The sequence below is a fragment of the Glycine soja genome, chromosome 3 (assembly GCF_004193775.1).
Source record: "Glycine soja cultivar W05 chromosome 3, ASM419377v2, whole genome shotgun sequence".
Taxonomy (NCBI): Eukaryota; Viridiplantae; Streptophyta; class Magnoliopsida; order Fabales; family Fabaceae; genus Glycine; species Glycine soja.
Window position 1 is genome coordinate 37,255,526 of NC_041004.1, and position 68,036 is coordinate 37,323,561.

At 32.0% G+C, this 68,036-nt stretch overlaps 6 protein-coding genes and 1 pseudogene across 9 annotated transcripts; 1 reads left to right on the top strand and 6 right to left on the bottom strand.

Annotated features, from left to right (window-relative positions):
• Nucleotides 1–654: 654 nt before the first annotated feature.
• LOC114406726 lies at nt 655–12,610 on the bottom strand. 3 transcript variants are annotated; one of them, XM_028369508.1, is made up of 19 exons: nt 11,919–12,610; nt 10,696–10,770; nt 10,368–10,483; nt 9,447–9,561; nt 9,180–9,308; nt 7,647–7,694; nt 6,699–6,877; nt 6,411–6,607; nt 6,011–6,303; nt 5,664–5,813; nt 5,138–5,563; nt 4,555–4,704; nt 3,694–3,766; nt 2,792–2,916; nt 2,281–2,481; nt 2,093–2,191; nt 1,844–1,972; nt 1,504–1,731; nt 655–1,144 (listed from the first exon to the last, which is right to left on the bottom strand). In XM_028369508.1, the coding sequence occupies exons 1-19, from the start codon at nt 12,063–12,065 to the stop codon at nt 974–976; spliced, it is 3,051 nt and encodes a 1,016-aa protein (XP_028225309.1). In that variant the 5' UTR covers nt 12,066–12,610; the 3' UTR covers nt 655–973. The 3 variants fall into 3 exon arrangements, with proteins under 3 accessions (XP_028225309.1, XP_028225311.1, XP_028225310.1); XM_028369509.1 differs by having other exon boundaries at nt 770–1,138; nt 11,919–12,609; XM_028369510.1 differs by lacking the exons at nt 10,368–10,483; nt 10,696–10,770; nt 11,919–12,610 and adding an exon at nt 9,872–10,044.
• Nucleotides 12,611–14,354: 1,744 nt separating this feature from the next.
• LOC114406727 (zinc finger AN1 and C2H2 domain-containing stress-associated protein 13-like) lies at nt 14,355–16,454 on the bottom strand. The gene is made up of 2 exons (XM_028369511.1): nt 16,199–16,454; nt 14,355–15,204 (listed from the first exon to the last, which is right to left on the bottom strand). The coding sequence occupies exons 1-2, from the start codon at nt 16,295–16,297 to the stop codon at nt 14,425–14,427; spliced, it is 879 nt and encodes a 292-aa protein (XP_028225312.1). The 5' UTR covers nt 16,298–16,454; the 3' UTR covers nt 14,355–14,424.
• A 4,029-nt stretch (nt 16,455–20,483) lies between these two features.
• LOC114405517 (polygalacturonase-like) lies at nt 20,484–23,627 on the bottom strand. Its single transcript, XM_028368007.1, has 9 exons — nt 23,276–23,627; nt 22,917–23,042; nt 22,605–22,772; nt 22,398–22,418; nt 22,078–22,285; nt 21,608–21,689; nt 21,393–21,501; nt 21,118–21,240; nt 20,484–20,940 (listed from the first exon to the last, which is right to left on the bottom strand). The coding sequence occupies exons 1-9, from the start codon at nt 23,543–23,545 to the stop codon at nt 20,650–20,652; spliced, it is 1,398 nt and encodes a 465-aa protein (XP_028223808.1). The 5' UTR covers nt 23,546–23,627; the 3' UTR covers nt 20,484–20,649.
• A 3,341-nt stretch (nt 23,628–26,968) lies between these two features.
• On the bottom strand, nt 26,969–31,788 carry LOC114405233 (annotated as a pseudogene).
• Nucleotides 31,789–35,765: 3,977 nt separating this feature from the next.
• LOC114406728 (probable galactinol--sucrose galactosyltransferase 2) lies at nt 35,766–41,494 on the bottom strand. 2 transcript variants are annotated; one of them, XM_028369512.1, is made up of 15 exons: nt 41,269–41,494; nt 40,419–40,548; nt 40,000–40,207; nt 39,542–39,783; nt 39,110–39,200; nt 38,905–38,953; nt 38,716–38,807; nt 38,499–38,609; nt 38,269–38,391; nt 37,564–38,116; nt 37,384–37,451; nt 37,158–37,292; nt 36,837–37,054; nt 36,546–36,634; nt 35,766–36,430 (listed from the first exon to the last, which is right to left on the bottom strand). In XM_028369512.1, the coding sequence occupies exons 2-15, from the start codon at nt 40,534–40,536 to the stop codon at nt 36,140–36,142; spliced, it is 2,388 nt and encodes a 795-aa protein (XP_028225313.1). In that variant the 5' UTR covers nt 40,537–40,548; nt 41,269–41,494; the 3' UTR covers nt 35,766–36,139. The 2 variants fall into 2 exon arrangements, with proteins under 2 accessions (XP_028225313.1, XP_028225314.1); XM_028369513.1 differs by lacking the exon at nt 40,419–40,548.
• An 11,071-nt stretch (nt 41,495–52,565) lies between these two features.
• LOC114406729 (calcium-dependent protein kinase 32-like) lies at nt 52,566–57,106 on the bottom strand. The gene is made up of 8 exons (XM_028369514.1): nt 56,314–57,106; nt 55,546–55,669; nt 55,286–55,429; nt 54,655–54,807; nt 54,389–54,504; nt 54,088–54,255; nt 53,441–53,671; nt 52,566–53,051 (listed from the first exon to the last, which is right to left on the bottom strand). The coding sequence occupies exons 1-8, from the start codon at nt 56,824–56,826 to the stop codon at nt 52,896–52,898; spliced, it is 1,605 nt and encodes a 534-aa protein (XP_028225315.1). The 5' UTR covers nt 56,827–57,106; the 3' UTR covers nt 52,566–52,895.
• A 7,255-nt stretch (nt 57,107–64,361) lies between these two features.
• On the top strand, nt 64,362–65,130 carry LOC114405234. The gene is made up of 2 exons (XM_028367854.1): nt 64,362–64,592; nt 64,753–65,130. Exons 1-2 carry the CDS (start codon nt 64,362–64,364, stop codon nt 65,128–65,130), a joined length of 609 nt encoding a protein of 202 aa, XP_028223655.1.
• Nucleotides 65,131–68,036: the final 2,906 nt, after the last annotated feature.

Genomic DNA, 68,036 nt, shown 5'->3' on the forward strand with positions numbered 1-68,036 from the left:
CTCGGAAAAAGTTAAAATAAATTAAAGAGATCAAAAGTATATAAAAACATTTAAACATAAATTTCTTTTCATCAAAATCAATTTTACAAAACGCTCACCCCAATTCATACTGTGGTGCATCGGGTGACTGATTGTGGTGGTTCCCAGGGTAGGCATAATGGAAGAAACACAGCGGAATGAACTTGAAACTTCTCTATGAACTAACGGAATGAATTACAAGGATTGACGGGAAAATAAAAGGCATCCAAGGAGTAACATGAAAAAAAAGAGAGTAAAATGAGAAATAGAAGAACTAAAAGGGATTAAAAATAAAATAAAATGGTGCTTCTATCCACCAAATTCATAATAAAATTCACCTATACTTGCTGACTCAACTTATTTGGACAATATCAAACATAGTGCTAATTTTCTTTATTTTGGTAATTCCAATCTATAATTTCCAATGAAAGTTAACTGACCTTTATCATTGCAATTTTTTTAACAAAACCTTTCTCTTGGGTACAAATTCTTTAACATAATTTTTACCTAACAGTTATGGTATATCTTACCTTGCAACTTATCTTTTTAAAGTCACAGCACCGTGAAAAATGTTTCTACCAATCATAATCCAATTCCATAATCAGAAAAAAAATTGTCATATGTATTGAATCAAAGTTCCTTTTAAAAAAATTATAACATTGCCAAAATAAGTTATACTTTACATTTTACAAGGAACATAGTATGAAGCCTTTCCCTGCCTTCACATACCAGCTAGGTGAAGAAAATTATATAGAATCGAATACCAAAATTTAACATATCATATGATCAAAACAACAACACTAATATTTCCACACACATATATATATATATATATCTTGGCCTTGTGCACTAGTGAAGTTACAATGCTTAGAAGCCTTCCCCTGTGATCCTCTAGTCATTTCATTATGATTTTTCAATTACCTTGTATAGTATGTAATTCAGTATAACTACAGGATCAACAACCAGCAGCTTTCATAAAGTTATCATAGGGGCTTGCTGCTGGAAGTTTGAAAGGGTGAGGCTGATTCTGATATTCAGTTCCAGACACCATTGGAAGAGGGCTAAAAGTTGGTCCGTGGAAATCAAAAGCAGCATTCTCGTCGAAGGGAGGATTCCCCACCTGCACCTTATATAACTTTAATTAGGTACTCCATTTAAAATTTGTATTTAGAAATATTTATTGAGTTTAATGGTCATGTACCGATAGTATAAAATACTTCTTTTAGACTGTCGTCGAATCATGATTTGTTGTTAATATGACTTTTAAAATAATTATCATAAAAGTCAACAAACTTATCATACATGATGAGTTGTGATTAGATAATGGTGTAAAATTTTTTACATTATCAGTGTACAATTATTTTTCTCATATTTATTTATGATAAATTATAAATTAAATTTTTATAAAATAAGCATTTATTCTAGTAATGCACGGACTAAAATACTAGTTTAATGTAAGCAAGGAATTTCAAAGAAAGGAATTACCTTTTGAAAATCCACATGCGAAGAGGAATCCATATTTTTCAATTCATTGCCATGATTTGGTGAAAGGGAGTCCACTGAACATTCTTGCTTCTGTTGGGTACTCATCAATCTGGACATCTTTTGCTTTTCCAGCAGAAGTACCTCACACTTATCAGCCATATCCTTGTATGGCATATTAAATGCATTTGATACAGAAATCCTCCCAGCTGGATGAGATGTGTCCAAAGCCTACACTCAAAAGTGTTGTGCCAAATTTTGTGTAATTGATATAAGAAGTTAAAACATAATTCAGAGAGAACAAAAATGTATGAGGGAACTGATCAAGAAAGGGATCACATACTAATTCTAAAAGTTGATTAGCAGTCAGAAGACCAGGGACCTCTGTGGAGAAACTCCGACTATGTTTAATTTGACTTTCAAATGGTTCAAAAATGAAGTCGTCATCAATATTTGAAACTATTGAAGCATCCTGTAAATTGTGAAACTATATCAGACATAATTTGCAAAGTATAAACAAAAGAAACAAGGAACATACAGACGGTTATTAGTTCCAAACAAAATCTGTCCTTCAGAAATCCATTTAACACACCTTTGCAGCCATGTTCATGGTCAATTGAGATCCAAGTTCACACATAGCATCTGGTGCGAATTCTTCTAGCAGTTGTTCCTTTATTGATGATAATTCCGCCTGTATAAAAGACAAAGTTTCATAATATCTAGAAATGCGATTATTTTTTTATCTCCTGACAGTCCAAAACACAGAAGTAAAAGCATTACTTTTGCAAACATTTCCAAGCTCTTAATGATTTCAGAAGCAAAGAGGTCCCGTGTTTTGTGTATATAAGTCAATAAATCTGAAAGCATGTCTAAGGCCCTATCATCGTCTTCTTTGGATCCATAGTTGATGCTTAGATTATCAGGAGCAAAGCTGACAGCTTGCAACTTGTGATCTTCAATTAACTGAAGGTAGGGATCAACCTGAGTCCAGAGAATGAAAACATTAGGGGGTTTATGATGCTTTACTTTCAAGAAATCCCAAATAAAGGAGAGAGAGAAGTACAGGATCACATCTTTATAGTTAAATTATTTCTCATTATCTGTAATATTAGTTGCTTGAGAACCAAGACATCAAATATACATGGATGAAACCGGAAAAAAAAATATTATCTGATTTCATCAAGTTCTTAATATATTGTCCCTGTAAACAACTGGATATGGTTTTGAGACATTCATAATGAAACCCAAATAATGAGGCATAAGATGTAGGAAACCTCCACATGGGCCTCACCTTCTCCGTAAGCACTGCCTTGGCACTCTGGACAAGATGGTCAATGTTGTATTCTTTTGAAGAAAACACAATCATTGACGTTGCCAGCGTAAAGAGTGATCTCCGACGAGATGGTGGCAATGGCCCTACAATAGAAAGTAGGAATTAAGAACTGAAAGGACTGACATTCCAACAACAAAGTAAGTTTGTTCTTTCCTGGCCTCATTTTTGCTTGCACCCACTCCCAATGGAAATGTGTTTGTTTTCTAATAAAAGAGCTAGCAAGAATGTTTTTCATGTGCTATTTTATCTTGCAAGACTCCTCCGACAATACTAGTTTGGGAAAAAACTCTTCTGATTCATCAAAATTACTCATTATCAATCACAATCTAGTATTTCTCATTCAACTAAAGGCCCATCCAATTCACATCCTTCTGACTTCAAATTTTTTATGGGAAAAAAAGAGAAAAAGAAACAACACATCTCGTTGTCCCTCATTCTTGAGAAATTTATCAACAAATCCGCCAATTGTGAAGGACATACTGAATTTAAGCTTTCTGAAAAATACCAAATAGCCTACACCACAAACTACAAATTCTAACCAAGCCTTTGAGCAGTGTACAAAAAATTGGCTAATGTCCCTCGGAAGCACAGTAGCAGTTAATAGAATATGCAGGAAGAAAGCCTTATAAGGTCTTCTGAACTGCAAATGATCAATTATAAGTGTGATTGTATGCTATAGTCCAAATAATTTGAGCAAGAGGAAAGTAGAATGATTGAATTTTCCAAAATCAACATAGCATATGTTGGAGAAATCATGCCTACTATTAGAGGACCCAAGAAATATCGAATCATGTCTCATCCTGTATCAGACTGGATTCTCTGCTAGAGACAATTAAATTTAACTGTGGTTGATAGCTCACCTTCTTTAAGGGAAATATTCCATAAAGAAAAAGCAAGCTGAAAACTCCGAACTAGTACCTCATAAAAAGAATTCTGCAAAGGCAAAGTAATTTTGGAAAATTATTTAAAAGGAAAAGAAAGTCCCATTCATTAAAAAGAAAGATGGTAAGCAGCCTTAAACATTTATCAATTTTAGCAGTATGATCCCAGAACAATACAGACTGAAATACTATATCTTAGCAAGAATAATTTAAAACTTTAGGTCAGACCACGGACGTAAACATTCCATAATAAATTCACAAGAATAATGAGAAAAATCATTTTAGCATTAAAATTCTTAGGGAAATACAAATGTTTCTAGCAGAAGAATTGAGTCCAGTAGGCATTTTTGAGACAATAGATGAATAGCGTAGCATTACAATATAAAAATAATGATATGACATCAAATCTGTAGATCACAAAAGGAACTTAAGAAAGTTCCTGCAACAGACCTTAACACCATCAATAACCAGCTCACACAACATGCTGTAACCCTAGAGCAGCTCCATAAAGTAGAACCAATATCATAGTTACAATTAACCTACTTTCATTGACTTGCAAATGACTATTTGCTTGTCCCTGTTTTCCCTTTTTTCTTCCCCTTTCCCTGCCCTTTTTCACATGTTATGAGGAACTTGAAACATTAAAATGCTCATTGCTCAAACATGTTGCACAAATAATGATGTAACAATTTTGCAGGTACCACATATTATCATGGAAAAAAAAGATAAAAAAACAACATAGAATTATAAAAAGAAAAGGGACCCCTTCAACAAGTAAAACTATTTTGAGATTACATACAAAGAAAGAGTACAACAATGAATCATGAATCCAGTTACCACCTTTTCTCTAGAAACAAGCAACACCAAAGTGTATGAATAGGCAATTGCTTCATAATTTGCAGGCATATTTCCAGGAGATAAAGACTGTGCCCAAATTGACGAGAGCAATCGATTTATCTGAAGCTTAGTCAGCCTGAGAGCAGCAGCCTCCTGTATACAAGTGAAAAGCTGATCAGTAATATTGACCATGATAACATCAACCTCAAGCCAATGTAAAAAAAAGCACAGTGGTTAGAGTGAGTGGGGTTTATATCATCTCATATAGGAATATTTGAAGAGTGAGCAGTAATCATCTAACTGTTGTATCTCCAGTAAGTTGAATACAGTACTGTAAGATTTATAATAAAATCCATAGTGGTTAGTGTAAGAATTATTTACTGTTGTATGTTGTCTTATCAGACCACACGAAATACTCTTATTTGTAATGAAGGAGGTTTACAAAATAATGAGTAATAAGGCAAATAATTCCATACTAAACTGTTCCGATTATCAAAATCATTATTTACAAAACATATCAAATCATATATTTCACACTCCTCCTCAAGCAAGATCATATATGTCATATAATCAATGTGAGACTCACCGAGTTCCGATTATCTTTGTTTGCAGCAATTTCATCCAGTTCCAATTGTAGAGGAGGGTTATTCACACTAGGCAACCGACCATAGGTTGACTTTAATCTGTTTACAATCCCAACATTGCTACTAACTGGTTCAATCTCTCCAGAAATATTGCCTTTGTTGTGTTGAATTAATTTTTCACTTGAAGAACGTTTCTCCAGTCTTAGCTTCTCAAATAAGACAGCTGAAGATGAGAAAACAGAGACAGCTCGAGAGAGAGTTCGTGGAACATTTGATGCCTTGGGGTCAGAAGCAGACAAGCTTGGATGAGGGAAAACAGATGTTGGCACAAGAATACTGGAAAAGATGTGGTGAGATACCACTCGTGTTTCGTGATCTGGATGGACCATAGCCAGGAGTAGTTGATGAAACAAGGTCTCAGGGAATGCCTGGGGAGAAATGTAGGGTTTTAGTGTCAAATTTATCCATAAAAAGTCAAAGTAGTGAACCATAGAGGAAAGAACAAAACCAGGAATATCCACTCCTTGCCTTATTCTGATAGGACACATTTGGTAAGGAGGCTACAATTTGAGCGGTCCGATGAACAGCATAGACTGTGGTTCTAGATATTGTTGTGATAGTTGAGATGTTCTCTAGCATCACGGCCATAACATCAAGAATGGGATCTGCTTCTCCAACCTGTTCATGAGTATCAGATTAGGTCTCTTCCTATACTTTTATGATAAATCTAATATTGAATGACAGCTTTTCATATATTGTAACTTCATCCAAATTTGAAAGACAACAAAAATGCAAAACAAATCAATCGTCCAAAGCATTTATGGTTCAGTTATTCTGCAAGTTTAAGTATGAAAACTGTGGGAAAAGTGACTTACCTTATTTGACAACTGTACAAGGCACCTATCCACAACTTTTTTGAAATTCTTGTTCCAATTGATTACATCAGGGGCCAGATTTGAGTCATCCAAGGAACAGTGTATGCACTTCCGCAAATGTCTCATCATGTCACTTACTGCACCAACTATTGATACAGAAGGTTGGACTTTTGCATATGGGGCAAGTGAAGTGGCAACCTCAACAATGTCAAGCTGCATTTGAGGTTCTTTAAGGACAATTTTATGATCCAGATGCTTAATTAACGTCGACAGCAAAACATGTGTGCTTTTCTCTGCAACAAGAGGGAGGGAAAATGAAAGAGGAAACAGAAGAGGAGTAATTAATAAAAGATTATATGATACAAGAGAATTTTATGATCAAATAAGAAAGTAAGTGTACCAGAGTCATCCATCAAAAATAGCATATCCTTTAAAACAGAAAAGGCAAGGCCATGGTTTATAGACCATAAGTTTCCATTATCAAAGTACCGGAATAAAGATTCCATTACACGACGTATGGTAGTCCCCTCCTTGGCTAAATTGGCCATATTATGTAGGCAAACTCCAGACCAAAAAGAGGGATTCATGTCATCTTCCCTGCATGAATTTATGAACAATAAAGGTAATGAAATGAATAGAAGATATCATAAATCCATTTCAAAGATTTTCTGCTGATAAAAGTAATTACATTGCTACATTTATTTCGCCTTTATCGTTAACAACTTTTCTCCAGGAAGGGTTTCTCCTTTTGACATCCAGCAAAGGAGAGATTTGACCCTCATTGGCCATCCCATCTTGTTCCTCATGATCCAGGTTTGCTGAATTTTTCTTAGGAACTTCATAGTTTTCCAAGACAGCAGAAACAATCTATAATGAAATAGAGAGAAATTTTCACTATACATCAAACAACATGTTTAACACTCCCTCCAGTCCTTTATATAAAAATCAAATGGGTGAGTTTTATTGTCCTAATTGTAAGACACATGGACCCACATTTAAATGTATTAATTTCTAATTTCCTTTTATTTTCTTAATTTATTATAAAGTCTATTAATGAGACATTACTTCTCATGCAAGTGAATGCATTCATCGACCCATTAACAGTGTAAGTCACACTCATTGGTGGAAAAATTTATCTCTTGAATTACAAGTAGTGCCATTAAATATAACTACCCGTTAAATCATTTAATTCTATGGGTATTTCAGAAATAAAATTTAAATTTATAACATTTATTAATTAAAACTAACTAAATTATTTTCATCGGTCTTGATGAATTAGTCATCTGTTTCTTATAAACCGAAGGAAGTATTTTCTTTTTATTAACATCAATATAAATTATATATGAGGATACAATGACAATGAAAAAGCCACACTAAACTTATCTGAAAGGAGTGAAACAGTACACATAATTTGATATGACATTTTTTACAGAATGTAGACATAATGCATATTGGGATAAGAAACAAGTGACAATACACAATACACTGTCACTTGTTTTTTTATAAATAGGACCGGAGGTAGTAAGTATTTGGAGAAAAATAAGAAAACCAAAATAGTATGTTTACAAGTTGATGCAACCACCTAAAAAAACTATGTAAGTATTCATACAATTGAAGAAGTAAAAAAATCACTTACATTATCAAATTCGACTGATATGTGAGATTGTTCACCCATAAACCGAACCTACAGAGCAAAATAGTTCATTTAACTCAAAAGGATGAGTATATAGATTATATTAAAGGTGAAGAAAGGAGGTAGATTTACTGAGAAAGCAGGAAATACAACAGAAATGATAATCCATTTCATTCCAGCATCTTTGTAAATTTAACATATCATTGTATCCAACCCCAAAGCAAGCGAATGGAAAAAGAAATAGAATTTAACATATCATTGTAAATTTAAGAAACCAAAGCCTTTTGATAAAATAAAAAGTAAGAGTGAGAGTGAGAGTGAGAGAGAGAGAGAGAGAGAATTCATGTAAAAGCAAGAACTTAGAGAGATAAATGAAAAATGTAAAAACAAGAACAACTAAGGTGCCAATAATTGCCTACTACACAGGTCCTAAAACATGCTAATTGGCCATAACATTATTAAAAAAAGAAGAAAAAAGAAACTCTTTATTTTTACCTTAGGCATTAACTTAGAACTAGGGCAAGCTCAAGAAATTATTGGACCATTGAAGATAAAATAGAAAGATAATCTAAAATCATTTGAATTTGGACAGTCATAAAGCAGAGATGCACTTGCCCACTGTTGGACAAAAATGCTAGAGGAAAAAATAGTAAATGAACAAAGATAGAAAGAGCAGTGTTGGCACCTCTAAAGGCGTCAGAGAATTTAACTTTAGACAGTACTAAAGCAAAAAGACATTGATTCTTATTGTAGCTGTTTTTGGCACTATGTAGACAGAAAAATGGCTGAGACCTAGGAAGATCTTGGCAATTAATGATCAGACCAGGGAGAAATAAGCTATTGCCCCAAAAGAATCTAGAATTGCTCAGACAAATAAAATGCTATGGGAAATAGATGTATATCCAATTCCAGAGTTAGTTTTTTTTTATCCATGGGAATCAAAGACAAGGTCAAGAGGTTTACAACAACTCACACACCCTTACTCAACCAATTGAGCTAGACCCCCTTGACATTCTAGAGTTAGTTTTGACCAGAAGATTATGCCAGTTGACTCTCAAGGGTCAAGACATCACTGGAAGGAACATCATCTATTCTTTCCAACTAAGACCATTCTGTAGCAAGATACTTAATATATCTGTTGGCAGTAGGAATTGCAACCGGGACAAGATATTAAAAGAAAAAAATACATATATCGAAAAAAAAGTAAGATGTTATGAATGTTGGGGATACTTAAGTCTTAACGAGTACCTAAAAGTGTATTCTTTGCTTAACCAAAGCTAACTATGGATGCATGATTAAACTATTTCTTCTAGGTTTAGTACAACCAATCTTTCCCCTCAATATTAAACATGTTTAGCGCTGCTTCTAGCCTATTAGTGCTGATTTCTAATGTTGATAACAATTACCATGTCTTAAATATAGTTTTCTTTTTAAATCACTCTCCTTCAAAGTACAAACTGACAAGCAACATGCTGTTGTGCAAGACCAATTTGTGATCTAAAAGTTGAAACAATGGTGGAATTATAAAATAAATACCATTGCTGAAAGAGCTTTCAAACCAGCTGAACGACTATTTCTTGCACTTTCATCTTCTCCTGTTTCTTGAGCTAATTGACAGAGCTTTGGGATAATACCTTCTAAGTTGAACAGGTAACTTCCATCAATCTGCAAAATTTAAAAAATATGTAGGCTCATGTTTTTCCAGTCAAAGCTTAGAAAGTTATCAAGAAATGGAAATTGAATTATAATTTTCAGTCCACTGAACTTAAACCTTGTAATTGTAGTAGAAACAGTGAATCCAACCTGATTATTTACAAAATCAAACAGAATTTGACATCCTATAATTCTCATTTCATCCAGCCGTGATTGATCCAGCAGGGTGTGAATAATACTTAGCAAGCTACTCGCAAATAGTGGCCTATCAACAACATAAAAATAGTAAATGCTCCACTTCTTTTAAAATCTCGTAACTTCAGGACTCAGGAGGTTAAGCAAAGATCACAAAAAAAACTGCATGTAAAATTAACAGCTATTACCAACAAAAAGAGAAAATATTAGCAGGAACAAACTAAATTTCTCTTAGAAATTACAAATATGTAGCCAATAATTGCTACAAGCTTGCAAACATCAACAAATTGAGTAGAAAATTAACCCTCCTACTCTTTCTGCACTCACATCACAAAAACACTTAAGTAAAGAATCTGAACTATCACTAAATAAGCACCAACCTCCTTCCCATCCCCTTATCTCTTCAAAAAATTTGCTATGGCCATCTAAAAGTGAAATTTTGAATGGGTTGGTTAGAAGAAAGAAGAAAGCCCGTTTTTCAATAATGATGGAGAGAAAGGTGAAGGGTGGGTCCAATTTTATGTAACTAGTCTTTGAACAAACCACAAATGATTCAGTCATCATTTGTGAAAAAATTTCTCAATGGACACACTTCGGAATTCTAAAGAAAAATCTGTGGAAGATAAATTATTAGTATCAATCATCAAATACAATGATTCAATCCTAATTATACACATATGCCATCCTATATTAGTAATAAGATTGCTCCTAATTGATTCTACCGTAGATACATGATAAACTACCAAAAATATCTTCCATGCTCCTAATTATACATACATACATGATAAACTACCAAAAATATCTAAGATATTCTAACAAAAATGTATAAACCCATATGTGCATACAAGCATAAAGATAAGATAAATATGAACTCACATTTGCTCTTTACAAGAAAACATAAATTTCTTGTAAATGCACATGACTATTTTGGTTGAATGGAAATTCTCGTTTCGTAGCTCCTTGTAACACCTTTGCTCAAGGGCTTGCACAATCTGATCAATTATATAACTTTAGTGAGCATAGCAACACCCTTTAGGCATTTAGAATTGGAACTTTTCTTAAAATAATCACTACAGTTTATATTCTAGTTACTCAAAATGATATGAAAATCATTATTTAAAGAAATCAACTAAGGATATAGATGAAGAAGAAAGGATACAATACATCAAAACATATTTGAGCTTTTTGTTTAAAGATTCCATACCTTTGGGATGCGTAAAGGATTTCTGGCAGCATAATCACATAATTTTCCAATGTTTCTATCATTTGGCCCTTCCTCCTGTCAATTCATAAATAAAATAAAAAGAAAATCAATACTTAGACATTTTGTGAGACAAATACTAGTACAAAAGGAATGAACAAGTCAATTAAAGAGACGTAAGTGTCATGTGTTTAATTTTATGAGTTGCATCAAGCTGAATGTCGGAAATATAAGGTTGGTGTAGTGGTAAAGGGAGAATGGAAGGGGGGAGAGTTCGCAGGTTCGAATCCCCCTATTAACAAAAACTAACAATACTAACAACTAACATTTGTTGAAGGCCACTATCATGTAACCATGGATCTTTCAATTAGTACATATCATGCTTGCATACCGGGAGGAAAAACAAGAATTAGCATCACATAAATAGGAATTTTTGCTTGCCTTCAACTTCACTGCCCTACTTAACTATCACAATGGAACATTAAGCTAAGCCTGTGTTTGTTTGCACATTCAATGTGTGCGTCTAGCAAGGGAAAATGTATAAGCAATTATTTGTTGCTTCAGCCTGGAGCGTATCCAATTTTGTTAAACATAGAAGCAAACATGCACCAGAAAATATACATGATTAGAGAGAGACATGGAACAAAAAAGAAAAAGAAGTGAATTATGTCAGATTGTTTAATGTAATATTGGCATGATAACTTTAATGAAAAGATGTCTAATGTGATGGTTGTTAGACTTAATTATATTAAAGTCATTGGGGGTTATTTTTAAGTTATTAAGTTATTAAAATACGTTTCTCTTTCTCACTTCATCAAGGTTAACTTTGGCATTAAAGAAAAAAAGATTTGAAAAAGGGGTTATGGAAGTTATCAAAAAAGAGATAAAAGATAACTTATCTTCCTCTGTTTGACACATTCTGAGAACTTTGTTTTCTCACTTAAAGAAAAGTAGAGAACAAAGAAAAGACCAAAAGCCCGATCAAAGGAATTTCTATACCATGAGAGAGACCAAGTAAAGAAAGAAACACTAATAATAATTTTTGAACAACATTATAGATCCAGTAAGTGTTCTAAACTTTCTCATAGAAATTACATAATATAATAGATATGTGAATTATGTTATCCATTGTAATGTAATTTCTTGTAGGATGAACCCCAGGAAATCACACATTGTGAATAAAATTATGCTAACAAATTAAGTAACCAAAAACAGAAACAACATACCTTGTTACGAGGGAAAATGACAGCAATGAGCTTCTTATACCTCTTGACAGGTTGTCTTGACCTTGCCCTGAGGGAAGGGCAGAAGAAACAAAGAGAGCCACAAGCAGGCAAAACTTGGCGGGAAATAACACCAGAAACCTTACTCATTTTTTATAATTCCAATACTAACAAAAAAAAACCAAATAAATGAAGGGCATTACAAAAGTTTAAGGCTTGGAATTATGCCCTCTTTCCCTTCCACATAAAAATCCAATTTTGAACGTGAACAAGGGAAAGAAAGGCCAAAATCTCAAAAGGGCATCCGTCAAATTCAACCACCAGCCTGCATATAGCAAAATTTGAAGGTGATCAATCTGGGCCTAAAATGGGAAAATACAGCATCACAATTTGATGACAAGAATTGTCACAAAACATTGAAGGTTGATGATCTCAAATTTTAAGGAGGGGAAATGTTTATGTTAAGGTGTGGAAAATGAGAAATGAAATGATGGTACCCATCAAAAGAAAATACTTTAAAAAAAAAAAAAGATGATATGATATGATGAATGAGATGTTAAGAATTTATGTTTGTGTGGGGCTGTCGGAGAAATGTTTGTAATGAAAGAAAGAGGGAACCATGGAGGAAAGGAGGTAACGGTTTCTGAGGGACCCACTTCCCTCCTCTTCCTCTTCCTATATGGTGGTTTATTTATCCCCACTTATTGATTGATTAATTATCACGATCTAGGAGGTCTGTTGTGTGTGCTTATGTGCCTCAAGCACAGCCCCTCCCTTTAGAAATACTGGACTAGCCATCTATTCTATTTAAATAAATAAATTCAGTACTACTCGATAATTTTTTCAATTTTTTATTATATTTTTCAAGACGTGTAACATTTATTTGCTATATTACATGTTATTTTTATCTCTTTTAATTTAAGTTTAATTTATTTAAAATTAATTACGTATACTTTTTATAATTTCAAATATTTTATTTTGGCTTCGTTCGTAATGTAATGATTTTATACTCTTAAATGGATTGAAAACAATTTAAGAGATGAAATTCAAGAGTATAAAAATCATTACATGCACTAAATCAAATACTAGTCGTAACTCAAATCACTTTCACTAAAAATCATGAAACTCCAATTTCACTGAGTACCCCCATGCGTAGAGGGCCAAAAACAAATGGAGTTCTACACAGAGATATTGCATTACATGCTGTCAACTTTTGAAACAACAATTTGATGTCTTCATGGCTCATGATGATTAGATTAAAGCAATGGCTCGATGAGGGAATTCCGCAATTTGAACATGGTATGTTAAGCATATATGCCACGTGTGCCCCTTAAGACTCTCCAACAGCAAGAGAGAAAAATTAAATTAAGACACATGAATTATGAGATACATCAGTTATGAGAGAGAGAGGCACAAAAAGTTCCATATAAACAATGCGTCTTTCCTGCTGTATCTTTCAACTGCTAAAGTGGATCCAAATCGTGCATGCACATTGAAGCAAAAGGTGTAAAGTGAAGGTTCATTTCTCACACCATTTATGCAGCATTGCAGCTTATATAAAATTGATTTATTTTCAGCTAAAAGATTAATTTTTACAGTTTTATCCAATATTTTCGTGCATCATTAAAAGTTTTTTTTCCCTCTTTTTGTTAAGAGTTGTAATAAACGATAGTCGATCTCAACATTGGGTAAAGGAGGAGGACGGTGCTATACTTTTAATACCCACGTAAAATTTGTTGAAATATCAAACATAGAATTCTTTCCATTGTAAGAAATTGTTAAGAGAGATATCAAAGTGAATAATAACTAAAAATAATTGATCATCAACGGAATCCAATATTCATGTAGTTAATCTCAGTTATGGAATAAGGTCTTTAATGTTGTTGTTAAGACTTAAGAGTTGTAATAAACAAATAATTTTAATTGTTTGGTAACAAAAGATAAAATAATATATAAAAGAAAATTAGGGTTGCAGATCAAAATAAGGACATTCCAGAAAAAGAAAGGTGGCTACGGTATACACAACTCATGAGCAATTTTAAAACCATCAAATTAATTTAACCATCTTTTCCGCTTGTGCAACTGAATTTGAATCAAAAGTCAAAGGGATCAACATTGTTATTTTAAACAAAAAAAATGAAATAATTGGAGCAAAGGTGTGGAAAGTGACAACAAAGAATAACATATCCGCCATTGTTTGAATTCAGCTAGTAAATTACTGGCAAGTTGGAAAATTCTAGCAGGATACGTGATCAGGCAAACAGCCTAGTCCTAAGCCGATAAATGACAGATCAAACAGTTGGATTGATTTTAAACATGAAGGAAGAATGTTTTAAGGAAATGGCATAATGATCAAGCCCTCAAAGAATGATACAATTACACTGTCATTGTGAACAAGTCTAACATCATCTTCAAATTAGTATTCACATTCTTTCGATATAAAACAGGACAAAATGATGCTTATATCATATGAATAAAAAGAAAATCCATTTAATTAGAATGCAATTTCCTATGCTCTAGAACCACCTCCATGATCCCTCTCAACATGCTCCACAAGGGACACAGGATCAAGAAATCCCCTACTACACTTAGGACATGCATCAATCTTCTTAACCCCTAATCGGTTTCCATTTCTTTCATGAACCTTTTGCACATGATCCACCAAAGCAGTCACAGAGGAAAACTTTGATCCACACTGAGGGCATTGCTCCACTTGATGATCATTTCTATTTCCACTGCCACTGCTTTGCCCCACCCCGTCTCTTGTAGTAGCTGCCTGCCAAACTTGGTTAATTTCATCGCCCAATTTCGACATGCTCACTTGAGCTGAGGCGCGAATGTTGGAAGCCACTTTGAGAAAGCTTGAACTCCACTTAGATGGTGCTGTTGAAGTTAAATTGGGCTTTGGCTCCTCTTTTCTACTCCTATTCAAAAGACTCATGAATGAAAAACTTGTCTCCAACTTTTTGGGACCGGAACATTTGTGGTCAGGGCCAAACCGGTGCTTCAAGCAATGGTCTTTCAAGCAGTCCCGGCACTTGATTGTGTTGGAGAATACTAAGACCTCTTTGCATCCAGGGGCAGGGCATTTTCTCTTCTTTGTGATTTTCTCGTAGTTTGATGGGTCACAATCAACGTTAACATGGTTGTCCCATGTTATGTTTGGGTCTTGATCTGGAATGAGGCGAACTCCTTTGGCACAAAGAGGGCATATGGCAACTGTGACATCATGTTTGTTGGCCTTTGTGCATTTATGTTTAATATAACCTCGGTGCTCCAAACAATATATCTGCAATAAATTGAGCAGATAAAGTTAGATTAGATCAATCCAAGAGCTCATAAATTGAAAACGAGAATAGTATTCCACAGTTCCATACTGGGACAAAATCAGTACTCAAGATTTGAAATGCAGTAAACACGAGAAGTCAAAATGCTTATCAAAGTAGTTCATTAGTTTACCTTTATGCTCTGCTTGGCAGAGATGATGAAATTAAAAGAGAAATATTTGAATTAAAATAACAAAATAAGAGGTGTAAGGCCTAAGTGAAACTCACACTATTTTTCTCTATTTCCCTCCTCCTCCCCTCTATTTTCCCCTTACCAAACATAGTTCTGTTATTCAATATCACACCTGAGAAGAAACTATCAGTTTTTAGCATACAACTTCAATATCCATGTTTGTTCAAACTTTATAATTCCTTTTCTTATAAATTGAGTTTGAACCTAACTGAGCCTTAAGGATTATCTTACTTATATCTACAATTCTAGTTATATCACTAATCAACAATTTAGTCATATCACTAGTCATGTGAGATTTCTAACGCATTTCTTACGTGTGAACATCTCAAACATTACAAGTTGTTTGATAACAATTACAAAAATAAGTTCTGCTATTGTCTTAGAATTTGAGCTTGTGTCTAATCAACCCAAAAACTTAGGACGGAGATTGTTATTCACTTATATATATTATTTTATTAGCTAGTTAGTTAATGTGAATTCTCCAACACCTTCACGTGTTCTCTTTTGTAGAAAAAAACACCTTTTTTTCTTTTATGGAACAATCACCCTGCCTGAGGGGGAAAAAAAAACGAGAGAGAGAAAGACGCTGCCTAATTTTACTAGGGATTTTCAATACAATAACGTTTGTGTTGGGAAAAAGGTGGAAAATATAACGAAGATAACGTGGAAGGCAAGAGCAATGCACATGGAATAGAATGCAATGGCATAAACAAATAGCTACACTATAATTAATCAAAAGGAAAGAGAGAAAATTGAAAAGAAACCTGATTACAGCGATCGCATGTGAAGGGCAAGAAATCAAGCTGCTTGCAACAAGAAACAGAGCAATGCTTGCCGAGATCAGGGAATTCCGGAGTCCCCATCGGAATTAAGCTTTAGACGACAGACACAGAGGAGAGAAAACGAATTCTCTCCCTCTCTCTCTTCCTTCAGGAATTGGAAAATGCCAATGTTAAGTTGCGAGGATATAGCGAGGAAAAGAAAGAGATGACCCAACTAACCAGAATTCCAGGACCAAAGGGAGGGAAGGAGGGAATCGTCCCCTCTAAAAGTCACCTAATGATATAATTTAAGCTTGTTTATTAATTCCAATAATATAATAATTAATTAGATTAAACTTATGTTTTAAAGAAATTAATGTTATTTGAATTTATGCTTTAGAGTTATGCAATGGACATGTTTGAAAGAGTTTAATTCTCATTGAATTGTTGGGTATTTTATATTTTTCTTTCTTTTATTAAACAAAAAAAATATGTATTTTTAGTTTTTTAATATTCATGGATATCTATGAGTAATTGAGAGGTAGGCAAGAACATATATTAGTTCCTAGGACGGGTAATAGTTAGCTATTACCTGTGTCCGATGTCATTCTTACCTTAAGTGCATTAACTTGATTGGTTAATGAAATTTCACAAAACACTTTACACATAATAATTTTGACTGATGTAATATTCACAAAATATTCTTGTTATCTATGTGATTGTTATGTGTTAACTAGAGTTTTAAAACTTGAATCAGATCAAACTGACAATCTAGTCAAAAATCAAATTAGTGACCAAATCGATTATGTTTTTAGATTAAAAAAAATACAAATAACATGTGATGACAACTTTGACCTAATCCTAACCTAGTCAAGACTTACAACTCCCATTTAAGCCTTTCCAACCATTACATATTTTTGAAATAATAATTATTTTTAATTTTGGGACATGATTTTAAACTCACAATCCAATTGATATTCAAAGAAAAAATGATCATAACACATAATGATAATTACATGAAAAATGAGTCTAATGAACAATAAAAAACATAATTTTTTTAATATCATATTTTTTTATTATTTGTGACTAATTTTTTTGTGATTTTTATCATGTTTGTTCTCTCTTTTTGTTTGAGTATCAATTAAGTAACATAACTTTTTTTTTGTTGTTACAAAAAAATAATAAAATAATTTTATGTGAATGAATCTAATTGAATAACTTTCATGTCTTAAATCAGTAAAAAAATAAGTTCAAAATCATGTTCAAAAATTCGAAACAATCACTATTTTGAACAATAAAATAATTCAACCCAAATTTAAAAGATAAATAACTAAAATATTTTTTTTAAAAAAAAGACCGAAATGAATTTAAAAAATGAGATAAAAGGTCAAAAAAAATACTTTAGACTTAAAAAAGAAACCTACTTGACATAAAAAAACCAATTTATTTCTAAAATGATATAGCCTCCATCCTCACTCACTACTATAATCATATCCTAAGTATGGAAGCAACATGCGTCATATCATAATTTAAAAACCGCAAAGTGGCTAATCCCAATGTCTCCATTCTCAAAACTGCCTCTAATCTAAGCCATATAAACAATCAACGTGCACATACTAACGCCTGAAACAGTGACAGGTACAATAATACAAGTGTCATCTACAATACCCCCTTAGAAAAAGGGAATTACATTTACCCAAAAAAACAAAAATGAAAATGGGTATTACAGAGAACAAAATATACTTCTTTTTTTAATATTAAAAACACTGCATCTTTATCTTGATACTACCACAAATATTTCTCATTTTAGCAAATTAGGATGGTCCATGGTCCAAGCTCTAGAGGTGGCAGATGATAAGGATGTGGTGTCTGATGAGTCACATTGAAGGATGTCAGCGGTAAAGTTGTGCCTTGGTGACTTGTTGGTCATGGGTTCGAATCCGGAAACAGCCTCTTTGCATATGCAAGGGTAAGGCTGCGTACAACATCCCTCCCCCATACCTTCGCATAGCGAAGAGCCTCTGAGCAATGGGGTACGAAGTAAGAAGTAAGTAAATGAAAAATCTGTCAAAAAAAGCAGACCAACAAAAAAGAAATTCAACATTATAACATAAAAGGACCAAAGCAACAAAGACAAAAATGACATGTATTCATAACCATTGGAATCCAATTTTATAGCTACCAACATTTTTTTCTCACTTATCAGAAGTTGTTAATGATACCCCACTCACTTTGACACTATTACTGTGTATTCTATACTCTACATTCAGAAATCAGAATCCAACTTTGTGCAGTCTCATATCTCATTTCCCCCATTTTTTCTCTTATTTCTCAACTTGCAATAGATCATAATACCATATACCATTATAGCTCACCCTTTTGTCAACTAGGCCAATCAAGAATTCATTCATATTCATATTCACCCTTCAGGGTTGTGTTGAAAAGAATCATTTTTTGTTTAAGATGGGGAGTGAAATGCAACCCTTTGTAGAGACACCACCAAAAGTGGTGGAACCAAACCGTTATTCACATAGGTCAATTGAGACACTGGTGGTGGTCATAGCAGTGATAACAATAGCTGGTGTCATTACAGGAATGATTGCTAGATTGAGTGGTGGAAGGCACTTTGGGGGAAATGGGTAGAATGACATTGAAGGTTGGGTTGAAAAGAAGTGTAGAAGTTGCATTGATGGAGGGCTCCCACCTCCACCTCCTCCACCTGAAGAACCAAAGCCAGCACCAGCACCAGAAGGAGATGCAAGTAAATGAATCGAAATTGCTCATATAAGATGATGCATTCTATTCTAACACAAACATTGTAAGTCAGTATAGAACTTGATAAAATGCTTTGTTTTGGCTAGCCAAGTGATGATACAAATGTTGAGGAAAGGTTACATAGCTTTAACTGATGTATAGAGTAGCATTGTGTTAGTTCTAGAACCTAAAACTATTGATGTTAGATTCACCTAGTTGCTGTTGTTGGACTTTCTGTTTCTGTTTTATTCTGTAGGTCATTCATTGCTTCTTTAAACATCATTGTCCAAGTGAGAGAGCATATTTCAGTTTCTTCAAACAAAACATGTTCCTACATTTGCAGTGATGTATAATGCTTATGATACTTGGAGATTCACTGAAATGAAAGAGAGGGGAGGGGGACAAAGTAGCATAAATTTTCAGTTTTTAATCAACGACATTTTAATGTGGAAATTTGTCTTTGTGGAATGTAGTTCATTTCATTCAAGTCATTTATTTTTGTAGCTTAATTATCTTATATGAAAGAAAAAGCAAATAAAAGAAAAAAGAAATACTTGTCTTACAATAATTAAAACTTCTCAAAGTTCCACCACCATTGCATGGGATTCATTTTTCAAATAGGATCCAATTGTTTGTCAGTAAATTAGTGGAGCCACTTATCAGGACAAGGCTTAATATGTGACCCAAAAAATCTTCAGGCGATTACTTTGGCTCCCTAGGTTTTACTTTTGGAATAGAATCTGAAATGTATGTTTAAAGATGCCACCAGCATCATGGCACGAAGTTGCTATTCAATAGTACAAAGCAAAAAGCTCTCCATGCCGTTACCTGATGCTATTGAAAAGCCAAACAAAGTTTCCAAGCTTTCTTTCATTTCCCTATTGGAATCTTACCGTTGCTACTACTAATTAAATACACCCACTTTTTTTTTTTTAATATAATGTTACGACAAGCAAACCATTAGCTCAGGCTACTGCTTCCTACACCTCCAATTGTTGCTTACTTCACCTCATAGAAAAGTAGATAGACCCGAACGAACAAAAATGCCCCCACCCTCTCTTAAACTCATATGTCACCCCTCAACCCCAGCACCTCCTCTTCCCTTCTAATTCCTGCGCCACCCAAGTAACTCGTCCTTCTCTTCTTCCAACTTCACCCCTCTTTCTCGTTCTACTATTTGTGCCTCCCAAGCACCCTGAGGAAGAACACCGCGAGGACAACAATCTAGTTCTGGATTGAGTGATCCGAAATACATATTGTGTTCTGGATTATTCATTCCGGAACTATGCTACAACACTTTCGGATTACCTATTTTGAAATAATGATAGTTCAGTTTTAGATTAAATAATTCAGAACACCGTATCCTACAACTATCATAAGTGTTTGATTGCAACCTTAACGTTTGTAGATTTAAAAATGTTCCAAGAGCATGGGCCATATCAATTTGGCAAAATGGAGATCATGCATACACACGCTAGTACATAATTTTGGAAGTTACATGATTAAATATTAATAATTGAATTTTATTGCTTTAACATGTGACAAATAATAACAATATCTGATTATCACAATCATTGCTCAAAGAATCACATTATTCGCTACAAATCAATTAATCGATGTCCTATTAGTCGGCTATATATATAAATACACAGCTAGCAATGTACGTACATGAGTTATTTTTTGTATCATATTCATATGCTTCATATATACCATGAGAAGTATTTCCATATGGAGGTAATAGTAGTAAATGCCTTTCTCTTTTTTGAGTTGCAACGAGGCCTAACGTTTCCTAAGTAAGACAATTCAACATTGTTACACATAGCCTCGGCATCATCTCCTCCTTCACATTCGAGGTCTATGTTCTGCAACACTATCTCCTCGCATGGAAATTTATCGCTGCAATCAAACTTCACAGCTATATCAGAAGCACTTGTGCCCGTTATGTTCTGGTACAACACGTTCTTGATTTGGATCGCGGATTTCCTCGAGAGCTACACCAAAAAATCATTAGATACATACGAAAATCAGTAGTGAAATATGTATATGCATGTTGGTTCCAAAAAAAAAATAGAAAAAAAGATGTATATTATATATATATATATATATATATATATATATATATATATATATATATATATATATATATATATATATATATATTAATTTACCATTTTTTTGCATGGCTTCTTTTTTTTGTCACAATAATTCTGATTAATTATTATGGGGTTGGTCACATTGTCCATTCCAATGTTCTGAAACTGGATGTCGCTAGCACTGCTTCCTGAACCTCCCTACATATATATACGGTAGACCCAAAAGATGAAAATATTAACAAGTTGTTACGAATTAATGGATTCTTTAATTTTCTTTTTAGCACATATACAAACCATAGCGGCAATTAATAAGACTAATTGGATTATGAAGTTCAAAATTAATTTATTACCTGCCATGTCTTGATTCTAACTCCATTTTTAGTTCCAAAAATCTTGGCTCTATTCACTCGTATTCCTGAAACAAATTCCTTGGATTTTCCGGACCCTAAGCTTCCAATACTGAAATAAATCATCAATCCAAAGAAAATTCACATACAATAACCAATACAAAATAACATATGGAAAGTTTTTAACAGTATTATAAGAGATACTTGTCACTGATTACCTGATACCATGACCTGGTCCACAGGTAATATCTGTGGCTTCTACATCTTTGGATCCATGTACAATAGATATGCAATCATCACCTGAAACAAAGATATATTAATTGATACTAAAAAATAGATCCTCTCAAATTGAACTTTTACATGAATTTATGTGTTTTTTTTTCATCTATTTCTTTTTTCACTAGTATTTAAGTAAAGGTGGAGGCCTTATTTATCTTTGTAAACATTTATGTAAAAAGTAGATGCAAAATTTTTGCACTCAACATTTAATGTGAGATGATCTATTCTGCTTAGACATTTATGAGATTTAAAAAAAAATTATACATAAAAACCATGAAAACATTTTTATTGTTTTCTTTTCCAATTTATTTTTTCTTATATAAAGTTTTTTTTAAAAAAAATAGACTTTTTAATTGAAAATAAAAATAAAGATCATTTTCTCAAATAAAAAACTCCTAATTATAAGTACCAGTTCCTATAACAGAGCTTGAGATTTGGATGTTTTGCGTATTGGTGACATGAATCCCATCAGTGTTGGGGCTATCCTCTGGTGCGGTCACGGTAAGGCCAGAAACCTTAATATTCACGGAGTCCTGGAATGAAACATGGATTTGTTGAGCATTTTCTATGCTCAAGTTCTCAACTGTCAAGTCCTCGCAATTATAGAAAGTCAGAGCCTACAAAAATTTAATAACAAAAAAAACCATGGTTAACAAGTAAATATTTGAATGTTATACTACTATTCATATTTTTTCAACCCAATATTCTTGATCTTTGACATATACATACCGTTGGGGCATCCTTGCAAGGCTGCAAAAGATAACATAGAAAGTATGAATTAGATTGATCATCATTTGGAGAGATATTAAATGATTTGGGATCATTATTAGATTTAAATTTTTAATTTGAGAAATAATTAATAACATGACATATTATGTACATATAAGATTAGTTATCAGAGAACTGATTAAAAAATTCGAGTTCTGAATATCTTACGCGCTTTTTGTTCCTTTTGCATGAGTTTTTCCACCATATCTTGCCGTTTCCATCAATGGTTCCACCACCATAAACAAATAGTTTCTTAACATTGTCAAATACAAGCCAGTGTCTTCTGTCATCCTCGTAATCTGATGGATCATCTGATGCTTCAAGGGTTCCAGAAATCTAACAATTTTAATCCCAAAATTGATGCTTGTTAACATTATTCACTGTTTGAGATATTAAGTAATCATATAGTTTTTCAATTAAAGAAGAAGCATATAAAAAATGGGGACTTAAGCACTAGAGTAATTTTAAGTGTTAAGTAACCTGGACTTCAACGTTAGGTTCGCAAGGGCCAGAGAATCTGATTGGTTTGAGCAGATAATTAGCCTGAGGCACCACAAGAATTGCTTCCCCAGAAGAACATACTACATCCCAAGCCTTCTTGAAAGCCTTAAATAGCCCACGTAGTCAATTATAGAGAAAAAGAATAATGTCATTTAATTTTTCTAATTATGAAATAACCAAGAGCATGTTTGGATACCCGTTGGATGTTTATTCAACGAAAAAATCACACTTTCTTAGGCATGAACGGAACGTTTTTACAAACATGCACCAAGTTCACATTGGTAGCTAAAGAAAACAAGAAAAAAAAAAACTTTATTTTGGACTAAGTGAATATGTACCTCTGTGTCATCAGCATCACCATTCCCCTTAGCTCCATAATCATTGACACTAAGCTTTTTAAGCGAACTACGCTTGTCAAACCTGTTTAGGCTCAAAACATTTGTGCTTTGCTTGATCAAGTTCTTGAATGTCCTACCATCATCAATAGAAGGTGAATGATCAATATATATAATACTACTAGGTGGGTCCTCTTGCAAGGTGCTATAACAAGCAACAAAAGAAATGATGATAATTGTGAATGAGAGGAGGAGGTGTTTGAGGAGGGCCATTAATTATAGCTTTTCCCTTTGTGTATTATCCCAGGAAATAGATGCTCCTAATTTGAAAGTATTTGGGATTGCTGTTTGATGAGAATGGATTTAGCTAGCTAGCTAGCTTGGTGTAGAACTACAAGTAGCGGGAACTTGTGTATTTATAGTCATACTAATAAAAATAATTAAAAAATAAATAAAAGTTACATATGGCTATAACTGTATGTAAGGATGTAAAGTAACAGATTGAGACGAAATGATCAGTCCCGGTCATTTGACTTATGTTCCACATATTCACCAATTTGACATTAATATATTTAGGTACGTGCTTCTATGCTCTAAAATATTATAAATATACGTAAATATATTTATACACTTGTAATAATTAATTTTTGCATCAGTATAATATACTTCCTTTATTTCATAATAATTATTGTATAAAAAATCATTGTGATTTTAACTTTTATAATATTAATAAATTTTTTCCGTTTAATTATAACTAGTATAATGCTATTAATGATGATAAATAATGATAGGATCTCACACTATATACATCGACCAAAAATAATGATATATGAAAAATATTATGACGAGACAAAGTGAGTTGTATTTTTATTTTGGTTTTTCTCATATGGATATAAGAATAATCCTTCTGATATATTTTTGTTTGAGATAAAAGTGAATACTAAATATGAGTATTTATCTCAATAAAGATTTGAACATTGATTCGTTATGTTGAGCATGATTACTCTTCTACTAGATCAAATCTGAAATCTCGTTACTCGTATTATGTAATGGTGTATAGATTATATTTTTTTTATTTAATATTTTTTACTGTAATTTATTCATATCTATCTAAATATAGTCAAAGTTTTTATTATATCACGTTATTTTATTTTCTATACCATTTTTTTGAAGCATTCTGTACCAATTTTTATTCAACGAGAACAATATAATGATGATATAATGGTGAAAAAATTGAAGTTATACGTTCATTTTTATATTTTTAAATATTCTAATTTTCTCCTGAAATATTGTTAGTTTTCTTATTTTTGTCACAATTTTTATTTATTCAACAAGAACAGTTCTTCCCTTCCAATAGCTACTTCAATATTCATTTAAACGAAACTTTAACGTGTATGTTTCCATATTTGGATAATATTCCTAAGGATGATGAAAAACCTAGTAATTCATCATACACGAGAGTTTTGCCCATATTGATAAATAAATGCATGCATATGAGCGTATCCCACACCCCACACAATATTGCGTATTAAGAAAAGAAAACGTACATAATGAGTACTGTATTGAAATATTTAAATATTCCAGCCTTTTTTCTCCTAGTAATCATTTTGGGTTTTAAACGGTTAGTAGGGTTGCGTGAGCATGAATCTTCCATGCATTATTTTTTTAATTCTGAAATATAATTAAAGACATTTACACCATTGGCATCAGATACGTGTACTCGATCGTGACATTAGAGTTAATATTCGTTTCATTGTATTTGCTGGGAAATTCTGCACTCTTTTATTAGATGATCACCGGTAAGAATTATGGAACTTTGGAAAATCAATTAATGTATATGAGTGAACTTTTTCTTTCTTTGTTATCAAACGGTTTTATATGTAGTTAGTATGAGTAGCATATGCTGATTATTGTGGACTATGTAACCCATCAAGACAAACACTTGCCACTATAAGAGGAATATGGGTTCACTCTTTATTAGCCATGTATGCACCTTAAACGTGTGATTTAGGGTTTCCTTCTTGCCATCTTAATGATCGTATATTTGTTAGAATTGTCAAGAAATAGTTTTAGCTGTCGTAAAATGCTTGAGAAGATGGGTGTTTTGATGGTTTTGGACTAGAAGACATTCATTTCATTTTGTCACTTTGAAACTTAGCATTAACTTTTTGTGGCTAAAAGTTTCCTAAGCTTTTGTCATTCTATTCATGTCATGATGAAATTTTAGACCTCAAAGCGGATCTTGAAATTCCATCTCTCATGTATGCAACGGACAAAATTATGAGCAAGATGGTTCATTTTCATTATGGCAAAGCCGTCTTAGCAACTACACATGTATATGATAGGGTTTAATTAGTAAGAGTTATTGTACAAGCAATCAATCTATCGGAAGGAACTGATGGGGGATCATGGATGGTAAATTTTCAAATAATATATTATAAAAGTTCAAACTGATCATATATATATAAGATTATACTATCATCTAACTAAATCACCTCACTACTTTTAATAAAATGATAAATATATATCACCAAATTTTCAATTTCATGGTAATATTCATGATTAGTCACATTATTAGGGTATGCAGTTAAATTCTTTTTTAAAATTATTAGTTTTATTTGAAGTTTATTATCTTTGGAAGTTTTGATATGAAAAATTATTTATTAAATCAATATATTTCTTTCATTAACCAATAATAAAATCAGCTAGTTCGAATATGATTTTCGTGGATACATTGTTAATTTCAGGTATAATTTTGAAAATTAATTGCTCTCTTCCGAAAACATTGATATTATTTTCAAATGACATGCATTTATAGAGAGCCAAGTTTTTTTCACTAATCAATAAGGTAAAAGAAAACTGATATGGTAAACAGCATTGTAATTACTAATAAGAAAAGCGATTCATATTAAGATGAGATCAGACCCATGTTTTAATACAAAAAAAATTACTTTTACTATTATCTATCCACTACTAATTATAATTAATAATCCTTGGTCTTTAAAAATAATATTAATTACTAATTAATATTGTTTAAAGGCCTAAAATAAGGACTCTAGCGCGGTACCCCACCCAAAGATCAATTAATATATGTGAACAATAGAACCTCATGTACGTGGAGGAATTTTGTTGGTGCCCTTTGGCGTCATATATAGTCTCAAATCCCATGGTTGTGGTTCCAGAGAGATTCATGATGAGATGGTAATTAATGCATGAGATGGAGCACCAGATAGATGTGATCATCATTTCATACACAACCACCTTACTATTTTTTTGGCAACATAACTAGGGTAAGAAATTAAGGTTGAAGTTGATCGTTCACAAAGTTTGATTTGATACTCAATTATTGGTACGTATTTTATCATTAATTTGCGTATTCTTTTCGTACAATGAATTCTAAATTACTTTATATCAATTATTGTGTACACGAAGACATTAAATAGTATGCATAAGTTGTACAAAGAAATCACCCATATCATCCGAAATTGGACAAACAAACTTGAAGATAGGATTTATAGGTCACATGTCCTAGAACAATATACTAGCTAGTCGTGGAATGATACCATACCAGGCATACCTTGTGGATATCGTAGGAAAATACAGGACTATATTTATTCCAATGTATATATATTTCAAATTATAAGAGAAATTTATAATAGTATAAAAAAAGTTGATAATTAGTTCGCTCCCACCACACTAATACACATGCATGTGTCCTTGAATGAGTAGCCTTTCCATATATGGAGGTAGTAGTAGATGTTTTTGTTTTATCTCTCTTTGTGATTTGCAACGAGGGTTAACATGTCCCAAGTAAGACAATTCAACATTGTTACATATAGCATAGGCAGCATCTCCTTCACATTCGAGGTTTATGTTCTGCAACACTATCTCCTGGCATGGAAAGTTCTCACTGCAAGCCAACTTACAGCTACATCAGAAGTACTTGTACCTGTTATGTTCTGGTACAACACATTAATTTGAATCGCGGATTTCTCCAATAGCTATATAGACCAAATTTATAATCAGTAGATACCTACCAAAATCAGTAGTCATATTCCAATAATAGCAAAAGGTTTTTAATTATATTTTACCTGTGTTTTGCATGGCCTCTTTTTGTGGTCACAGTAATTCTGATTAATTATGATGGGGTTGGTCACATTGTCCATTTCAATGTTCTGAAACTGGATGTTGCTAGCACTTCCTGAACCTCCCTATATATATACACTGTAGACAATTTTAATAATATATAGATATAATTTAATTATGGATTCTGATGCAAATCTTTTTTTGAGCACATACATATAAAGTAACAAGTAGGTAGGCAGTAGGCAAGACTAAATTAAATTATAAAATTTAAAATATTAAAATTAATTAATTACCTGCCATGTCTTGATTCTAATAACTCCTTCCAAAAATCTTGGCTATATCCACTAGTACTCCTGAAACAATTTCCTTGGATTTTCCGGCTTCAAGCTTCCAATACTGAAAACAACCGATATTTGCAAATAAAATTCAAATACAATTTTTTTAAAAGAAAATTCAGATACAATTAGTTAATACAAAATAACATATTGCATGTACAAAGTTTTTAACATTAAGAAAAACAAATTATATACTGTCAATATAGAAAAAAAAATTATATTGACATTTAATCATATATAAACTATCATATATATGTAGTATATATATAGTATGTTTATTGAATTTTATTAAATTTTATAATAATTTAACTTAAAAATCACATTAATAATGATTTTCTAATTCATTGACAGTATAAATTACATACTGACAATGTATAATCATTAGACTTATATTACTCAGCACAAAAAATAACATTAAACTTTTTTTTTTTTACTGGAAGCATTAAACTCTATTAAGAAATACTTTTAAGCTATAATTACCTGATACCATGGCCAGGTCCACAGGTATTGTCCGTGGCTTCTACATTTCTATAGATCCTTGTACCATACATATACAATCATCACCTGAAGCAATGACTTTTCTTATTTTTTATTGAACTTGAAACAACGTTTTTGATACCCAAAAAATCATTCTCTCATATTGAATTTTTACATGAATTTATAAAAAATTTAGGCCTATTTCTTTCTTTATGATCATTAAATAGGTGAAGGCCTTATTTATATTTGTAAATATTTATATAAGAAAAAGATTAGATACAAAAAAAATTTGCATGCAAAGTCGTGTAAAAGTAAAAAACATAAAGTAGTGGGAAAATTTAACGTCAAATGATCCATTCTAGTTAGACATTAATGAGATTTTAATGTTTTTACTATTTTTTACATTGAAAATGATGAATATTTGCTGTTTGGAGAAAATATTTACTGTTTTTATTTTCTATTTTTACTTTAATTACAGAAATGTTATCTTGTTTTTATTTATGTTTAAAAAAATTGTATAAAAAACGGTGAAAATAAATTTTTATTCTTTTTTCTCATATAAATTTTCAAAATTAAAAAAAATAATAAGATACCATTTTTTAATTGTAAATCAAAATGAAAAATATTTTCTCAAACCTCACCAAACTAACCAAACTGCAAAAATATAAGTATACCGGTTCCTATAACAGATATTGAGATTTGGATGTTCTGAGTATTGGTGACATGAATCCCATCAGTGTTGGGGCTATCCTCTGGCGCAGTCACTTTAAGGTCAGAAACCTTAACATTCACGGAGTCCTGGAATGCAACGTGGATTTGTTAAGCATTTTCTATCTTCAAGTTCTCAAATATCAGGTCCTTACAATTATAGAAAGACAGAGCCTACAAAAACATACCAAACAAAACAAAATTAAAACCATGGTTAATTAGCAAGTATATATATTAATTTGAACGTTATAATATCATATCCTTGATCTTTGATATTTACATACCGTTGGGGCATCCTTGCAAGGATGCAAATTAAAGCAGAAAAATATGAATTAGCTAGATTTGGTCATCATTTGAATACGATTTATATATATCTATGCAGCATTATAGCATTTATAAATTATTACAACATATATATCTTTTGGTTCCTTTTTCATTTTAGCATTTTAGCTTTTTGTTCCTTTTGCATGAATTTTGCCACGAAATGTTGCCGTTTCCATTGATGGTTCCACCACCATAAACAAATAATTTATGAATATTGTCAAATACAAGCCAGTGTCTGTTGTCTCCGCTATAATCTGATGGATCATCTGATGCTTCAAGGGTTCCGGAAATCTGACAATTTTTACCACAAATATTGACATATTTTCCTTTAAATTAAAGATGGCAGCATATAAAAATGGGGAATTAACCACTAGCTTAGTTTTCAGTGTAACTAATTAACCTGGACTGCAAAGTTAGGTTTGCAAGGACCAGAGAATCTGATTGGTTTGAGCAGGTAATTCCCTTGAGGCACCACAAGAATTGCTTCCCCAGTAGAGCATACTACTTGCCAAGCCTTGTTGAAAGCCTTAAATAGCCCACATGGCCAATTATAGAAAGAAAAAAATATATAATATCATTTGTCCAAAAAATACTAGCTAAAATATATTTAAAAAAAGAGGGAAATTAAAATTAAATATAGGGGATAAATGTGTATGCCCAAGATCAAATCTATCATGCTATCAATTTTAATAAAAAAAACTATTTTTTATTTTATTATCATATTTATTGTTTTATTAAATTGTTAATTTGATTAGTCTTTGATTAAAATTAGAGATTTGTTATCATAATAGAGATTATGATAATTAGAAATAAGTCATTCATACTTTTAGTCTAAATTGTCCTAGATAATAAGATTATTATAAATAAGACATCAACAATCCGGATAAATTAATATATATATATATATATATATATATATATATATATATATATATAATGATCTTTATTGGATAAAGATTAATAGATCTCATTTATTAAATTACACATATACTATCTACATGCGGATGCTACCATTAAACAGACTCAATTGAAAATTTCTAATGGTTAATACTAATTAATAGGAAATTCTAAAAAATAAATATAATAATTTCCTTTGACAAGAAATTATCATAGTAACTAACAAATTATTTAGTATATTTTACTTTCAGACACCTAATGTTTTGGGACACTAGTTGAATGAATATTTGATATGATTAAATAATTGTATAATTAATTAGGGATTAATCAAAAAGAAATCTATCAACTCTTGGTAATGAGTTGGAGTTACATGATATAATTAAGACATTGATTGAGAAATTGAATCAAAGAAGAAAATAATTTTTAAGCCATCCATGGATTAAATATAAGGTATTAATTTATTAGAGGTCTACAGTAATACTATACTCTAAAGTTAACCTTCAACAGTAAATGATGAAAATAAATATTACATTATTCTTCTATTGATTCTTAAAGGTAAAAGATGTTTCTTTATGTTATTTAAACATTAAGGATTATTGTTAGATGTTTATCTTGGTTAGTAAATTAATTATGATTCATTTACTACCAATTTAGTATTGAATGGGTCACACACAAAGGAATGTTTCAGTCTTTACAAAAGAGGATAATTTATTTGATTATTAAATTAGATAATTTAATTTAATCAAATAAATATTTTAGTGAAATATTATTATGTTATTTGTTAGCTAGCACTAAGAATATAAATATAATATAAAAAAGAAAGTATTATTTTATAAATGTGGAAGTTGTCCACAAAATAAGAATTTATTATTTCATATCAAGATCAAATCATGTGATTAGTTATCGTAATTAGTCATGCGATTATTTGAGAATTATTTTTTTTATATGAGGAAGTCTTTTAAGATAAAAAGATATGAGATAATTTTTATTTACAAATATAAAGATAAATAGATTTAAAATTATTTTAAATAAAATCTCTCTTGAAAAAAGGTTTAACTTCATATCTCTTTTAACATTATAAATAGAAGTATCTATTTTAGAACCAAACAGACACATGTCAAAAAAAGTTCAAGTCTAGTTTCTAGACTTAAAAACTAGAAAAAGGATATACTCTTTAAAATTTCACTCATCAAAAAATTGATAATAAATATTAGTCTTGATGTGGATATATGTAGAGTTTTCATATTATTCAAAAAAAAATTATTACTTCAAGGACGTGTGTTCAGTTAAACAAATATTTTTTTTATTATTGTTATAATTTATTTTGAATGCAAAATAAATCTTAATTTTCCCCAATAAGTATTTGGAAACATTCCTATTTTAGTATCTATGAGTGAGTATATATGTATTTTCGTGTCATCAGTCGAACCATTCCCTTTAGCTCCATAATCATTGACATTAACCTTTTCAAGAAAAGGAGTATTACCCAACTTATAATCAAACTTGTTTAAGCTCAAAACATTTGCGCTTTGCTTGATCATGTTCTTGAATGTCCCACCATCATCAATATATAGAAGGTGAATGATCAACATATATACTACTAGGTGGGTTCTCTTGCAAGGTGCTATAACAAGCAACAAAAGAAATGATGATAATGGTGAATGAAATGAGATGTTTGAGGAGGGCCATTATAGCTTTTATCTTTGAAAGATTCTTATTGTTGTTTGATGAAAATTGATATACCTAGCTATATATATAGCTAGCTTGGTGTGGAACTATAACAGTTGTGGAAATTTAAGTATTTATAGACAAAAAAAAACTGTTAATGTTTGTTCTTGGACTATATATGACTATAACTATACCTTAATGAGTAGCTCAACTCATAATACATATTAGATTTATGAAAGAGAATATGAATTCAATTCCTGTAACACATTTTTTGAAAAATAAATAACTTTAAGTGTGACTAAATTTGAGATTATGTTACCAAAAAAATATGACTATAATTCTATGGAAGGATATACAAGAGATTGAGACAAAATAATAAAATTTACTTAAATTATAAAATTAAACTCACTAAATAAGAAGGGATATTAATAAAATTGTGATTTTTAATAAATTTTAGTCAATAACTAAATATTATTTAAAAGAGCATGTCACATAGAGTAATATGGGGACAATTGCTCCCACAACCTTTTTTTTTTACCTAAATACATCTAATAAAAAAAAATTGCCCCCGCAAAAGTGTTGTCCACGATAATTATTATAAATAAATGTAAAAAGTTATAATATAATATTGTAATGTATAGAAACTTAAATTTCTTTTGTATGAGACTGTATATTTTTGTAAAAAATTACAATATTTTTCTTTTATAAAACTATTTTATGTTAGACAACGGGCCTCAATAACTTAAGAGGGGATGAATTAAGTTTCAAAATTTTTCCTAACACTTTAATTCCCACTTTAAATGATATATGGTAAATTTAATATGCAGAAGAATGAGCACTAAATAATTTAACCGATGCTCTATAAATGCGCAAGATAAAATTGAATTGCAATAATGTAAATCAGATAAGGGAAAAGAGAATTGCAAACTCAGTTTATACTGGTTCGACCACTTCTCATGCCTATGTCTAGTCCTTAAGTAATCCACTTGAGATTTTTACTATCCTTGTAAAATTCTTTTACAACTTATGAACCACTTAGGGATTCTTTTTCCTTGTGTTTAGAAAAACTCACAAATCAAGAGACTCACCGGCCTCTTAATCACAACAACAATTTTCTTTAAGTACATAAGTTTTTCTCTCTTTTAGAGAAGAATGATACAAATTGAAGATCTTAGAAGAATCCTTAATTGATTTGCAAGTGTTTGACCAAAGTTTTGTTTTTGAGAGAATAAGACAATGAAGTTTTGGAAAACTCTAAGGATTTTTGTAGACAAGTCATACATTTATAGGCCTTTGGTGACTTTTCAGAGTTATTTTTGAAATTTCTTCACTGGTCATCGATTACATATCTTTGGTAATCGATTACACAATTATTTAATGAGGAGTCATATCTTTTGAATTTGAATTTTAGAAATTCCGTTACTGGTAATCGATTACACCTTTGAAATTCAAATTTCAAACTTCCTGAAAAAAATTTAAAAACAATTGTGCTTCTGGTAATCGATTACAACTCTTAGTAATCGATTACCAGTGAAAACTACTTTTTCATAAATGTAAAAATTATTTAAAAACTTTTTATAAGTAATTTAAAAATGATATTTTGAGACTAAACATTTTCAATCATTAAGAGATTCTTTTAACAAAAGGACTAACGTAAATCTTTTCTCTTGATCTTTTGTTTACTTAATCTTAATTTGAACTTGAAGTAAACTTGAGTTTCTTCTGTTTTTAGCATCATCAAAATCTTCATACATATACAATCACATTTTAAACTACTATATATTCTATTTGGTTCTTATTATTAGGTTCAATTAACTAGTTGATCAAAGGAAAACGATTAATTTAATTGAAAGTATTTTGAGTATTTTTTTTTTCTCTCCAAAATATATCCAATGAACAAAACTAACAAACATCACTAAATTAAAAGCATTTTTATGAAAAAGTAATTAATGCATTGAGCATTTTAGGTTGAACCTCATAGGAATGCTAGCACATTCTTTCTTACACTCTCACTCAAAAGTTCTATGATTAGTTAGAATTTATAGAAATCATCAATTTTAATTTGATAGGTTTCACTTCTCATTTAATATAAATCAAAAGAGAGAATCATGAGAAGCATAACCTACAAAAAAAAATAATAATTTTCAATAAGTTCTAATAATCATAGAGAATATCTTAAAAAAAATTGTCAAATAAAATATTGTTAATCATAGATAGAATCTTAAAAACGGAATGTCATATAAAATATTATTAGCATTTCTCTAAAAGAATCAAGTCACACTTTGAGTCCTGAACCTTAAAGCAAGGACTAGAAGAAGGATATGATACATAGGAAAAAAAAGTGATTAAATTAATTATTTTTAATAATACTAACATAAATAAAATTTTATTCCAAAAATTTCAATAAAATTTCCTTCAGAGTACTCAAACATAAATTGATTAAGTTTCCAGCCACATTAGAAACCCTTCAGATTCCAAAAAGTGCCCTTCAGATTTAGAAGTTTCCAGCCACATTAGAAACACCGATCCAATTAATCGTTCCTCCTACTCTTCTTCCCAATTCAAGAAACAAGACAGTAATTCACTTGTTTTATTCCAAAAAACAGATGTGAACTTTTTATTCAGAGAAACAAACATTGTTACATCCTCGGGTAGATAACAATATTCTCTCTTTATCCATCTAATTAATGGCATGCTACTCTCAAGTCTAAACCAAATTACATGCTACAACAAAAGGACTTCCCCACCCCATGGCTACTACAGCATGCCTTGTCTAGTTATTAGGATCAACAACCCTTTTTCTTCACTACATGATACTAATACTAGGTGTCTTACAACAAACCTCCCCCCTCTCTCTCTGCCTGACTCCAACAATATGATTGGTTTGCAAGGACCAGAGAATCTGATTGGTTTGAGCAGGTAATTCCCTTGAGGCACCACAAGAATTGCTTCCCCAGTAGAGCATACTACTTGCCAAGCCTTGTTGAAAGCCTTAAATAGCCCACATAGCCAATTATAGAAAGAAAAAATATATAATATCATTTGTCCAAAAAATACTAGCTAAAATATATTAAAAAAAAGAGGGAAACTAAAATTAAATATAGGAGATAAATGTGTATGTCCAAGATCAAATATATCATGCTATCAATTTTAATAAAAAATTATTTTTATTTTATTATTATATTTATTGTTTTATTAGATTGTTAATTTGATGAGACTTTGATTAAAATTAGAGATTTGTTATCATAATAGAGATTATGATAATGAAAAATAAGTCATTTATATTTTCAGTCTAAACTGTCCTGGATTAATTTATTTGAAAGTATTTTGAATATTTTTTTTCTCTCCAAAATATATTCCATGAACAAAACTAACAAACATCACTAAATTAAAAGCATTTTTATAAAAAAAAATAATTAAAACATTAAGCATTTTAAGTTAAATATAAGAGAAATGCTAGTAACACTCTTTTTTACACTCTCACTCAAAAGTTCTATGATTAGTTAAAATTTATAGAAATCACTCTCATTTAATATAATTAAAAGAGAGAAGCAAAACCTAAAAAATAAATTCAATAAATTCTAATAATCATAGATAGTTAATCATAGAGAAGATCTTAAAAAAAATGTCAAATAAAGTATTGTTAATCATAGATAGAATCTTAGAAACCAAGTGTCATATAGAATATTATTAGCATTTCTCTAAAAGAATCAAGTCACACTTTCAGTTTGAACCTTAGAGCAAAGACTAGAGGAAGGATACGATACCTAGAAAAAAAAAGTGATTAAATTAGTTATTTTTAATAATACTAACAAATAAAATTTTATTCCAAAAGTTTCCTAGAGTACTCAAAAACATAAATTGATTAAGTGTCCAGCAACATTAGACACCCTTCAGACTCCAAAAAGTGCCCTTCAGATTTAGAAGTTTCCAGCCACATTAGAAACACCGATCCAATTAATCCTTCCTCCTACTCTTCTTCCCATTTCAAGAAACAAGACAGTAATTCACTAGTTTTATTCCAAAAGACAGATGTGAACTTTTTATTCAGAGAAACAAACATTGTTACATCCTCGGGTAGATAACAATATTCTCTCTTTATCCATCTAATTGATGACATACTACAAGTCTAAACCAAATTACATGCTACAACAAAAGGACTTCCCCACCCCATGACTACTACAACATGCCTTGTCTAGCTATTAGGATCAACAACCCTTTTTCTCCACTACATGATACTAATACTAGGTGTCTTACAACAAACCTCCCCCCTCTCTCTCTGCCTGACTCCAACAATTCCCTCAATCCTTAATTACAACAAAACCCTTCTCCTGATACAACAATGCATCAAACACCAAGTCTTAAAAAGGACTCAAACTTGGATCTCTATTGACCATCTGTACATCTCCTCTGGAGAAACTGGAATGGAGAAGGTTGTCAACCCGGTCTCTGAGTCATAGTTGAAGTCGGTTTCAGCGCCACCTACCACACACTTCAGTGGTCTCTGGGAGGAGTAAACTCCAAATCTGCCTCTTCCCCTTACACTAAGAGCTATTGTTTTCGTTGCTGCTCGGTTATGAATCTCAACCTGCTCCACTGCTCCTCCAGTGTTGAACATATCCAGTAGCCCTATTGCTGCAAATGATATACTTGGAGCTATTTCCTGTCCAATAAAACATCAGTGGTTAAGCAAATTAAGCAAACTACATCGCAAGGACAAAAAATAATGGAAAAAGAAACAATGAAATGTCATATTATAGCTAATAGTGATTCCTCACTTGGATTGGACAGAAGTGGAAAAGCTCAAACTCCAGAACTTTTAGTGTCACTGGAATTGAAACCCCTTTTGGTAGCCGAATCACCTCACCTGAAATATGGAGGTGGTTATTTAACAAAATTTCATATACTAAAGTAAAAACTTCAACAAAATTATAGTATGACCTACATGTATGCGAATTTTAACTTGTTGAAACTTGAAAGTCAGAATTCAAGTCAGAAGTGTATTCTTCTTCTATTACAAGTCATCTTTTATACACTAAAACTAATGGTAAGTGATTGCCATAATGTACCTGATCTGTAAGCATAAACAATTGTATCTCCAAGCCATTCAGCTCCTGCTACTTGTGTGATGAGGTCAACATCAGAGGCGCAGACAGAGGCGGTGAGTGTACCAGGAGATGTATCATGGATGCGGGTTTTCTTCTCTATCTTGCACCATCCAGCACCTTGGCAGTTAAATACACCAACAACTCCAGAGCATTTGTTCAGGTTCCATATTTTGAGCAAGCTGAAAATTGTAAGTAATTAAATGAGTCACCACTCACCAATTTATCTTTCCTATGGAACATATCTCTAAAAAATAACACATATTATGAGTTAAGAAAACGAACCTAGTCCTATCTCTGGCTGGATCCACAAATAGAGAATCACGAGTTGGCCTGCCAGGTAACTGAGCACGGAGAACCGAACCATCCGGGAGAACCAGCTTCTTAAGAAGATCAAAATTGTGATTGCCTGGCTTGTCACTGTTAAAAAACATCATAAATACAAAATCACACATTACAATTTGTGCCAATTTCATCTAAGAAAAAGATGTGACATAAAGCATCACTGTACCTAACATAAATAGGACATCCACCAATTGCACGAGCTGCAGCATGATAATCTGCTGCTGGGTGTAAACTCTGAAATTACAAAGATCTTTTGTTAACATGAAGCAAATTTATAACTCTTGAGAAAAGATCAGGCACTTTAATAAATTACAAATGGAGGAGAGAAATTCACACTTCCACTTACATGAAACATGTCCCAGTCAGGTTGCATGAATTCTCCAAGGAATAGTGAGTTGTATGCAACAGAAGAAATATGGATGGTATGGGAAGCAGGATCACGAGGGTAAAAATCATCAGAAGCTCTCACAATAGCAGTCTGCTTAGCACTATAAAGTCCATCAGTGTTGTGACACATACACGCAATGCATCCGTTATCAGTAAAATTGCTAGCAATGGAAGCCTCAAGCGCGTGATGATAGCTGCGAGTAAGTGACACTCGGCCACCATGTCCCGCACCAAGGGTCTCAATAATGTTCTGCACATCAACCTTCACTCCATCTACTCCACAAGAAGCTAAGTAAGCATGGAGCTCGTTGTAGAAATTGAAAACCTTCTTTGGGTGCACTAGGCCAAGGCCATGTACAGCCAAGCTGTCCATGACAATGTCTGGTTGGTTTCCTAGCACGCCTGGTGACTGCACTGGATATGCCAAGGCAGTGTCATAATGTTCCATGCCGGTTGCTGCTGGCTTCACTCCACCCCAATAACCAGCTAGTGCATGCCATACATATACATTTCTGTCCATCAACAGAGTAATCAAATTACGAATTTTAGAAACTTAATTGGGCAAGCTACTTCGCAAACTATGCTTAATACCAAAGATTCATAAATAAAAGAAAATGCATCATATCAAAATTTATTAAAAGGATTTAAGGATCTAAGACCATACTTCACATTGTGATGCTGCTTTGCTCCATGTACTAGATGCTTCAGACCTGACATCTGCTCATTGTTCTGTAATTTCTTTTGAAATTTAGTATTCTCTTTAATACCAGTCAACCTAGTAGCAAACCTGTAATCACCATAATTTCCAAGATATCAATTTCAAAAAAATGGTGTGCTCTTGAACATGAGTATTAGAATGCTTAGTTGAGAGTTATAGAAAGAGAGAAATCTTACTGTGCTCCTTCTTGTACCAAACATTCAGTAGCATCCTTTGCTTTATTTTCAATCTGTTGCCAACCATCATCTATGATGAGGAATCGTGGAGGTGTACCTCCCTGTGATAGACTGCAATTATATTGAACAAATTTCAATGTTCTATAAACATCATCTTCCAAATTCATCTCTTCTTCATTCATCAGAAACATGCTACACAAATTTTCTCACGAATTACCTTTTCAGGCCTTCCTCAACACCCTCAGCTGTGACATCAGTATAGAAAGCATCCCATGTGCACCATCCAAACCAGTCAAGACAAGATGGCAACTGCATAAAACCAACAACAAAATGTTACAAGATTCATAAGATATTAACTTGGCATAATAGTAAAGCCATTAGAGTACGACAAGGAAGAGGGTCTTACCCTTTTCTTCTCACGATGAAGAAAAGTTTGCATGTGTTTTTCCACAGCCCTTGAAAGAAAAGAAGAAAAAGGAATCAGTAAAACTAAAATTGTCAATATACAGAATCTAATGTTCACCAAATGAAAAATTACTTTTTCAATAAGGCCAGGTAACATAATTTTTATCAACTTAGAAGGATAACACAGACAAGGGAGGATGCCTTACTTGACAGCTTGATTGATGACTTCAAAGGGATTGGTCCCAGCATGCATGTAAACCATGTGAAGGCCTTGGTCAGTCTCAACTGCATTATCCCCTGCAAAACCAAACCACATACCAAAAGGAAAAGGGTCGTTTCGGTTCTTTGGGACGCCACCCTATATATATATTTACTCCAAAGGACCAAAGCTATAAACTCCATTTGTTTGATTCAATTTCATTGATAGTCATGGAGAGGTTTATCCAGCTCAATTCAATTCCATTAATGACAGCTCCACCCCATAATTTCAGGTGGTAAGTAAGACCTTCAAAGTCCAGCTGAAGGGAAGGAACTGAATTAACAGCAGACAAGGCACTAAATTATGATATAATGGAAGACTTTCATGTAGCCTTGACCACCAATTCCAAACCATTTTTGCATGGCCAAGAGTTACTCACCACTCTCGAGGCAAATCTCTATCTCGTTCTTGTCATTGCCTTGAAGAACAGCTCGGAATTGACCTTCGAGGAGAGGAAGCAAGACAGTGTAGATGATTGGAGAATTCTCCCCATCAGTTTCACTCTCTTTGCTCTCAATAAGCATGAATTGAGTCTCCAGAGGAACATCCCTCCCACAAGTTCCCATTCTCTGAGTCATCCACCATAACTTGAACCGGAAACAACACATGAACCGGAGCCCCCTATTCAAAAAGTACATCAAACATGAGAAATTAGAAAAATGCCAACTCATCAAGTGTCAAGCCAATACTCATCACTCATGGTTACAAGTTATATGGACCATCATTTAGTTAAACTAAAGATTGTAATTTAGAGCAATTTCGCTAGTTTCTACGACAATAGAACATGATATATATAAATGGGGGCATGTGAATGTGAAAAAAGTTAGAAAAACATACTCTAAAACACCCATTGGAAACACATGGAGACTTTTGCTGTGTGAAGCTGTGGCACCAACAAAAGCACCAGTCACAAGACCCCTTCCAGAACCTGGAGTCAGCACAACGTTGTCTGGCACTCCAGTCAGAATGGTCTTACCATGGACAACAAGTTTCCCATCGTTAACTGAGATCTTAGGTGTGACAGTCATTTTCGAACACTTCACCACTGTGTCACCATAGCAAATAGCACAAACATGTTACTATAGTAATGAAAATTCACTGTATCACAAGACTATAGTAATGAAAATTACAATTATTTGAATGTTTAAGCCTTTAGGACTCGTAAACTACAAAATACACACCAAAGAAACCCAAATTTTACTAAGGTACATATTATTACATCATAAAAATTGTTAAGGAGGTTTTGTAATATAGACCTAGGGACTTATGATGATGGTGATGGTAAAAGGTTAAGCACACGTTAGATAGATTGCGATGTGGTTCACGCGAAGGAGGAATCCACGTTGTGGGAAGAATTGATGTTGTCCTTAGCATCACCTTTTTAACCTATATACCCCAAATTGAACGAATAAATTGAAAGAAAAATAACAATCAAACACTAAAGTGAACCTATAGAGTTTAGTCCTTTTGTTTTTTTCTTTGTCGTTTAGTGGTCTTTTGCTTTACTATGGTACATCTTCTCAGGTCCGCTCTCCTACTAGTTCATAAACTGAAATTTTGTAATTTAATGAAAATCCACAAACGATATAAAATAAGTATACTACTATTAAAGACAAAGGAAAAGTTAAAACCGAATTTCATGTGAAATCAAGAAGTTTGAGTCTGAGGATGAACTATTTTCACTAGGAAAGATCAAAATAAAAACTTCAAAATCTTTTTATTTAAAAATTAAGCAAATATTAGTGATTAGTGGTTACGAATATTGCAACAGACTCAAAGGACGAGTCAAACTTTGTGTGGCAGCAAAAGAAAATATTAACACCCATAAAAAATCATCTGGGATGAGCACAGGTTAACCGTGTAGTTTCCACAAGATACAGGGGCAATTCTGTCACCTAAAAAAGACAACTTTAAGAAATAGAAACTGGAGAGATCTAGCAAGACCCCGACGTTGTACTTGTTGTCCCCGAAAACAGACAGAGACAAAATTAACCAAATCCAGAATTCCCAACAACAACGCTTGATTAGTTTCCAAATCAAGAATTCATAAACTCCTCCACGATATTTTAAAGTCGGTCACGTAAAATTACCGAGAAACTGACTTACCGAGTTACCGCGACACGGGTACGCGAGAACGAAGAGTGAAAAAATGAAGGAGCAATTAACTTAGCAACTTAGAGAAGTGAAAAAAGAAAAGTGTGGTAGTATTTCTATTCCAGGAGGAAATGGTCCTCCAATGGAAGAAGAAGGTGGATTCACAGAGCAACACACTCAGCTCTGTGTTGATGATTGATCACTAGCTTCTGAAATTTTGGGGTGAGATACTGAGAGAACGTAGGAGCGTGGTTTTTATAGCAAAGTTGCAGGCTTCCTGTGGCTCCAGATTTTGACACGCGGAGCATCGTGACCTGTTCGATCCATTCATGATTAATACAAATTGTGTGACCTGTGACGTGTGACATTAAAGTAAGGAAAATCTATCTGATGCTAATGGCGGCCGCAAAAGATGTAAATGATTACGTGGACACATGTGATTGTGATGTATGAGTGTTGAAGCTTGATTCACGGAACAATGAAAAAAAAATCTAGAGTGTTGTGTGATAAATACATCAATTTGTGAGTCATAAGAAAAATTAAATGTTTTTATTCAAGTAATTATCAAAAATAAAAAATACCTAGTATATTATATTTTATGAAAATAATCTCATTAGTCAAATTAACATATATTATTCTAGAAAAAATACAAGAGTTTTTGTCAGAGGAAAACATGAAACTTGTTAGAATTCTTGTTCCAGCTCTTATTGGCTAAAGTCATGCTTATGGAGTTATAAGAATTTATGGTATATTTGGTATGAAGGAAAGAAAAACATGGATAATAATATATATATTTTTTGCTTTATTAAGAAAAAATAGAAAAAAATTTATTTATAAAAATTTAAATTTTTCTTTCCTTTCCCTCTTTTTCTAATTCCAATTTCAATTTTTTTTCTTTTCTCACTCCAAACATAAGGTTAATGAATCCAGTCAAATAACTATTCATTTATTAAATCTAAACGTTTTATGGTGCATTTGTGATTATTTCCCTATATAGAAGATAAACGAAGAAAATGAAAATATGGAAACTACAAAAATATGTCTAAATATAAGAATATGTAGGAAAAAAATAGAAAAGTATGATGTAATTTAGATGCGTCCCCTTTCATTGCATGTTAGTTACTTGTTTTATTCTCCTATTCTTTTTGAAAAATTGAAGTAAGCATTTGAAATAATTAAGTGCGTCACAAGAGGTATAATCTTGATTATATAAAATGGTTTACTAATATCTTCCATATAAAAAATTGATTATGTTAATTTCAAAATTGTTGTGAATATTTGGGTGTGAAAAATTATAGGCAAAACTCTTGTTTCAAATTAATTAATACCAAGGGATGGTAGTGGTAATTTAATTTTTGGTATCATATATAATAGTCCCTTAATCCCAATTAATTAACCTAGTTTCAAAAATTTTCCCACTTTAGCCATAGCCCCATTACAACCTTGAAGAAACCTCTTGATTGTGTCTATTTCTAATATGATGATGATTTAAGAATCTTGTCAAGCCATATGATAGGGGTAGCATACAATGATGTTGAGTGTAAACGGAATCCTTTTTGGTGAGTCAAGTATATATATACACTTCATTCTTTTTAAATGTGAGGTAGAATACATGTGATTGAGTTAATATATTTTTTGACTTGTTCTACTTTAGAAAGGAATCATGACTCTTAGGTAGAACTCAATTTGTTTTGTGCAATCACGTGTTTAATTAAAAATAACAACGATAATTTGTGATTGAATTGAGATGTGATTGAGTACATACATAATGATTTGTTCCTTCCCCTAGTTTTTAATGGTTTATTGCTTGAGGAAAAACAAAATTCTGAGTTTGGAGTTATGGCCTGCAACATATGTAGATTTATAGAATCTTTTTTTTCATGTTTGATGCATTAACTTGGTAAATATTATGATAAAATAATTCATATTTATATATTTTCTTGTAAATCATGTTTTAAATGGTTTTAGTGGAAAATGCACATGAATGCATTAATTTTCTTGGGTTAAGAATGTAGGGAAAATGAGCAATGTGAAAAACTTCAAATTTCAAACTCTGGACTTCAACCTTTCCTCCTTGTTTGATTCACAAATCGGACTATACAAATGTGATTGAGGTGATATTAGTCTTTATGAAAATATGAAACATAGATTTACACTTTTCATGCAGATATTTTGATCAGATTCAAAGTGGATCACGAAGAAAATTAGTTTTTAAAGTTGAATGTGTTATCCTGATAACACTAACATAGGTACATTTTTTAGCATATCTTGAGTTGCAGATATCAAAATGGCATGAGCTCTATGCCACTTTTTCAAGGACAGCATTATATACAACTTTCATGAAAACACTGAAAACCAATTCTACATGTAAAGCTCCCAGAGAATGAAAAACTACACCCATCCTGAATAAGTTCTATACATATTGTCGCTTAGCACATACCAAGGTGATTTATTACCTGCTCGACACCAAAGCAAATTGTCAGTTTTTAAAAAAGAGTAAGCTTTGTACCTTTTTAATTCCACTGGGCAACCTTTTGTTGCATATGTTGATATTTTTAGTCCTTTAATGGGTCCGATGTGTTTTAATAGTCTGAAAAGCCCAAACTTGCTATATATATATGGAAAAAATTATATCATTGATGACATTGTTTGACTTCTCTATCGATCGAAAGGGAGGTAATAGGCTTTTGAGAATCATTCTCAGTCAATGAAGATTGAAGAAAGTGGCAACAATCCTTGAAGATTAATTCAAAACTATATCCCTATCTCTCTCATAGTTGTTTTCTTTTTCCTTTTTATGAGTTTTCAATTGCTTTGGGTTAGGTTATGATGAACCTTGTTTTGAACCTTTTGTAATTGATTATCCTTTTGAATCTTATTACTTTTTATGTGGATTAAGTTATTGAGTTCATGCTTAATGTGTTTCCATGATTGATACTTATTAACAAATTGATCAGTAATTAATCTAAATCTTACAGTTGAAAAAAATGGGATTTATACTATTTCAATTTCAATAATCATATGATTATTGAGCCTAGGGTAAAGGATAAATTTTATTATTCTATGTGAATTTTTTACACCTAATGTTTGTTACTAATTTTGCTTGCCTAAGGGTTAGGATTCATATAAGGAATAAAGAGTTTACCTCCCAAGAAATTGGGGTTAAACTAAATTAGATGTTAATTACATGATAAGAAGAGATTTATAAAAGAAATAGATTACCTTAGAAGGGGAGTCAAAGAGATTTTGAAACCTAACTATTTTAATTAATTGAATTTTCTAAAACTTGTTGATTGTGCTCATCTTTCTTTAATTTCTTTCCATCAAATCAAAAACCTAAAAACTCCCATTTTTCTCTTTGTTCTCAAGTTAAAAGAGTAATTGATTGATTGTGTTAGTTGTTAAACCACAATCCTTGTAACTCTACTCTTTACTTTATTACTTATACGACCACTACCCTTATCTCGGTTTTAACAATAGCAAACAAGCAGAAGGTTTACAACAAGTATAACCATGCACATTCTTTACTGAGAAATGTCATCAAAAGAATAATAAAAGTTTGAAAGAAAAAAAAAAGTGACGTATCTTATGTGATACGAGACCACGTCCATTAAGTAACCAACAAATTAAATATTATAGTTGCAACAACAATTGCATAACTTCATTTGAATGTGCATCGTTGATGATCAAGGATTTAACACACACACGTGTGTGTGTGTGTGTGAAGAAGAAAGGGATACTGAAGAAGAAATAAGTTCATGTAATCCTTTTTTGTCGAGAGGAAGTTCATGTAATCCTTAAAGAGTAGTAAATAATGCATGTGTGTGGGTGTGAAGAAGAAATGGATACTAAAGAAGAAATAAGTTCATATAACCCTTAAGGAGTAGTAGATAATGCATATATGGATAGAGTTCAAAATCAAATAATAATTACATTGATGGAAGATAGAAATCACTAACTTATTAGTTACTCACCATGTATTAGTTGCAAATTAATTTTACACAATATTTTTTATAAATATATTTTTTATTCAACAAGATAACTAGTTTTGAATAAAATCAAACATTTTAAGAAAATATCAAACAACTTTTAAACTAAAATATTGGTAAATTTTTTTGAAGTTCTTATTTTTGTTTTAATTTAAAATAACTTCTAAATAAAAAGTTCTAAACTCACCCTAGATAAATCTTCACACCAACAATTTCCTCCATGCAAAAAGTGTACGGATTTTTTTTTTATGCGTGTTTGGATTAGCAGAAAAAATAATTATTTCAATCGTTATTCATATGTATATTTGACTATTACAATTGATTTTAGTGAAATATTATTTATGTATATTGTAAAAAATAATTTTAAATTAAGAAAAGAAAATTTAATTCTATACATCAAATTATGAAAAATATGAACTTATTTATATCAATCATTTTAGCAATAGAAAAAAAGAAAAAGAAAAAGAAGAATAAAGGCAAACTATGATCAATGAATAAAAAAAAATGAATAAAATAAACTATAATAAAAAAATTCATCACAAATGTGATGAGACAGGTAATCATTAACTTATTTTATCATAAAATATATTTATTTTATAGAGACAAAGTAGTATTATATTTTGCTAACCCATAAGGGAAGGAAATGGCACGCAAAACTATTGGGTAAGCTTTACCTCGGAACTACTTGAGAGAACATGTTGGAAATGGAGCTAGCAGTATCATGGCAGACGCAACAGGGTCTGAATAATGAAAATTGTGGTTATGTTATCAGAATGATGTATAATAGTAAATAGTATATGCACAGTTGCTGTGCAATTATTCAAATTGTGTTCTTGGATCATATATCATATTAAGCTTTTCAATATTTGATATAGGCGAATACATTGAATTGAATTCAATATTCCAATGTTGGGCGAGGACAGAAAGAAATGCAGTAATACCAATTGTACAATCAATGGCTACCGCCTTTGATATTCTTATTTGTGATTCAAACCACCATATATTCGCATGTTGTGTAAGTGTTTACTGATTGGGAACAACATGATAAGAAAACAACAGTTTTATTAGACCAGAAGTAATTCAAATATTAAACAAACTAGTGGAGTATATAAAATATATTAAAGTAACCATCATTGAACACATTTATAAAAAATATTAAAGTAACCATCATCATTTAATTTTCGGTGCGAAACATTTTTTATTGTTTTTTTTTTAATTTAGTGGTATAGTATCACTTCACACATGAAACTATTTTAACTTAATTAATAAACTCAAATTCAAAAACTTTATCATACGTAATCGTCCAAACAAACTAGACTACTTTATAAATAGTCAAATGTATATAAACATTTATAAAACAATAATACTTCTTTTAAAGTATAATAAAAGTTTTAAGGTAATAAATAATAATCATTTTGAAAACAAAAATTTTAGAATATGAGTTTAATTTGAACCAAACTCAATACTTTAGAGTAAAGATTATTTCTTACTTATTTTAATACTATTTTTAACTAGCGTGGAATTTAGATTTTCTCAATATACTTCTTCACCCTTAACATTTTTAATGTAATATGTAAATAATATGGTGTAAAATAAATTTTGATATGTGTTAGAACGTGAGTTTATATTTAACTTTAATTTCGAGAGTTAACTCATAAAGCGAACTAGAATTGTTTTCCATTAATATACTTTAGATTGATATTATTTTTATTTTTCTCAATAAAAATAAATAAATTTTATAAAATAACTTAAATGTCTAAAACAAAGTCATGTAATTTTCTAAATAAATTTATGAAATTATTTTTTATAACTTTATTAACATTTATTAATATATAGTTATTGAACAACTTTTTAATAATAATTTATAAATAATCTTGTCATGAATATTTATGTGTGTAAATATGTGGATAAAATAAGATAAAATTTCGAGAATCTTATCTATATCTAGAGCCTGGCAGCAATTTTCACAAACGCATTGAAAAGTACTTTGAAACAAAAAATTAGAATTTGAATTCCATTGTAGCGGCTCTTGCGAGTGTTACAACAGACATCTTCCATTACATTTCAACAAATTAGAAAATTTAAATTCCAATTTAACGGCTCTGCTGAGTGTTTGACGGACATCTCCCGTTACAATTTAGAAATATAATAAAAGATATTCGTTGCAACACTAAAAGTGCATGATATAAATGTCATTGTCCAACTTAGTGAACCCATCATCTTCCGAATATAACCCAACAATAAATTTATGTTATCAAACTCTAATTCTTATAAAGTTATAAATTTATTTATTTTTTGAGAATTAATTTCTGTGTAAATTATGTTTTTAGTATACTTTGAGTACTAATAAATTCTAAACAAACTCGGTATACTCTCAAGTTTATTATCAAGTCAACTAGACAACAAGTTAAAAAAAATTAGGTCAAAGTATAAGTCATTTAAAGTTATTTTTTGACTGTTTAGTGTTCAATATACCTTTATTTAATATGTTGTTCCCGAATAAAAATAATTTCACATTTAATATCATCAAACTCATGTTCTCTAATAACATCACTCTCTATAGAGAATGATAAATATTATGAAATTTATGATTTACTGGTATGTTATTTATAGATATTTTATTATTTTTATATGAAATAGATTCTTATGAATCTATTAGTTGAATCCACGAGTTGGGTTTATAAAACTCTCACGAGTCTACGTAAATTTTCGAGTTTGATAACCTTAGAGTGAGTTTGGATAGAGAATTTTAACTGAGGACAATAATTTATCAGAGAATTTGAATTTCTGTAATTTAGAATTCATTGTTTGGATGTTTTTTATGAATAATTTAAAATTTTGAAATTTTAAAACAGAATTTTAAACAACTAAAAATTTAGAATTTCAATTTCCTTCTAAAATGTGAGAAATTGAAATTCTCTTTTTATCGTCTTTTTCAAGAAACACCGTCTGAACTCCTAAAATATCGATCGAGTGTGAGCATAAAAGAAAAACATGTATAACTAACACACCAATCATATCTTTTTTTTTCATTCATTTTTTTCATCCTCATAATTTTAAATTTTTATCCAAACACAAAATTTTGAAAATAAAAGAATTTCTATTGAAGTATTTGAAATTCTTAAAATTTAAAATTTCTCAGAATTTTAAATTTTTCCATCCAAATACACTCTTAATGATAAATATGAATCCCAGAATTGTGGAAAACTATAGGGTTCGAAACTCCCTGGACCACCAAGACACAACCACGCCAGATGTAGAACAGAGGTCGAGTGAGAAGAAGCTAATTAAGAAGGTCAGTGGGAGATGTCTCACAACTCACAAGGGTGTCGTAAGGAACTAGTGTTCGTATTATGACATGAGTATATTCTGTTTTAATATCTTTTTGTTCTTGATTTGTTTGTGTTGAGACTTAAGCACAAGAGCATACTAACTCAAAAGACTGAGAGAGAAATGAAAATCGATTATTTTCCATTCCTCTCTTCTAAAATTTCTAGACATAAAAATTCCCCAACATTATATTTTTCTCAAAAAATCTTTCATAAAGTCAAAACACAAGAATGTTTGTACCCACACACCAAAAAAAAAAAATGCTTCACATGCTTTGGTTGTCAACAAATGAATAATAAAAATAGTACTAATTTGCGTGACGCTAACCTATACCAACATACATATTCAAATCTGATTAAGGGCAAATGTAACCATAATTGATGTAACCACCAGTTGCAATAATTGATGTTTTATTGCATGTATTGACAAAAGGTAGATCCAAATCACAATCTATAAGTCGATTAACTCCTAATTTTTGCTGCACATGTGATTGTTAATTGGTACGTACGTGGCACTAAACTCAGTTTCTCGGGTTGGCATAGCTAGGTCCCTTCCCTTAGCTACTATGACTTGTGCTTGTGCAGCAAGTGATGATAAAAGCTTGCAACTTAATTAATACCATAATTTTTAGTATACGTGTAACTTTTTCTTCTTTAATTGGATCATGGAGCTAATTAAAAAATAAAAATAGAGGAACTTGTATGCTTTGCATAGGTGTTGTGTGCTGACTGTCTTTTTGTTAACCCAGACATGGCTGACAGTTGTACGATCGACAATGACTCAATCAGTAGCAAATTATAAAATAAAATCATTGTACAGTCAAATTCATTGAAGAATTTTGGACCCGGAAGTTTAGAGCATCAAAGCCTTAGCCATAGCTAGATAGAGCATCTGAGACCAAAAAAAAAAATTAAAAAAATAGGAGAAAGTGATTAGAAATGTTATCGTAGAAAAGGCTAGAGCTTTAAAAAATATTCAATCAGTTTGAGATAAGTCACTACAATCAATTGTTTAAGGGACATTATTTATTTTATTTTATTTTATTTTACTTTCAATTATTAGAGTCCCCTAATCATTTATATGAAGTTGGAATCGCTGGTAGATAATATAAACATGTAGCCATTCATCAAGGAGAAAAATCAGGTGAGGTACATTGCATAAGACAAGAAGTAGGAAGAGGTCGACGGACAAGATAACAAGTGGCAAACCAACTTGGATCTTAAACTTTTACCCCTTGAATGCATAAAACCGTCCAAGAGAAATCATTGTCATAGGAATCATACAATATCATACCTAAACAATTAACTTAAAAATGTGTTTAGATATAGAATTTTAGTCGAGGAAAATAATTTATTAGAGAAATTAATTTTTTTTAATCTAAAACTCATTATTTAAATGTTTTTTACGAAGAATTTAAATTTTTAAAATTTTAAATAACTAAAAATATAAAATTTTAATTTCCTTCTAAAAGATGAAAAATTGTAATTCTCTTTTTATGAAAGAAACTTTTCAAAATGTTCTCGTATTTTCTTTATAACATTCATTCTTTTTTCATCTAAAAGTTTCCGAAATCTCATTCTCGAACTCTCGACTCATTTTTTTCACCCTCACAATTTTAATTTTTTTTATTCAAACACAAAATTTTGAAAATAAAAGAATTTGAATTGAAATATTTAAAATTCTTAAAATTTTAAATTTCTCATAATTTTAAATTTCCTCATCCAAACACACTCTTAGAATTTTGACTAAATCATCATTTAAGGATAATTTTTTTTCTAAATTATCAAATAGGGATAAATTTTAAATAAATACTTAAAAAGGAATAAATCATATAATAAGAAATAAATCAGAATATTTTATGACTTTTAAGTTTAAAGTAGTAAATCATTTTACGACTTTTACTTCTCTTTTATTTTTTCTACTAACGTCATAAAAAAATTATGACTTCTTATTTTTTTTAAAATATAACTTTGAAGTAGTAAATAATTTTATTTAAATTAATATTTTTAGTTTTAGTTTTATTTAATATTTTTATATTTTTATATATTATCTATTTAATATTTTCTATATTTTTTCTTAATATTTGAATTTTACTTTAAAATCGTGCATATAACCACAACTCCATTTTATTAGTGGTTCATTTATAAAAAAAATATATTAAATAAAATAATATAAAAATATAAAATTATTAAATAAAAAATATACAAAAATATAAAAGATATTAAATAAAACAATATACAAAAATATAAAAAATATTAAATAAAACTAAAAACAATAGAAAAAGTCATATATTTTTAGTTTTGATTAAATAGGGGACAGAGATTAGATTTTAACTTAGATTTTAAAAATTGTTCACCATAAAAGTGAGATTTAAATTCAACATACTAAGGTTAACAATAAGAATTAAATTAAATTGTATACTGAATGGTTAGCCTCTTAGCCTGCAAGTTTGGATTGATAACTTCAATCTATTTGTTCTCCTATTATTTTATTACAACCAAGTTCAAGTTCATTTTATTACAACCAAGTTCATTTTATTTTATTTAAACTAATCAATTGATCATTGATGAAATCAACAAAGTAAACTTAGCTTTAACAAAAGTACAAATTAGAGTGCAGGATGGTGATCTAAATAAGGCTCATTGTAATCGCTTAAAGACTATCATGACGGCCCATGCAGTTTAAAGTTTAAACCAAATTGGAAAATGTTTATTCCTCTTAAGAAAAAGAACATGATATCTTTTATTAGATCTAAGAACGGAGAAAAGAGCTAGAATAAACTCTCGTTCTAACCTTATAAGTAATAAGTGTTTGTTATGATTTTAATCCTTTACTTTGTAAAAACCGTTCACTTTAGTCTCTTTTTCAATAAAACAATACTAAAAAAGCGATAAAAAGATTAAGATGAATGTGATTTTATAAAAATGGAGGTTAGAGTGATCATCAATGATCATATTAGGAACTAAAATTGAGATTTAGTCAAAAGAGATATTCTTTTTACTCCATCAAAAGAGATTTCTTTTGTCTTAACCTTTCATGGGAAATGAACTTTGACTAATCCAAATTTTGACAAGAAAATAAATAAAATTTGACTAAAAATTGTTTCCACTAAGGATTCAACATAGATATTATGTTCATTTGCTTGGTGTAGGATTTTAATACTCTTTGATGATATTTACCGATGAATTCACATTACAATTCCAAAAGGATTTGATAGTGTATTAAAATTTAAAATTTAAAATAGATTAAACTTAAAACCTAACTGCCACCAAGATAAAAACTTAAAACCTAACTCAAGAAGAAAGATTAGGACCCTCACGTTTGTAACTAATTATAGTAAGATCACCAGCATTTGCTAGGATTTATTGATTTTATTTGTATCTTGTTTTCTCTAATAAAACATGGTTATTATAAGATACAAAACCCTTTCTACATATACCAATCTAATGTAGAAAGAGAAGTATTAAATTGCTCCATTGGTTGGCGAGCTCAGGCCTAAATAGAGATCTTTTAGTATCGGTTCATTTTGTTTGCCAAGTTCTACCATTATGAATTTCCTCACGCTAATGTAATAGTTTTGCATAGTCAGTAATTGACATTGTGACATAATTATGATACACATAACAAGAGTGTGTTTTCAAATTCAAGACAGTTATTTTACCTGTGAGAATCGAAGATACTGTATATACTCCAAATTGAATATCAAAGAATTTATAATCCATGTCCTCAGTTCAACCAACAGCTCAAATTAACGACGGTTAAGTGGTTTAAACTAAGACTTAAATTTTAATATGGGCCACGAAACCTTGTGGTATATCATAATAAGTGGACAAATAATTATTGTCAATAATAGCCTTTCTATTCAAGGTCACTTGTAATTTTTCCTATTAAATATTTTTTTCTTCTACCAAAAGTATCCCCACAAATTGTTAAAATTGATTTCCATGATGATTATTCTTAATCGTGTACCAAGATTTTAGACATTATTCATGGGGCACGGTTTGCGTAAAGATGGCAGATTACAAATAAAGCGTGATAATTTAACATATTTACAGCCACAAATGAAAACCTGTTCAATGTCCTCTCCCTCCAACCAACCCTCTCCTGTCTCCTAACACAACCTCAACAAACCAAAAAAATACATACTTCAAATCACAAACAACACTGCTGGGGCCAATATCCTATCCTTTTTCACCCAAAAATGGGGTATTCGGGAAAAGAATTACAATTAAGAGAAAAGTTAAAATTAAAAAATAGACTTCTTTATCAAATTTTCCTTTCCAAAGTAAAAATTGACATTTCTAAAGTAGTCATCTACCGTCATTGTTTTTCATTGTTTAAATGCAATGACCCGTCCCTCATCAACGTAAGGCTGAGACTGGCAAACCTCTCTCGTGAGTACTGTCTTGATGCTTTTCTCCAATCTGTGCCAGCCTTCATCATAGTAGAAAATTCGTCGTAACTTATCCTTCCATCCTGCAATTTCATGAGGACAAGAGATTAATGGAAGGTTCCAAATAAGAGTATAATTATAACATTTTTTTAAATTTAAAACACACTAAGTTCACTATGCAGCACCATATAGGTGCAGAACACCAAATGATGGAGAGAACCCAGAAGGGTTAAAAAATGCAGAAGTGACTATGATAGGCACAGATTTTTTTAAGCTATCCTTCTCAGTGCAAAAAAAGCATAACACAACAGAACAAAAAGAAAATTAAGAATGCAGCAAAGCTATATCCAATTTCTCTGCATATCTAGAAACAAAACTCGGTGACAAAATATCTACTTTTGTTGTATTATAACCTCAAAAAAATAAACTAAAAGGAACTTGATCTACAAGGTAGAAATAGAAATGAACTGACCTTGTCTGTGTCCACATCATGCATAATTGCATTGACAACTTCTTCACTGTTTGTGTCAAGATCATCAGATAAGGCGCTACGCAGCTCCTCAATCTCAATATACTCACTTTTGTTCTGATCAAAAAATTGGAAGGCTTTGCGAAGATGCTCATCATTTCCCATCTTTCTCAGATGAACAGAAATGGCTACAAACTCTCCATAATCTAGGTGCCCATCCCCGTCTACATCACCCTGTGAAAGCAGCTCCCAAACATTAGGACGTGAACAAGACAACCTTCCTAGGGCATGTGTGTTATAGAATGATTTAACAGAAATTATACAACCATGTAGCACTTTTAATTGTGAAGTTTCTTTTAAGGAAGAACGGAAATGGCACTTGGGGAAGAAATGAATTAAGAATGCCTGCTTGTGGTGTTTTTTAGTTAAGCATACCAAGTTAAAGAACCAGTAAGTTATTGGTGTCTGCAAATTAACTAATACAGTTATACTAAGTAAGATCCAAGTTTGCATTTCGTTTCACATATTAAAAAGAAAATACGCTGAAAAAAAAATAAAATACCTCAATCTTATATAAAGGTACTTTATTTTTAAATATCAGCTGTCTAATAAAGGTTCGAGATAAAAGGTGATAGTAAAGTAATACTCACAGCATCCATAAGAGCTTGGACATCTGATTCGGGAACTTGATGACCAAGTTTATGCAACCCTACTCGTAATTCATCAATGTTAATCTTGCCTCTGTTGTTTGTATCCATAACCTGGAATCCCTCTTTTAGCCCGGCAGCTTCTTCTACCGTCAAATGCTCAGCAATCACCTGTTCATGTGAAATATCAACCATCAAGAAAAAATTAGTAACTCATGAATTATAATCATTATTACATGGATTAACATTTCACGGATGATTGCCCGAGTGCCAACTGGTATTGAAATATTGTTCAGAACATTACCCTTAAAGCTCTTTTCTTAAGCTTGTTCATTACAGAAAATTGCTTGAGCCTTGCTCTAACAGTTTCTCCTAAGGAAACATTAGGAGCCTTCTTTGCGTTTTGTAACCATGGATGATCTGCATTTAGTGAAGAATTAATGTTACGATCCTCATATTTCAACTTTGCAAAATTTAAAGGGAAAAAAGAACAATAAGCTAAGCAGAAGAATTTATGCAAAATCTACACTTTTACTCATCTCTCAAGATTCTATATGCAATGCACGTTACCTAAAACGTCCTGTGCAGTAAGCCGCCGCTTCGGGTCAGGATCTAGCATCTTCTTCACTAGGTCTTTTGCATTATCAGAAACTTTTGGCCATGGATCCCTTTTGAAATCAACAACAGATCGTATGATTGCTTGTGCAACTCCTTGCTCAGTTTCTTCATTTTACAAAAGGAAGAGAGACAAAAAAATTAGAAAATCAAACTAACCAGATACTAAAAGCAACAAATAATAATGAAAAAGAAATAGCACTGAAGTGAAGGGGAAGATTCTTCTTCCTTCCTTCGTACCCCATTGCCCAGAGGCTCTTCGCTATGCGAAGGTATGGGGGAGATTGAACAATTAAATTTATTAAATCTCCGCTCTTCTAATGCTGAACATAAAAATGCAAATACAGAGTAAGAAAAATGTGAAACACCAGAATGAGACCATACATAAGAGTGAAACATCAACAGAGAGCATTGCTGATGAATTCCAGGGAATAACATCCCTTCAAGTAATGCAATTAGCCATCTAAGCATCTCATATTTGCATTACAGGATTGGTTGCATGAACTCCAGAATGACTTAAAAGTGGACCATTTAAGATCTCAGTCTCCGAAAAGCTTAGAATCATCATTCATAAAACAAAACTAACCTGCCCAGAAAGGTGGAACACCACAAAGTAAGATGTATAGAATTACTCCAGCACTCCAGATATCCACTTCTGGCCCATAATTTCGCTTCAATACCTCAGGAGCCATGTAATATGGACTTCCAACAATCTCATTAAATTTTTCCCCTGGTGAAAATGGCAAACTTTCAGTCAACTATAAATCAATATAAGCACCATTGCTGCAATGCAATGAAAATCGAGCAACAACACTCATCGATTTGACCACCAACTAAAAGCGTTACCTGGTTTAAAGAACACCGACAACCCAAAATCTATAGCCTTCAAAGCCGCAGTTTCCTTTTTATTTGCAAACAAAAAGTTTTCTGGCTTGAGATCCCGATGCATCACACCTTGCTTGTGGCACATCTGCAACACAACAACCACAATTCAATCCCTATTTCACCAAGGTACACACTGGTGCAAGAAAAGAACAAAGATTCCCAAAAGCACACAAACTGAAAAACAAACCACGCACAACCAAACTTGCTAACTTCAAAAATTAAAACTAAACCCCGTATTATATATAAAAAAAAAAAAGGGCACAACCTCATAAAATAGCTCATAAACCCCAAACACAACAGAGTAAACACCAATTAATAACCTATACCCCATCAATCCTCACTGTGAAAACCCACACAATAAACAGTGTACCCAAGCAATCAGCCCATTAAATGTCAAGCGGGTCTAGCTCAGATGACCGAGGAGAGTGTACGAGTTGTATTAAACCCCCTCACACTGTTTTCGATTTCTATGAATAATAAAAAAAAAAATCAGCTCATCAAAGAAAAAATCCTCCCAACCCCAAAAGACATTCTAACTTTAATTTTTTGTACACAGGTATCCTCCACGAGAGAGAGAGACAATCCTGTTCGAGTCAACCCGTTACGAGTGGTAAAACTCTTGTTTCAAACTCAAGACCAGTGGTTAATCTGTAAGACATTTCAATTTTCAATTTTCCACACAAAATTCAAATCCAACAACCAAACAAACTGAAAAGCACCAGATCGAACCTGAACGACTTCGACGATGGTCTTGGTGACGGCGGCGGCGGCGCGTTCGGTGTAGTGGCCTCGCGCCACGATGCGGTCGAAGAGCTCCCCGCCCTCACAAAGCTCCATAACAAGATGAACGGCATTGTCATCCTCGTAGGTGTCCTTCAAGGTCACGATGTTCGCATGCTGCGGCAAGTGGCGCATGATCTCCACCTCCCTCCTCACGTCCTCGATGTCGATCGCCGTCCGAAGCTTCTTCTTCGAGATCGACTTGCACGCCAGCTCCTCTCCGGTCCCCTTGTCCGTACAGAGGTAGGTTATGCCGAACTCGCCCCGGCCCAGCTCACGGCCCAGCTCGTAGCGGGCCTCGATCTCGCGGCCCGTCGGGGACTTCAAAACGGTGAGCTTCGACCCGTTCGCGGCGGTGGCGTTGAAACCGTAGTCGATCGCGAAGGGGTTTTCCTTTTTTCCCTTTTTGCCCTTCTTGTTCGCCGTTTCGTCCGTGGACGGCGTGGCGCAGCAGTTTCCCATGTTCGGGGGGCAACGAGGTTGCGCAGATCTGAGAAAAATGGAAGGAAATACTTTCTTTCTTTTCTCCCCCCAAAAAAAAGGGATGAAATTAAATTAAATTAAGAAAAATGAAAACGCGTGGGATGGGTGTGAAATGGAATTGAGAGTTGAGAGGGTGGATTTATGTATGTATGAGAAGGGTTTTTGGGGATGGATGTATGAATTGATACATGATGATGAATTTTAGCGCGTGTTTGGAAGCATCATGGAACGTAACGTAACTCAGAGAGGGTCAAACTTGTTTCGCAGAGACTTCGTCTTCCTTCATTATTATTATTTCTTTATTTTTTATTTCTCTCTATCTCTGGGAAAGGAAACTTAATATTTTTTATTTTTGGATGAGTGATGAGTGTGGACTGAGTGATAATGATGAGTGACTTCCTTTGACTGCCCTTTTGTGTTTAGTGAAATTACAAGAGTAATAATAAGAATGATTGATATAAGTAATGATAAATTATATTTTTTAATTAAGTGATTTAGAATTTAAATTTCATTTTGAGTATGAATAAAATTATATTAAAAAAGGTATGACAACGAAATTAATCACTATTTTCTTAATGAATTATTTCATACTAATATTATCTTTTTGGGAAAAAAATAAAATTTGGGAAGTATCATTTGGTCAACAAGGAAGGGTGGTGGTGTAAATAAAGTTCAGCCAATGTACTTTGTCATACACCTAAAAAGTTGAAATTTATTTCTTTTGTGGAAAAAAAATTAAACAAAGGCTATTAATTAACTCCTGCCAAGTGGGCCGGTGGGTGTTCCGGTGGAGGTCATTCAATTGTGACGGAGGAAAAGTATGATCGTTTTCAATGCCGCCGCCACATCCACTATGCCCAATTTTTAAGCATTTTTCGGTAATTTATTCGGGTTCGAATTTATTTAGATTTATGAAAATTAATTATAGAAAATAACTTTTTTTTTTTATAGATTTAGGTTTCTTTTAATGATTTTTTATAAGTAATAAATTTATGAACATAAGTTTTTTACGCGTTTTATTAAACTCTAAAGTCCAACTTGTGAATAAATTCTTATTGAGTACTATATACTCCTTCGTGTCTTTATTGTAAGAAAATAAAATGAATCTCCCACTTATTAAGAATTAAGAAACTAATTAATTTCATTCAATTGTGTTAATTGAAAAACAAAAATATTTTTTTCTTTAAATTATTATTCATTGAAACTTGAAATTAAATATAAAAAAATGATCTGGTTAATTCTTGTTCTAAAGATATTGATTAAAAAATTAAAAAGATTTTTTTTTAACGTGTAAGTCATGGGAAAACGCAAAAAAAAAATTATTAAAAGTGCAATTTTGGGTCTCCCAATATAAAAATTTTTACTTTTAGTTTTTTAACTAATAAAAAAATCTTGGATCCTATTAAATGAATGATATTTTTGAAAATAATCTCATTTAATAAAGAAAAATTAGTTAATTTTTGCTTATATTTGATAAATAAAAAAATAAGTGATTTTTGTCATTTATAACTGACACAAGAGGTATTTAATTAAGTCATTTACTTAAATATACTCTTATATTCAATTTAATTAGAAATCCAAATAATTGTTCAAATATTTCCATTGCTTGTTAATTTTTCTTATAAAGCATAAAGGAAAGGTGGCAGGCACACTAGGACATGGTGGATGTGATCTCAATGCATTAACCAAAAAAGAGGAAAGATTATACAAAATCATGGAGAGAAAAACCAAACCTATGGGGATAGATAATCTTTTAGTCCCCATGATTTTTTTATATATAACATGGGAATGCTATTTTCGGATATTATTAAAAAATATGTTAGATCAACTATTAAAATTGGTTAAGATTATTTTTTATATTTCCTAAAATTATTAGAACATGTTTAATTGAGTTATTTTTCTTGAGAATATTTATTTATAAATTATTAAAATATTTTTATCACAAAAACTCTCATTACACCTCTTGTTTTATCCTCATGTGTTCGATGATTACGATAATTGTAAGAGAAACAAAATTTGCCTAATATAAAAAAAACTTTGGAGGAAAAGGAAAAATTATTGTAAAATGTAGGAAAGAAATTGATAGTAAATCAAATTATGTAAACATTAATTAAGCACAAATGAAATTTGTGGGATTGAAAAAAATTTAACCATGCATCAGGAAGGAACAATGAAAGAGAAGTGAAATAATGATTAGTAAGAAATATATATGAATTTTTGCTCACAAAGAAGTATTTTTGTTTCATGGGAATATATAAGAATAAATATTAGTAGAACCGGAGATTATGTCTTTTCTAAAAATTATTTTTTTATAACTTCATAATAAAAGTGAAATAATTTTTTCAATCTTGTATTCTAAAAAATAACTAAATAGTCTGTATAACAAACATTTTGAGGAGCTTCCCACCACAAAAAAGTCGATAATATAATGAGAATGAAAAGCCAACAAATCTGCACAAGTGCTGGCTTCTCTAAATATATGTCCAACTAAAAAATCATTTTATTTATTTATTTTCATACAGTTCATCCACATATTTCTACGCTTTCAGAGGAACCAAATCTAGACTTTTGGGATTGAACTACCAGTAATTAAAGAGTCACACTCTCTAACCAAAGATACTTGCACTTTTTTTTAGCGGCCATTTCAATACCTAGAATGGCTCTCATCAGTTCATCAGCCAAGGAGAAGTTGTTGCCTATATTAGCAGCAAAGCAACGACTAACATAGCCACCAAGGTTATCTCCAAAAATACCACGTACCACAACCAGCATTACCTGGATTGCCTCTTGATCCACCTCTGCAAGGGTGGCTGCTAGATGCCATCCTTGATAAGAATGAGCTTTCTCGGGTGCTCCATTATACCCATCATCCAAAAGGTCATGAACTCTTACATGGAATCAAGGTTATTTTACATACACTTATCAGAATTTTTTATGAACTCTATTTTCATATAAAAATAATAATAAAATATTTATAAATAACATATCAATTAAATATTTCAACAACATAATCAAGAAAAATAATTAATCATAAATTTTACAATACTTAAATAATTAAAGTCTAGTAATACATTTTTAGTAGATAATAACTTACAAATGTTATAATAGTGTTAGAGCATTCCCATGAAAGGTTTGATGTTGTTAGATTTAGAAATAACATACCAAAGAGAGGTATGTTGAACACCAAACATACATAAAACAATCCAAAATGATTTATTTTTTAGTCTAATTTTTTTAACTTGTTGATTTGTTGATTCAGTGATAAACTCAGGAGTCTATCGAGTTTATTCAGAGTTTATCGCGTCTATCCACAATCTACTAAAAAAAATTTACGCATAAATCAATTCGTATAAAATAAATGAACTCATTCGTAAAAATTAACGAATTAACTCCAAATTTAAGAATTTGAAAGTTTAATAATCATGCGTGGAATAATTCATGTAAGTAGCGGTTGCATTTTTAGAAATATTGATTTTTTTTCCTTCACCATAGAGATAACCTGATGGACAACAAGCTGATCGGAATATCTTGAAACCTCTTTTTGTTTTTGACATTGTCAAATGCCCCAAACAAGAAATTAAAGTAATGACATCTAGGATTACATCCCTCATTTGCGACGACCAACTTTGATTATGAATAGAGAGGCCGGATGCCTTGAGAGAAAAGAGTTATCTACTTTCTGGTTCAACAAATCATGCAGTAAATTCCACAATTTAGAAGCAAAAGGACAATCAAGGAGTAAATGATCAGTGGTTTCAAAATCTACTCCGTAATTGTTTATTTAAAAATATTTAAGTATTTTTAGCCTTAAAATATCAAATGTTATAATAATAATAATAATTTTTTCCAGCAAAAAATAAATCATAAACCATGAAAAGGCCAAATAAAGTCCACTGATAGTAATGGTGGATCTAAAAAAAATTAATGAGAAAAAATAATTATAATATTTTTATAAGAAAATATATTTTTTTTACAAAATACATAATCTCATAATAAAATATAATTTATTCTATCTTCTATCTTTTATAACTTTTTACGTTTGTTAAAAAAAAGGTTTTATGAAGGAAACACATAATTTTTCATGGGGGCAAAAAACAATTATTACAATATGCTTTTAAGTATAAAAAAAAATCTGGGAGCAATTGCCTCCATTCTTGCTAATGTACATCCGTCACCGACTGATGGTCTACACAATTTTGTCTTCACATTATAACAATTATTTAAACTCATGTAAGTTGATTGACGTTATTTTATTATTTTTTTTTCTACATCCGCTATTATTTTAGTTATTTTGTATACTTTTTTAATTTATTTGATTCAGTTTATAACAGTTTTGGTGTAATATTTGATATTTCTTTTAATATATTAGTGTATAACATTTATTAGTCCAGTTTGTTTAAATTTAAAAGAAGTAATTAAAAACGAGTATATTCAAAAAGTACTTTATAAAAATTTGTTTTTTAAGAAATGAACAGAATTTGCTTCTTAAAAAAATAATTTAGGTAAATACATAAAAAGAACTATTTATTATATTAAAAATATTTTTAAAAATAAGCTTAGAAAAGTTAGGTTATCCGATTAAGTAGTCACCCTAGTGTGGGGCTAGATAATATCGAAATAGATAACATTAGTCTGCCAATTCAATTGACCGATGCAAACTTTCACTTTAATATTAGTGTTGAACAAAAATAATAATAATTAAAAAAAAGGTTATTAGTGTTGGTGTTCAATGCATGCCCGTCACTAAATAGTAGATGTTTAACATCGGGATTTTCTTGCTTAATATAGACTTTTGGCTTAAGCTAAATATTGATTTTCCTGTAATGTTAGAGTATATACTTTTATAACTGTATTTACCGAAAGCTGAACAATCAAGACAAACTTTATTTAACAATGTATGTTTTATATTAACATAGCGATTTCTCATAAAAAATAAAATATTAGCATAACGATTATATTAATAGGTACTAATAAAATTATAGAATAAATTCCTTTGATAGGTTTGATTTTTAAGCATGCATATAAAGAAAACTTTGTTAAGAAATTGTAAGACTTGCCACCTCAATAATTTCTACGCTTTAGAGGATTAATCCTATGATTTTTGGCTATGAGATGTTTACAGCAAAATAAAAATAAAATTTATGTGGTAATATAACAGAGACGCACTCTTTTGACATGGAATATTCATTTTCTTTCTTTAGAAGACGTAAATGCGTTCATAGTTTGATGAATGATGTGTGCAATACGAAGAATGATGAGATCGACGGTTGGTGGAGTGTTAACTTCAAAGACAAATGTAGGTGACCTTCCATTGCTTGCTGTACTGTACATGTGGGTTCATTTAAACGAGGCAATGTATTAATAAAGTTGCTAGCTTCATAAAAAGATTGATCAATTTTCCATGTTTGTTGGTACCAAAAATTTGACTTAAGGGAATCTTGAAAATGCCCCATGCATGCTGGACATCTAAGAACGGGAGATGGTACAGTTAAGGCTAGCACCCTTTCAATTGACAAGAAGAGCTACGTACAACACAACAAATGAAATGAAACTTTAATCTGTTTGATTGGTTAAAGTATAATAAAATGGAATGAAATATGTTAAAATCTATTTCATCTCATATTCTCATCATTTTCCTCTCCTTTCAATTTAAAGAAATGAGTTTAAACTATTCATTCTTTTTAATTTAACTATTAAATCATTTTCTATCCTTAAAACCTCATGTATGTAATTCACTCTATGTTTAAATAAGAATAATATTGGAATAATTAAATTATATATTTTTTGGTAGAACAAAGAGACCCTCAATATTACTATTACTGAACATGATGTCAATACTCAATAACATGGTGCTTCACTTCTCAAATAATACAACAAAAAATTTACATAATAAGAAATTATTCTGATGATATGACACGAGATTACCTATTTAATCTACGTTATCGTTAATGTTAATTCTCTAACAAATAACATCTTTGGTTTTATAGAATAATAAAAAAACACTGATTTTATAAAATTGAAAAATTAAATATTTCTATTTAAAAAAAAGATTAAAATTACAAATTTTGAAAAATATAGAGACTAAATGTTATTTTAAATTTCAGGGAAAATTATGAATTTCAAAAAATAGGAAAACTAAAATTCAATTTAAGCCCATAAAATATTGTTGACAAGGAAATATAGTTTACTTTTATTATTGTGAAACTTTCTTTACAAAAGTTTATATTTTCTATAACTTCTTTTTTTTAAGGAATTTTCTATAACTTCCTATTTCTTAAGAATTTGCGAAGCATTATCCCGTGCGTAGAATTATACATAGTAGTAGTATTCTTTTAAAAGCTTTGATATAAGTATCATAAGAAATAATTATGTTCGAATTGAAAATATTTTACTATGAACAATGAGAATAGAAAAAAAGAGAAAAAAATATGCATAACATATTCATGTTCAAGTCTCATATGTATGTTTTTTTTTTACAATTATTCTCTTACAATCCTATTTGAAGCATGATTGGACATTAGATGTAAACATCTCTCCTCATACATATTTGAACAATCACCACTTTATGAGAGACTAGTTCCAATATATATGCGACACAATATGCATGAAAAAAATGAAAATGTAAATGTTCGGCCAAAAAAGAAAACGCGTGACAATTATTCTGAATATAAGGTAGGTTCCCAACCAAATAAACGAACCAAGAAACCAACAAGTTAATTTAATTTGTAAATACCACTTTCTAATATATTAGTGGATAAGGTAAGATTCGGTAACATGTATGATGTATCTCCTCCCCCCTATAAGTTCAACGAGATTCTTGTGTGAATAGTTATATTGAGCCAAGTCAACAATGGCATGTGTAAAATTATTGACTTGTAAGAAACACGGTTGTGATGATTAACTAGATTCTAGAAGCCGTCTAAACCTTCAAAGTCAACTTCTGTTTAGTTAAATCAACAGGTTCCAATGAGAGCAAGAATGACATAGTCCATGATGTATATAAGATTCATACACGATGCCATATATATACCTCTAGAAAAAATTCTTCTGTGGGTCTACTATGATGGCTTATACCTCCCGTCCAACTCAAACATTTACTAATATCTCTTGACAAAAGTGTATTGCATGGAAGCTTCTTATCCGCAAATTCAGATTATTAAACTGAGTCCTACTTACACGTACTGTCGTATTGGGAACTTTCTCGGACTCTTTTTATCTAGTAAGCTGTAATTGTTAAAATATATGTGCATATATTTTTGTATTTAGTTTTTTTATTATAATTTAAGATATATTAAAATATATGTCAATATATTTTTTATCTAATTTTTTTATTATAATCTAGGATCTCTTTTATAACTGAGGTATATAATCATAATTTTACTAATAGAATGAACGCGGAATTATATCCTTTCATGGTATCAGCAATTTAGGGTACGATCCTCTCTTGCTTCTGTCGCGCCCTAGCTTCTCTTCTTCTCCTTCTAGTTGTCATTTCTCTTCTCACGTCAGCCACAATGACTGATTCCAATAAATTTCACCAAGCTCTTGTTGTCTCCAACATCAAGAACCATATCTCCATCACCCTGGAGATGAAAAACGTCCAATATGCAACGTGGACAGAACTGTTCAAGATTCACACACATTCTCACAAGGTCCTCCACCACAACGCCCCAACGGAGAAAGGCAAGGAGAAAGTGATTAAAACCAATGAAGAAAAGGAACTGTGGTTGACCCTTGATGTTGTGGTCCTTCAATGGATCTATGCAACAATCTCACATGACCCATTGCATACTATTCTTGAACCTGACGCAACGACAATGGAGGCGTGGAATATGTTACGGATATATTCCAAGACAATAAGAATTCTCGGGCTGTAAAGTCTCTGCATATTGTCAATGGCTCAAGGAATTGTTTGATCAACTCAAGAATGTAGGCACACCTGTGTCAAACAACCATCTTGTTCTTCAAATGATGGTCAACCTCACCAAGGCTTACAATGGGGTTGCCACACTCATTCGCCAAAGCGATCCTCTTCCATCATTCTATCAAGCCCGCTTTATGCTCACCTTAGAAGAAGTTGGTCTCGCGACGAAGGTTGCAACCCGTGGGGGTGCCACCATGGTGGCTCACGACATTGATGACTCACATTCCCTCTCCAAAAAATCCCATCAAAATCGGAATACTCATGGTGGTAAAAATGGTCAAAACGGCAACAACAGTGATAAAAACAATGGTGGCAATTGCAGTGGCATCCAGAGCAACAGCGGCCATAATAGTGGCTAGCAGCAACAATCCGGCTAACAGCAACCGGGACACCAACAGTGGCCTACCAGACAATGGCAATAGCCATGGATGCCTTGGGCTCTTACACCTTGCCCATACCCCTCATCCAACAGCCCACCCCCCTTCCACACATTAGGTCAGGCCCAATTTTTCGCAAGCCCAACAACTCCAGACAGACATCCTTGGGCCAAAACCACCATAGGCCTACACGGCGATAGCAACTCTACCCACTCTGACAGGCATCGAACCAGTGATGCACACTCTTGGGCTTAATCCTTCAGATGTCAATTGGTACATGGACACTAGTGCCACCTCCCACATGACATTTAAGCAAGGTAATCTCTCATCTTATTTTAGTTTGAGTAATAATCGTGGTATAATTGTCGGTAATGATCGTTTAATTCTAATTCATGGTTATAGTCACACTTTGTCTCCCCCGAATTCACCCTTCACCTTGAAAAATGTCCTTCATGCCCCTCAACTTATTAAAAACTTAGTGTCAGTTCGAAAGTTTACAGTTGATAACTCAATTCCTATTGAATTTAACCCTTTTGGTTTTTCTGTGAAGGATTTCCAGACAAGGATACATCTCATGAGATGTGAGAGACAGGGCAACCTTTATCCCATCACCACCACCATCATCACCAATCAAGCCACTTCACCATATACTTTTGCCTCTTTAGCACCATCGTAATGGCATGCTTATTTGGGTCATCTGGGAGCACCTATTTTTGATTCCCTTAGGTTAAATAAATTTATTGAGTGTAATCAAACTCATAGTTCTCATGTTTGTCACTCTTGTTCTCTTGGAAAACATGTTAAGTTACCATTTTTTTTCTTCTCATTCTTGTACTATTATGCCTTTTGATATTATCCATTGTGATATTTGGACATCTCCAGTTTTGAGCTCTTCGGGCCACTAATATTATGTTTTGTTGTTGGATGATTACTCTAATTTTTGTGGACATTTCCAATGTCTAAGAAGTCTCAAGTTTTTTTCACATTTCTACCTTTTAGAGTTTTCATCAACACTCAGTTTGAATGGGAAGTAAATGGTAAGAAGTTTGATAATGGACCCTTTTTGGAATTTTGTAAAGTAAATGGGTTAGCTTTTCGCCTCTCTTGTCCACATACATCATCACAAAATGGGAAAGTCGAGAGAAAAATTCGTACCATTAACAACATTGTTTGTACTCTATTAGTCCATGCATTTTTACCACATTCCTTTTGGCATCATGCTTTGCAAATGACAACATATTTTCTCAACATATTTTCTCAAGGTTCTTTAGCCTATCAATTAGATGAGAGACATAAGGCTCGTCTTGTAGGGGATGGCAAAACACAACAGGTTGGCGTGGATTGCAGTGAGACTTTTAGCTCGGTAGTCAAACTGAAAACTATTCACACTGTTCTCAATTTAGTCATCTCTAAAGCATGGCCCATTCACCAACTTGACGTGAAACATGCTTTCTTGCATGGAGAACTCAAAGAGACTGTGTACATACATCAGCCCCTGGATTTTAGGGACCCAAATCATCCTAATCATGTATGCTTGTTGAAGTAATCTCTATATGGCCTCAAATAGGCCCCTTCGGCTTGGTACAAGACATTCGCTGATTATGTTTCTACTCTTAGGTTTTCTCACAATACTTTTGATAATTCTTTCTTCATTTACCGACAAGGTACAACTATGGGTTACATTCTTTTGTATGTAGATAATATTATCTTGACAACTTCCTCTAATGTTATTCGCAAGTCTATCATATCCCTTCTTAGCTCAGAATTTGCTATGAAGGACCTAGGGTCGTTGAGTTATTTCTTGGGTATAATTGTAACTCGTCATGTAGGTGGTCTATTCTTATCTCTGTGGAAGTATGCAGCAGAGATCATTGAACAGGTCAGCATGTCATCTTGGATGGTTAGGGGCCTGTCAATGATAATCCTCGAGGGTTACCAACATCGTAAAGGTGAATGTGTTGGGTGGTGACCTACGCCGCAGAGCATCAATCCTATCCTTATGCCTTTTCTCTGCTTGGTTGTGGCTCGCAAAAACACCAACAGCTCTAACTGCTACTCCAATGGGTGCAAGCCAAGAAAAGAACTCACCAAATTAAAGAGATATTGTTGTTGCATGGTCAAAAGAAGAAGTAACAAGGGGGAGTGAGAGTTGTGAATAGCGGTTTGCACGGCCAAGACCTTGATGGCCGAACATCACTGTCCGTGAAGCACAAACCCGCACCGACCGTGGTCATGGTGGAGGCGGTGGCTCTGGTGGCGGTGGTGGAGGTGACGACGACGGATACGGTGGTCGTGGGAGGGAAGCAAGAGAGGAGCCGAGGGGCATAAGGTGGATGTTGTTGCCGCTCTCGAGAGGTAAGGTAGGGTGAATTCAAGCTACAAGTTTCCCCGTAGTGTCTCTTATGCTGGTAAGCGGGGCCGACAAGGGTGCGGGGTGTTGCGGCATGAATGTGGGGTGTGGCGGCGGAGTTGGCATGGACGTGGCTGCGATGAGCGTGGGTGATGGAGTCGACTTGAGCGGCGAAGGCGAAGGCGGTATTGGAGTGTGTGTGAGTGACAACAACTTCGGCATACCCACAAGGACAAGGTCCTCCGCGGCATCGCTGGGAACTTCCTCGTTGGCGTGGTGGCTGGGGATCAAAATATTCCGTTTCAGAAGAATGGCATCAAGTTTGGAGACGATGGAATCGAGAGTCACGATGGAATGGAGTTGAGCGACAGTGAGGTCGGCAATGGCAGCTTCAAGACAGTCGAAGCACTCAGAGGATTGTTTGGCGTCTGCCATAGCAACGCAATGAAAGCACCAATTGTTATGAGCAGAAATTTTGCTCTATGGTTCCTAGAATTCGAGGACTAGGAGACCTCCAGAAAAAGGGAGATTAAGAGAG

Coding starts and splice junctions, on each gene's coding strand:
- LOC114406726 (XM_028369508.1), bottom strand. CDS start 12,065: ATGAGTAAGGTTTCTGGTGTTATTTCCCGCCAAGTTTTGCCTGCTTGT. Junction 9,562..10,367: donor TTTTCTTGTAAAGAGCAAAT/GTGAGTTCATAT, acceptor TGTTGTTGATAG/GCCACTATTTGCGAGTAGCT. Junction 2,917..3,693: donor GAATATTTCCCTTAAAGAAG/GTGAGCTATCAA, acceptor TTTCTATTGTAG/GGCCATTGCCACCATCTCGT.
- LOC114406727 (XM_028369511.1), bottom strand. CDS start 16,297: ATGGGGACTCCGGAATTCCCTGATCTCGGCAAGCATTGCTCTGTTTCT. Junction 15,205..16,198: donor CATGCGATCGCTGTAATCAG/GTTTCTTTTCAA, acceptor AATTTATTGCAG/ATATATTGTTTGGAGCACCG.
- LOC114405517 (XM_028368007.1), bottom strand. CDS start 23,545: ATGGCCCTCCTCAAACACCTCCTCCTCTCATTCACAATTATCATCATT. Junction 21,241..21,392: donor TTAGAATCAAGACATGGCAG/GTAATAAATTAA, acceptor ATATATATGTAG/GGAGGTTCAGGAAGCAGTGC. Junction 20,941..21,117: donor AGAAGCCATGCAAAAAAATG/GTAAATTAATAT, acceptor TTTTTGGTGTAG/CTCTCGAGGAAATCCGCGAT.
- LOC114406728 (XM_028369512.1), bottom strand. CDS start 40,536: ATGCTAAGGACAACATCAATTCTTCCCACAACGTGGATTCCTCCTTCG. Junction 38,610..38,715: donor GTTGAGGAAGGCCTGAAAAG/GTAATTCGTGAG, acceptor ATATAATTGCAG/TCTATCACAGGGAGGTACAC. Junction 38,117..38,268: donor AAGCAGCATCACAATGTGAA/GTATGGTCTTAG, acceptor GTTGATGGACAG/AAATGTATATGTATGGCATG.
- LOC114406729 (XM_028369514.1), bottom strand. CDS start 56,826: ATGGGAAACTGCTGCGCCACGCCGTCCACGGACGAAACGGCGAACAAG. Junction 54,256..54,388: donor TTAAGAAAAGAGCTTTAAGG/GTAATGTTCTGA, acceptor TCACATGAACAG/GTGATTGCTGAGCATTTGAC. Junction 53,672..54,087: donor TCCAAGCTCTTATGGATGCT/GTGAGTATTACT, acceptor CTGCTTTCACAG/GGTGATGTAGACGGGGATGG.
- LOC114405234 (XM_028367854.1), top strand. CDS start 64,362: ATGACTGATTCCAATAAATTTCACCAAGCTCTTGTTGTCTCCAACATC. Junction 64,593..64,752: donor GGTTGACCCTTGATGTTGTG/GTCCTTCAATGG, acceptor CAATGGCTCAAG/GAATTGTTTGATCAACTCAA.